The sequence below is a fragment of the Dendrobium catenatum genome, unplaced genomic scaffold, assembly GCF_001605985.2.
Source record: "Dendrobium catenatum unplaced genomic scaffold, ASM160598v2 fragScaff_scaffold_231, whole genome shotgun sequence".
In the NCBI taxonomy this organism is placed as follows: Eukaryota; Viridiplantae; Streptophyta; class Magnoliopsida; order Asparagales; family Orchidaceae; genus Dendrobium; species Dendrobium catenatum.
Window position 1 is genome coordinate 4,799,511 of NW_021318693.1, and position 68,853 is coordinate 4,868,363.

Genomic DNA, 68,853 nt, shown 5'->3' on the forward strand with positions numbered 1-68,853 from the left:
GAATTCCCATAAAAAATGTAATTATAAAAATATCTAGGTTTCCGGATACCGTCCAGGTAAACTAGATAAACAAGGGCTCTGAAAATTTACACCCGACTCTTCTGAGATAGTTCAAGTCCCAGGTCAAACTTTTAGAAGATAAATTGATTATAGATAAAATATTTCCTATAGAATGCGCACTAATTTTACCATAACATTATTATATGATTTCAAATTTTTCATAGGCATAAACCCTTATAGTTAATTACCCTTCCCAGTAATGAGAGTTCTTGATTAAAACTAGTCATTAAGTACAAAGTGCTTAGCATATAATAACAATGATTTAATTTTATGGTGGGAAAATCTACCATTGTTTGATTAAAGCAAATATTGAGGGAAATGATAATGAATCCAATCGAGATCCATGGTTCTATTATTTTAGGTTGCTATGGTTCATAATTTAGTTAGTCAGCGGGAAAGGTCCATCCAACATGCTGAAATATTTTTTATCAACAACCATAGGTTGTGTCGTCCAAGAGAGCCTTGTAGATCTAAGGTGGATGTTTTCCAACGAAGAAAATATTAAGTCGACCTTAAATAGCAGAGAACTTTGTCTTTTTAAATGCATCACAACTCTAAAGCCATTCGGGAACATTTAAAATGTGATTGTTACTGTATTATAATGATGTCATGTTGTGGTGAAATCACCCAATTAGAAGATCTCAGTTATAATCATTATTTAGTTGTATCATTTGATGGAAAAACTATCCGGTTAGAGAACACATGCCACATCTTTATTGATGCAAGAAATTTTCGGAGTAATTATAATTATTTGTCAAATCAAACATTGGTGCTTTGTGAGCAAAAGCTAATCTTAAACTTGTCAACATCATTAAACTATTGTTGAGGTTGGACATTAAAACTTGGTGTGATCAATCCAATATGCATATTTTTTAATTTTATACTTATAGAATTTTTTGTGATGGTTTGCGCTTTGAAGTCTTGTTGAAATTCATTGACACACGAGCATATGTGCGCTCAGAAAATTTTTCGCCCTGACTTCTACGCATGTTAGAGGAGAGATTTTTAATAAATTAAGTTTCGGATCAAACTTTTAGAAGGCAGATTATGTTGGAGGTAAAACACTACTCTCGAATAGAGGATCAATTATATATTGGTATTTTCCGTTTATGTTTCATCAAATAATACAAATTACCTACTGTTTTCCTGATTTTGTGCGGATTTTTGTGGAGAATTCTCGCTGCTTTCCAAAAATTGCTAGGAAATTCTTGAGATCTTCAAGTATTTCCTATCAAAACCATTCAGTGGATTCCTAAGGAATGGATTCGAACAAAATCCTAAGGGACTCATCCAAGTAGGCTTCCAAAGGATGATCCTTTAAAAAAGATTTTTGAGTAGATATCTGAGAAATGCCTTGCAGTGATGGTTGATTGGCTCAAGAACTTTGCCAACCTCTTTGCATAGCACATAATGCCTTAGCTCAACTTAAAAGGACCAAGTTGAAGAGCCAAGAACTAGACAAGATATGAATTGGTAATGAATATGTGGGACAACCTCATTTAATACTTCTCCAATACTCAAAAAGAAATGCACTATACATGCACAAGCAGGAACCACAAAAAATGGCAGCGAAATCCCCAGCACTAGTAGCACGCTCCCTAGTTAGGTGACAGAACATCTAAATATTCATGAGAAAATCCATCCACCCCAATACTTGCTAGAAAGGTAAATTGATCTCTTTAATCACTTGACATGTACAAAATATGACATGATAAGGGATTCTCAATAAATCACCCAGAATTGAGTTATTCTCTATAAACGATATCATCCAAGTAAGTATTTGAATACAATGTAATGAAACTATGGGAGATAAAAATGCAAAGTTTACTCTAGGAGTCCTCCTACTAAATAAACTGTCATTGAGCAACAACATCAAGCCTTTGTCCCACTACATGGGGTCGGCAACATGAATCCTTTTTCTCCATTGTGTCCTGTTAAAAGTCAAATTCTCATTTAAATATAATAAGGAAAGATCATTTCTAATGGCTCTAGCCAAGCCTTTTTAGGTCTACCTCTACTTTTCTTAACATAAGTCAAATTTAATACCTCTACTTTCCTAACCGGGTCATCGGAAGGCCGCCATTTTATATGATCAAACCATCTAAGGCGACTCTCTCTAATCTTATCTTCCACTGGAGCTACTCCAACCTTTTCACTAATATGCTCATTTCGTATCCAATATCTAAGAGTAAAGCCACTCATCCACCTGAGCATCATCGTCTTTGCAACACTTAACTTAATATTATGCTTCTTTTTTAATGGCCAACATTTGGCACCATAAAGCATCGCAGGTCTCACCACCATCTTATAGAATTTTCCCTAAAGTATGAGGGGAACTTTTCTATCACACAACAAGCCCGATGCATTCCTCCACTTCAACCATCCAACTTAAATTTTGCTAATAATATCCTCATCTATTTCACCATCACTCGGAACAATAGATCCAAGATATCTAAAACAAGTACTCTTGTTAATGACTTGATCACCCAAAGTCACAATCCCCTCACTAGGTCTATTATTACTAAAATTATACTCTATATATTCAGTTTTAGATCTACTCAAGCGAAAACCTTTAGGTTGACCTCCATAATTCAAGTTTACCTTCAACTCCTTCTTTAGTCTTATCAATAATAAGAATATCATCAACAAAGCATACACTAAGGTGCATCCTCTTGCAAATGGCCAGTGAGAACATCATGACTAAAGCAATAAAGATATGGGCTTAAGGCTGATCCTTGATGTAATCCAACCGAAATAGGAAAATACTTGGTCAAACCACCTTGTGTTTGAACATAAGTAATAGCTCAGGCATACATATCTTTAATGATTTGAATATAAGCGTTATTAACTCCTTTCTTTTCAAGAACTCTCCAAAGCACTTCTCTAGGAACTTTATCATATGCTTTCTCTAAATCGATAAATATCTTATGTAGACCCTCCTTATTCTCTCTATATTTCTCCATCAAACCTCTCAATAAATGAATGTCTTTCATAGTAGACCTAACCGGCATGAATCCAAATTGATTTTGAGAAATGTTAGTATCACGCCGCAACCTACGCTCCATAACTCGCTCTCATAGTTTTAAAGAATGACAGATTAACTTAATTCCTCTATAATTCGCACAATCTTGGTTGAGCAATGAGTTTGATTTTTATTTAGGTGCATAAGCAATGACATGGTTGTGCAACTCAAGAGGAGAAATAAAAATATGCATTATTCCCCAAAAAGTTGAGGGACTATGTTGAATATTTATTCTAGGATTCAACCTCGTAATAACTCCACTGATTAGCATCTTTACTAATGAGCTCTCCTCCTCAACAAAAGTCCCAAATAAAAAATGAGCATTAACAATATCAAAGAAAAATGGTGATGCATGCAGGTGGCAGAAAAACATTCAGGAATATGTTCATTTCGTAGGACTTACAACTATTTCCATTGGTGCAAATGGTTTTGAATTTGCTTCTTGTTTGACTGGGATGGGAGGATATTTAACACTTATAACTTGAAAATTCACCTGCAAGTTAGAACATACTGAAAAATATAAAATAACAAATATCGAATGAGGCTCATTTTGCCCTATACAAATCAGAGAATATAAATTACGGGATATATAATCAACTATCAAAGGTGGGTGTTGGTTACCTCCTCATTTAGGTCCAGAGGAAAATATTCTGAATTATAGTCCCACTGCCAAATGCCATCATCTCCCCTGCACAGAAAGCAAAGAGGTCATTTTATATTTAGAAGATAAGATATGGATTAGGCTGCAGTTAATTAGAGGCCACCAAAAAGAACCATGAACGTTTTTGCAATGCAAGAAGACCACTTTTCAAAAGCATATAGTTCAATTCAAAAAGATTTGTATTTAGATAATATAGCCTGGAAGGGAGCCGTGAAGATGTCTGCCTAAATGATCTGAAGCGGGCAATCAGACTTCTTTAAAACTTCGAAGAAAGATCTTTACCTTTTGCATGGTTGTTGTAGTTGAAGCACTGGAACGTATATGTCATTGAAGAAACCAAGAGATACTGCAAAATAAGTTGATTGAATGTATAAGACATGAAAAAAATAGTAAAATTAACAGATATTTTTATTCGAGCATTAAAAATTTAAAGCATGCGCGTGGACCTGAATAGGCTGGAATTGAAAATACAGGAGGAATTCTTGTGCCAAGAAGCTTGATTAATACGGTTTTAAGCAGTGAATGAAAACTTACATATAACACGTTAATTTCTAACCTTGTGGGTCATGATTCCAGCTTTCTCTGAAGCATTCAAAGCTTCAACTAAGGGTGTGTTTGGGATGGTGGCGCTGCTGCTTTGCTTTATAAAAAGTTTTTAATTAGTCGTTTGGGGAATTGCGGCGGAACGACGGCAAAAAAAATTCGCGGTCCGCTGCTTTCCGCGGAAAAATGATGTAAAATCCCGCTTGTAAATAGTCGTTACCTTCCCATCGGCGCCTTCCGCACCACTTCCGACTACAATTGCGGAACCTAAAATCCAATGTCAAGCTCCTCATGATCATCTCGCGGCAATCTCCCGACCCGGCTTCTCCAATCAATCTTTTTCGCTTTCCAGTTCCTGTCCCATCTCGCCGATGCTGCCGTCTCCGCAATCTTCCGCCTCATATCTTCTCCGCCAACTCAACACCTCCTCGCTTATCGTAGCAACCGGTGGCCGCATAACTTTCAAAGAACAGGACGGAAGCCTCCCCTGTTTCACTGGAAACAGAGCAGGCATGGAAAAACAGAGGTCGCTTCTGTGATCTCTCGGGGGAAGAGGGCCTCTGCCATGCCCTTAGTTGACTTCGGTTTTCACTTCTACTCAAGCCCTTAGTTGACTTCGATTTTCCTATTTTCTAATATCTTGTATGCGATCTTATAGAAGATAAAGAAACCTGTAAAATAGCATATAATTATTCTTCATGTAGTTTCGTTATTCTTCAAGCTGAAATATTTGTTGAGGATATGTAATTACATACTTATTTAATCTTTTAATTGAATAAAAAAAATTTAAAAAAATTTTGATATTTAAGCAATTTTCTTTCATCACAATATATATAAGGTTATAACCGTAATTTGTTCCCATACAGCTGCAGCACAGCAGCTCGACAATTATACTTCCCAAACAAAATATACTGTTTTCTATACAGCAACTTCACAACTCGACTTTTTGTACATCAGCTTCACAACCTGCTTTACCGACAGCTGCAGCCGTCCCAAACGAAGCCTAAATTTATCAATGAATCTATCACATTCTCTAACGTGGATTCAGCTTAACTCTTCCATCCACTGCAGTACAAAACCTCAATCTTTCACCATTTTACTTTTTGCCATTGCAGTTCTCAAAAACTTGTAAATTTAATTGGAATAAAGTAATAATTTCTTCATCTTCCTAGGAGTACTTTTAAGTTTTTCAGTAAGGTAGAGCAATGTAACCGTTTTACTTTTTGCCTTCCGAGCAGTCCCTTTGACGGGCATTCTCGTTTAAGCTTGTGCTTCCCATTTCAATAAATTTCTGTCACACTAATGCTTTGAATAGATAATTGTTCATTCACCGGACTCTGAAAATAGTCAGTTCCGTATAAGTTTACCAATATGGTGAACTATAACAAAAATATTACATAGATTAAAGTAATTTTCCTTGTGGTTTTGGGAATGGTTAATTCGATCTAAAGTACATTAAATTGCAGCATTTGATACAGAGTTTCTGCCACTATAGTGGTGTTGATGGACTCAGACAATGGTATTAGTAATTGAATTGAGACTGCGGCATTTTATTATGTAATGGTAAAACAACAAATAAGAAAATGCAGTACAAAGAGAAAAACATTTCCAAGGACAGTGAAGTCAGAAAGATCCTAAGCTGATTCAGCCAGATCCCATTAAGCATGAAAACAGATGCAAGAAAGATCAAAGTGGCCACAAAAATACGGACATAAATTTGCCATTTCGTACATAAAGTCATCAATGAGAATATTTGGATGATGCCATTACTATTTAAGGGTCAAGAGAAAAAGAGACTGAGGCCCACAAGAACAAGGTAGATTCCCACCATGATAATGCTTAATGCCAACTGCCTTCTCCAAATCATGTAAAGCTTTCAGTAGCAAATCAGATACAGATACAGATCCATCTGAATCTAGGACGAAGACATAAACTAATTTTTTTTCTAAATTTAGGGTATCTGTATCTGATTCATGTTGATCCTAGGCAAGTATCTATGCTCACAAGACATCACAAATTTTTTTACTGCATTTAGGGCATCTGTTTGATCAAAGTTAAACCAGTTTTATTAGTGCATATTCCTTCATTAAGTCGAACTAAAGAATTGTACTAAGAGCTGAATATTTTAGTTAATACAATATATACTAAATGTGGAATGAAACGAGATAAACTGGCAAGAAGACAATTGCGGATGTGATATGAAAAACAAATATGAAGTTCTGCTCAACAGCTACATACTACAAAATATTATAACAATGCCATTACTCAATATTATGTACAAATGTCATGAATGGCATGAAATTTTGACTTATACGTAGACAATAATGAAAAAATCAATCCCAAAGTTACCAGCATAGTACTTCAAATTACATCCATCTATATCTTCCTTCAGGAGAAATTTCAAGCAATTAATTCCAATAGTTTAACTTCATTAAAAAAATACTGGGTGTACAAATGCTTTCAATTTCTTAGAACAACAACGTCATAATGTCATATCTTGACTTCTAGTAGAATTGACTGTATGTCTGTATCACATATTTTCATTTCATAAGAAACCAAAGTTCAAATATAATTTGAGAGCAAGAAAGAAACAATAATCTGAGGCTTACAACGCAAGCCATCATCGTTTGACTCTTCAATTTTTCCAATAAGAATCTCCCCAACTAAAGGTCGAAACATGACTAACCTGATTACAACCTGTAAAAGTTTGACAATTACCAACAGTAAATTATGAAACAAGACATTAAAATCATTTCCAAAGCAGAAATTGAATACATAATTAGTATCAATAAAACACGACTCGGGAAAGAAGTACGTGGTCTAATGCAAACCATAATAGGCCAACTAGATTTTGGACTGGGTTAAATCCATAAGCCATGTGAAAAACCCTTTCAAACCAGACCAAACATTTAGGTTTTAAAGGTGCACATGATTTCAAGCCATTAACAGTTATTATCAGGTAAAAAACTTCGAAAAACACCACTACCAATTACACTAGTTTAAGCTAAGATGATCCCTCAGTCCCTTACCCATTTCTAGGGTGAAGCATTGCAAGATGCAAGCAAGGAATAAAAAAGGCATCATTTTGCCAATTTGATACAACATGAAACATGCTTAGACCATTAATAATAAATCCCCATGCTAGTATCAAACTGTTATTCAAGTATAAAAAATTTGTTAAGAAATTAGAATGATATTGATATAACTGTTGAACTTCACTCTTTGCCACACCACTTTGTTAGGCAATTCCATTGTCATTACTCCCCACTTCAAGAGGTTTTAAACAATTATCTTCATAACGTGCTAACACTTGCTTCAAACTGGCATGAAGTTTAGATTAAACGTAAAGAGGTATTTCCACCTCACTTTAGACCGTAGGTGAGAGCAAATTTTGCCATCTCACCTTGGACTTCAGACATGAAAAGGTACTGTTACCTTACTAAGAATCTTAGTTGTGATAACTTCTTGTTTCATCGCTTTAAAATTAAGATGTAAAAAAGGTATCTCTAGACCTTAGGTTTGAAGAGATTTCATTGCCTCTTTTTAAATCTCAGCTGTAAGAAGTGTTACAGCCTCACTTTAAATCTTTTATGTGAAGAGGAGTCACAGCCTCAACCTTGGAAGATAAGCCTTATTTTCCATCTCACAATGGTAAATCATTCCCTAGAGATTATATAGATTAGGCCATCAATGATGTGCACGAGTGCATGGATACTACACTATCACATTTTGTGTACGGACAATCTCTTTGCAATGTAGCATAATGACGAGCTACATTGGTAGGAGCCTTAGTAATTAACGATGTAGATAAGGAAGCGCTGTTCTAAACTATTGATCTTGAGTGGCTGTCATGGAATCATGTAGATCCCTTTGAAACTAACATACAAAGAGAAAAGCATATCAACTGTTACTTATCATGTATAAGAGCCTAATAAGACCTAGCATTGGTAGGAGCCTTAGGATCTAGCGATGTAGATAAGTACTGTTCAAAAGTTTTGATGCTGGGTAGCTGTCATGGAATCATGTAGATCCCTTTAAAACTAGCATACAGAAAAGCACATCAACTGTTATCATGGCATATTAACGAAGGCCTCATCTGAGCTTCATTGATTGAGCCTTGACTCGTTTCTGTTAAAAAATATAACTTCTGATGTTATAGATGTTCATAAGAAACCAAATTCAACTGTGAGGCACGATGGATTTAATGTATAATTTATAGATCAAACTATCATTTAGTAACATAACCCAAGGTTATAGCTTAAAATTAAAAAAAAAACAAAAACAAAAATGAGGTTGCATTGAGCTATTTTACTTGCAATATGATTGGTAGTTTAAAATAAAATAAAAACAAAAAACATATAAAATGAACTAAAACAATATAAAAATTTAAGTAAATATCCATAAACATGCGTTAACTATTTTTTTTCCAAAAATTCCGTATGAATTAATAGCATGCTAGAGATACTAACCATAAACTAAGTTAGACAAAAGCATGCAAGCACTAATCAAGGAATAAAACACAAAAGTAAACAAATAGATAGCACTACACAAATAAAAAAACACAATAGCAAACAAATAAATGGAAACTACCTCGTATGTAGAGCAACCATCTCCAGGAGAGATGAAACCACCATCTATAGAAAGAATGTCATAGACAGAAATGCAAAGGCCCAAATTTGCAATAACCTGATAGATCCATGAGCATATAAAATAGGCCAATAGTCGAGGCTTAAATACAGAAGAAAAGAAGTTGACAAACCTTGTCCAAGAATTGCATTTCAAGTTCTCCCTTCATTGCATCAATGAGAGGAAGGCCCAACAACTGGGGATTCAAATGCAATGTGTGCCTGATTTTGCTAAGATGAAACATGGTGCCTTCAAAATGAGATGATGACCAACAGCATTTAATGTTTATTAAGAAATTAAAGAAATTAGTTTGTACATCAATTAAATAGGAGATATAAAGGAGGTTGAACAATAATGCCTATTGTTCCTACAATCCAACATAAACAAAACTAAAGCACATTTTACTCTCATCCATTGACAACTTGTGATTTACTCTCATCCATTATCCTCTTCACAGGATTAGCATATGCAACACCTCACTTTTTGGCAATGCTTCATGTATAACATGTTTGCAAGAGCATCATTTCCACAAAAATGGCTATTTAAGCAAGTTAGTGAAGCCTATTTTAATCACCACCTCAATGTCATTGACCTTTGGTTCCTAAGTGCTATCTAGTCCCCATAGAACCTAAGATAATGGAATTATTTGTGCCTGCCCCTCTTATGTGGGTATGGAGGCCAATACTAGCTAAGCACCTCAAATATCGCCCATGACCATCTTTCTTGGCATAAGCAAGAGGCCATAGTATGCTTTTCTAGACACTCAAATTTACAAGAGTACACATGAAAAAGATACCAAAACTTCCGACATTTATGAGATTAAGCCAAATTACCCCACACCATGATTCCCACGCAAAACAACTTTCGAAAATGATATAGATAAACATAGCTACATGTTGCAAAAACGAGCCAAATCTGCAAAAGAAGATATCATTGTTGTTATTACTCCCTTTCCTTCTTAATAGTGAGAGCTTCTCTCTATTGTGGTCAAAGGCTTCTCCTTTTCATGGAGCAAAAACTCTAAGCACCTCCTCCTTGAAAACATCTCATTCCAGCAATCACCCAAAAAACTCCTCTGTTCTCTCAATTGATGCCCACCTCCTCTCCCTCTCCCTCTCCCTCTCCCTCTCCCTCTTCCCTCTACTCTCAATTGATGCCCACCTCTCCCTCTCCCTCTCCCTCTTCCCTCTACTTGCTTGCGGTTATGGAATGACCACAAACACCATGCAACCTTCTCCTTATATAATGCTTAGTTGTGGTGTATAATAAACTAGTAGTGGTTTGGAAGATTGTGGTAGGTAAAATACTTACAAACGTTAGGTAAAGGGTTATGGATAACAAACTTGTAGGGATCATAAAGAGGGTGGTAGGCAACATACTTGTGCAGGTTGGGAAGATAATTTTATTTGCACATCTCAACAATCTCCAACTTGGAGATATGATTTCTAATGTATCTGCTTGGTAATCAATGCCTAAACACCTCCCTATGCAGCACCTCTATATCATAATTTTGGTGGTTAATTGAGGCTTGCAAAGCCTTAACTTTTCAACGGGCATCACTTTGTGAGAGCATATTGATGGAGGTTATATCAAGATCTATTAGGTTTTTGCAACACTGTTTGTTGCAATTTTGGGGCTACACATTTATGTCTATGACATCTTTTCGTAGATGGTTGTTTCATCTTTCCAAGAGATGGCTGCAATTCATACGAGATAGTTACCATTTATTTGTTTGCTATGTGTTTTATTACAAGATTAGCACTATATATTTGTTTGATATTGTGTTTTATTCCTTTGTAATGCTTGCATGGTGTTGACTAAGTTAGGTTATGGTTAGCGTCTCTAGCATTTATTTAATGAGTTATAAAACATAAGCGTCAGGGAACCATGTATATAGTACTACTTGAGTTGAATGCACCATTGTTCAAAATTGTGTAACGTGAGGCACGTCTCGGTGCAATTCCGACAAAAAATACCTTGAGGCATATGCCTCGAGCTTTTTTGTGAGACGTGCATCTTAGTTTGATTGAGGCGCGCCTCTTTCACCCTTTTTTAATTAAAACTTAACTAAATCATAAACTAAAGCCCTGAACAAATCATGATTTCATGTACCTCCGAGCCACAACAGCTTCTTCTCGACTGCCTCGACCTCCAACCCGCTACCTCAACCACCGCCATCATAGGCATACTATTTTAGATTGGGAGGCATTGGACTCCATAGGTAATGAGGTAGGGGAAAGAGAAAATCGTTACAACGATGACTCAAATGAAGACCCCTTTAGTGATGATAATGCAGATGACTTCTTAATTATTAACATACAATTTTATCTTTCTTTACGAATTAAATGTGGATGAGTATGAAACTAAGAAAGAAAAGATTTGGAGACGAATTTGATGTTAAATGATATTTTTATGCAATTCCTATATTTTATATTATTTTGCTCTTATGATATTTGGATTTTAATTATATTTCATGTAATTTATCAGTCGTTACTTTATGTTTTATGCAATTTTTGTTTCATATGTATGTTGATTTTTTCCTTCATAGTTTAATAGAAAGTTAATATGTCATGATTTAATATATTATTTGATTATTATAAAAAAAATCACTTTTAAACTTTATTTTCACTTTAAGCAATTTTTGAATTTTGAGGCCTACGCCTCGCCACACAGATGGAAAACGACTTAATGCCCAATTGTGCAATCTTAAATCTTCGTATGTACTTTGTCCGAGCGCAGACGATAATGTTCTTTGTCAAGTGAATATCACTTTGATATTAAGGAAAAAGTAGCATCTTCTTGTGATCTATTCAATTCTTCCCAAATATTTTAGCCAAATCATTTCCTTGTTGACTTCAATGACAACTATGCATTTAGCTTTTGTGGTCAATAATACAACTATTTTTTTTAATTGAAACCCAACTAATGATAGTACCACTAGGATGCAGATGAACTCAATAGTACTTTTGCATGCATATAAGTCTCCACCAAACTACACATCAATATATCCCTTTAGTTTCAAGGCTGCCCTTTTAAACTTTAATGAGTAATTTAATTATATCTTCCAGGTAGTACAAGATTCACTTTACAACCACCTTATATTTCTTTCTTAGATTAGACATACAAGAACTAACAAATCCAGCTACATATATAATATATAGTCTTGTGAAAACTATACCATACACCAAAGAGCTAACTATGGATACATAAGGGGCTTCAGTCATATAGACTTTCTCTTTATCAATCTTTGGTGAATGTTTTTTTGAGAGCTTGAAGTACTAGCAAGTTTAGTGCTCACCATCATTGCTTTGATCACATTGAATATAATTAACACATCTTCAATGCATTAATATTGTGATAGGCTAAAATTCTTTATCTTTGAGTAGCCTAGCCAATGTATAGGTGCTATTATTATAAAAAAATTTAATATCATCTTTCATAATAAGCTACCACTTGGCAAAATCTTTGACCTGTACGGTTTCATCATAACGCTTAAGCTCTCTTGGGTCTATAAGCAATAGTTAATTAAGATAATGAGAGTAATGGTTAGTACCCTAATGAGTTTTTGTGACCTTCTGACTTGGTTCACAAGTGTGTTGAGCTCGAGACGTTCCTGAGTTACCTGTAATGTTTCTTATTTTTGCTCTAGGGTAAGTAGCCCCTCTAGTTCAACCAGCTCTAAAATGAAGGTGTCTTTTGCAATAATTCATGACATATTTTATACAGTATAAATTCATTAAAGATAATATTTCTACTCATACTAATGTTTTTACTTTCACCATCCCAAAATTTGCACCGAAACCACTTAATTGACATCCAATGAAGTTGTACTTGATGAATTTTGGGTCAAGCTTATTTATAGTGATTTGACCAACACAAATACAAGATAGGCAATTGCGAACCATCAAATGTGACAAGAATATTTCCTTGCATGTTCAAGATTCTTCAAGAAGTCCAATGTTAAGTGCAATTAATGAGGAAATGTTCAAGATTCTTCAAGAAGTCCAATGTTAAGTGCAATTAATGGTCCTTGGTTTATCAGATATATTCATATGCTTACTGCTTCAATCCATAAGGTCTTGGGAAGACCAACATACAATCTCATGATCCTTGCATGCTCATTGAGAACTATATTCATCATCTCAGCAACTATATTTTGTTGTGAAGTTTATGGCACTGTTTTCGCCATATAGATCTCAAGAAATGCAAAATAGTTTTTGAATTTTATGAAGTCATACTCTCCACCATTGTATAATCAAAGGCACTAAATTTTGCCTCCAGTTTTATTCACCATTAGACTTTTCCACTCACACAAGTTAAGAACACGTTAGACTTATTTTTAATAAAACGAACTCATACATTCCTAGTGTTTTCCTCTATAAATATGATGTAGTTTAATGATCCTGTCAGGAAACTGATAAAGATGGCCCTCATACATCTGTCTGCACTAACACAAACCGTCTGATCATAGTTCTCTTTAAACCTTAAAGAAATTAATCTGTCTTTGCTTGTCTAAAATGCAATCTTCACATAAGATAGGTTGAATAAACTTTAAATTTGAAATTTTACCTTTCGCATGGAGAAACTTTGTAGAGAAAAGTCAATCTCATATTTATGCTAACTATCCTTTTGAAAATATAAAAACTTAATCAAAATAGTGTTAGTTCAAAGCCAGGCCAAAAGTGCTAACAATCAATTTAGAAAACTAAAGGGGCAGTTTGGCAACATGATTTATGCAGGATTCGAGCAGGCGGGATTTGAGCAGCCGGTAAATCTCACGGCGGAATACATCCTCCGTTTCCCTCTTTTTGCCGTAAATCTCGGATTTACTCATTCCTGGAGTTCGACGGATTTAAGGGATTTGGCCGAAGAAGCGCGCGAAAGGGAAAAAGATAAAGTTACCTTCGCAGCGAGCAAACTCCCGTCGCTACTTCCTATAGGCGAACTGTCGCGACAGGAAGGAACGTCGTCGAAGTAGGTGAAGGAGCCCTTTAGCGATTCGTTCAAGCAGGCGAAGTCGAACAGTGATGAAGAAATGGAAATAAATCGTAGAAACTTCTTAGGCTCGAAAGAGAAGAAACAAATCGTAGTTTAATTAGGGCTGTAAGCGCTCTACATGCTATTTCCGGCTAGGCAATATAAAATCCAGTTCGTCGTTTAATTAAAACATTTTCTTAACTATTGGATGCTTAAATAAAAAAGTTCGAATAATTATATGTTTAGATCATTATTTTCATGACTAACATTTTGAAGCTCCTGAACATGTTTGATAAGAAGTTTGATTCTTGAATCTTGTAAGATAAGAAGAATAATAAAGAAAATAAAATATTCATGAACAAGCTCGTTTAATAGTTTGAAACAATCATTAGGAATGATCGCAAACATATTTGTTAGTATGCTCGATGAAGCTCGTTCATTAAGCTAATAAATATTCAGAAGTAGAGCTCGTTTATAATCTTATAAGTCTCGTTATTTAAAGCCCGATAAGCACAAAATGAATCGAACATGAATCGAACCTGAACAAAACACAAACCAAATATGAATATACATCAACTTAAACGAACCAAACTTGAACACGAACATGAAAGCTCGAATCGAGCATGAACAAGTTAATAATAAATGAACATGAATATGAGCAAGCAAATGCTCGGCTCAGTTCAATTCGTTTATAGCTCTTAATTATCAAATTAATCTAAGTAATTAAATTAATATAAATTAAAATATAAATAAATAATTACATAATTAATAATATAAATAGTAATTAAATTAGGTTACTAATATTCTAAATAATAATTAGATAACTATTCTAAATAGTAATAGTAATTATGTAATTAGTTCAAATATTAATATTTATAATAGTAATTGGATAGTTAAACTAATTAATATTCCTAAACTATATTATTAGTTGAGTTATATAATATTATATAATTAGTATTCTAAATACTAATTATATTATTAATTATTATTTGATAATTAAATTAGTTTCTAATCATAAAGAATAAGTAACTTGTATTAAAATATAAATTAAATTTAAATTTTTAATGAACTCACCATCTTAATTGGATTACGTTGTTAAACAGTTTCACATGATTTAATGAGATTTAACACTTATTTTCAGAATAATTTTAGCAGGATTTACTAAATCTGAATTTACATGATTTATTTAAATCCTAATGGTTGCAAAACAGCCCCAAAATGTGTATTTCCAACTCCCTTAATTTATGTTTGAATTAAGCTCTAAAGTATGTTAGTTAAATTATCTTTGATTAATTACAATAGCTCACATATGTTAATCATAATTACAAGAAATGGTATTTTAGGATTTAGGATTTACTTTAGCTTCAATGACCTCTATGGGAGAAACTCTGCACGGCCCCTATAAATCCAAGATTTAGTTGATATTGGGTATGTTATCTGATTATTAGCTGAGGAGTGCGAACGGGGAGAATCGTCCGCACAAGCATTGGGTACCTAGCGGTACCCGCACTCAGTACCGTTGGGTACCACTGGGTACAGGTACCCAGTGCTTGTGCAGATGATGCGCACTCCACACCTAATAATTTTTCGTTATCTTGGGTATGTTAAATCTTTAGAACTATTTTGCTAAAATAGTCTTTAAATTCTGTTAAATTTCGTAAAATTGTTTGGCAACATAATTCAAGATTTAAGGCAATTGATTCATTTATAAATTAAATTTAAGATGTTATAAATTTAATTGAGTGTTAAGTACAAGTTACTTATTAATTTCACTTTTATTTATGGTCAATAAGTTATAATGATAAATCATTTAATTACTAATTATAGTACTATTTATCAAATTACTTACTTAGGTGTTAATTTAATAAGTATTTGACATCTAATTATATTAATAATTATCTAATTAATTAAACAATTATTTTTGAAATAACTAAGCATTTAACTAAGATTCCTATTAATGATTTAATTAATTTTAAAGTATTAATTAATTATTTAATTATCAATTTTGTCATTAATTATCAAATTAATCATTTAAATATTATTCTACTAAATATTTATTTAATTATTATTTATAATGTTATATAATAACTATTTCCATTTGAAATTTTATTAATTAAACTATTTATTTTAATTTCTAATTTCTAATTATTTAATAAATCTAGGTTTGCTTTTCATCTTCTTCATTTCCATGTTATCATTTCTTTTCCTCATTGCCAAATCTTCATGACTATACTTCAGCCTCGCGTGCTTTGCATGAAGTAGTGTGTTGAAAGAGTTGCTAAAGAAGCTTCTTCACCTCCTTTAATGGCGTCAGGTCGGAAGTCATAACAGGAGCTCGCTCACTACGAAGGTAACCATTGTTATCCCTTTTGAGCGCATCTTCGACTAAATCCTGTAAATCCATCAAACTATGAGATTTAGTAAATCTAGGATTTACAAAAAGAAAGGGAGACAGAAGATTTATTCTGCTGTGAAATTTAGCAGAAATTCTATTAAATCTTGTTGCCAAACAACCCCTAAGGGTTTGCATTCAATAGATTAGAAAAAATATCAATTATATATGGAAATTTTGATTTTTATATGTCTCATAATATTCATATTAGGAAAAATATATATATTTTAAATATATTTGAAAATGTATTATACAACAACAACAAACAACAACATCAAGCCTTTATCCCACTATATGGGGTCGGCTACATGAATCTTTTTTCACCATTGTGCCATGTTAATACTCAAATTCTCATTTAAATCTAATGAAGAAAGATCATTTCTAATATTTTCTAATCAAATTTTTTTAGCTCTACCTCTACCTTTCTTAACATAAGCCAAATCTAATACATCTACTCTTATATCCGGGTCATCAGAAGGCCACCATTTTATGTGACCAAACCATCTAAGGCAACGCTCTCTAATCTTTGCTGCCACTGGAGCTACTCCAACTTTTTTCACGTATATGTTAGTTTCGTATCCTGCCTTTAACAGTAAAACCACTCATCCACCTAAGCATCCTCATTTCTGCAACACTTAACTTTATATTATGTTTCCCTTTTAATGGCCAACATTCTATGCCATAAAGCATTGTAGGTCTCACCATCATCTTTTAGAATTTTTCCTTAATTTTGAGGGGCACTTTTCTATTACACAACAGGTTCAATGCATTCCTCCACTTCAACCATCCAACATGATATCTAAAATGTGTACTATTATTAATGACTTGATTGCCCAAAGTCACAATCCCTCCACTAGATCTATTACTATTAAAGTTATATTCCATGTATTTGATTTTAGATCTGCTCAAATGAAAACCTTTATATTGTAAGGTTGACCTCCATTATTCAAGTTTACCTTTAACTCCCTCTCGGGTCTTATCAGCACGAAGAATATCATCAACAAAATGCATACACAAGGGTACTTCCTCTTGCAAATGTCTAGTAAGGACATCCATGACTAAAGCAAAAAAAATATGGGCTTAAAGATGATCATTGATGTAATCCAACTGAAATAGGAAAATACTAGGTCAAACTACATTGTGTTTGAACACAAGTAACATCTTATGCATATATATCCTTAAAGACTTGAATATAAGCATTATTAATCCATTTCATTTCTAAAACTCTCCATAACACTTCTTTTGGAACTTTATCATATGCTTTCTCAAAATCAATGAATATCATATGCATATCCTCCTTATTCTCTCTATGCTTCTCCATCAAACCTCAACAAATGTATGACTTCCATAGTTTGCTATATCTCACAATTAGAGAAGATGGGATTACAAAATTCAAAACACTTGGTAGATCTCCTATAGCTATAGTAGAGATTGTCGGAGAAGAAATGAATGTTAATGACTATAGTCAAATGATGAAGGTCAAACATTGATTGTCAAGAAAAGATGGTCAATTGATAATAGTCGGGCAAAGATGATTAGAAGACGACTGTCTGGTGATGTCAATCAAGCAACGATACTCAGGAGATAAAAATCAAGTAACAATGATAAAGAGGTCGTAACTTGGATGCAATTGTTGGCATACTATAATCATGCAATGATGGTTGGATGTTGATGGACAAGTGATGGAAAATGGCCTTGATGGTTGGGCAAAGCTGTTGTTGATGCCTGGTGGTGATCCTCAACGTCAAACATTGGTTGGAGCTCTAAGCTCTATCCACATTTTAGCTTAAGGTTCATTTTCATGTGAAGAATAAAAATTTAATTATAATTTTTTAGAGTGACATTTTTATTATTTTGGACAAAATTCCAAGACACTTTATCAAACAACCAAAATTAATTTCCAAGCTATAAATTATTCTTTTAACATTTAAATTCGTTCTTGATCTTAGAATTAAGTGTTATTTAGCGCATTAGATTCCATCCGCCTAGCCACTTATGCTTCATTTGTCATAGGTTTTTATTGTTTTCTAGAGTGGCTTTTTAGTAAAAAAAAATTTGAACTAAAATTTTTTATATTTGTAAGCTCCTTTAGAAATCAATAAAAAAACCATCTCAACCGAAGCCTTATTTTGATTGTAAACAGACAGAGATAGTAGATCATTTAATTCTTCAATTATTATCTTGAAGTTTTCAATCACATTTCAAATACTTGATTTAGGTTTCATTCGGGACGACTTTTTCGACGACTTTTTAATTACTTCGTAAAAGTCATCCCAAACTCGAAATAAGATCATCTTCAATGTCAATGGATTAGTATGATCAAAACATTCAATTTTGCTAAAATAAGAGTTAAAATAACCCTAAAAATAATTTCAAAATTTTATAATCAAAATATTACATCTCAAATGAACCTTCTGTTGAAGAATAAATACTATTTAAAGCATAGTTTTCTTCTTCTAACAATCAAAGAAGCCCCAAGTCAAGTTCTTCATCAATTAACCTTCTGGAGGACTTTTTCCTCTTTTTTTTTTCTTTCTTTTTCTATCAAATATATATAGATTGTTGAATCTTTTCTTTATTGTGTTGACGTTAAATTTAAGCTTTATATAATGGAAGAATGGCGAGCAAAATCGGAATAATCCATTCGACATGATTATTTTTAGAAGGATTTGTTTATTTGAGTCATATAGAACTTGGTATTAATTAAGTAATTTTCTTTTGCTTTCGCTATTATGCTTCCAACAGCACAGACAAAGCCAAAAGGTTTTCCAAGTAAGGTTTGATTTGAACTTTATTACTGTTTTTTAAAATAATTTTTTTCATAAAAAATTTTAGTTCAATAAATTTTTATATTAAAAAGCTATTTAGAAAGCATTAAGAAAGCTGTCTCAAATGAACGAATTTCTTACTGCTTTCTAGAGCAACTTCCTAGTACAAATATTTCTTCTAAGCAGTGATAAAAAATTATCCCAAACGAAACTTAAATCTTATAAATTTGAGCAAAGTTGAGACTTTCACTATTCACATTTAATAAAATTTGAGTTAGAATATATTGATCAAAATTTAATCATTCTTTGATATTACAAGCAAAGTTAAATCTTTTTATTTTTTTAACGAAAACTATTCCGTATAATTTCAATATTAACCAATTATAATATCAAGAGCAAGATATCTATTATATATCAAAAGTTACATGATAAAAAACCACAAAAATGAGAGATTGCATTTTAATCACTTTTAGGAGAGATAAAATTCTTGAAATCATAATCTTTGAAGACATAAATTAGATTCAAGTTACCTATCATGATCATAATACTTTTACTAACTAGAATGACATATGAAAATGACCTAGAGTAGCTTTATCTCTTTCCTCCCCCATTTCGTCTCTTCTCTTACTCTGACAATGCATGCACAATTGAGTGAGGGGAGTGCGAGTTTAATCAAAATGGATTAAGATATTTATATTAAAAAAAAGTTTTTGGCCTAACGCCGCAGCACTCAGATCCCAATGCTACAACACTCTTTTAAGGAGCTCACAACATCGGAACACTAAATTAATTTCCATATATTTTAGAGAGCGCAACGCAACCATAGTGCTTTCCAGTGCCGTTGTGCTCTCAAGCATCACTTGCACACCAAAATGTCTGAAAAAAAAAATATATATATTTTAAATTGTTGTTATTGCATTTCAGGTTAAGATGAATGCATCCAATGTGGGAATTGGTACAATTTTGACACAAAAGAGCTGATCAAGATAGTTAAAACTTAAAACTATGCTTCGATTGACAACATTGTTCCATATATGAACATGAGCTTTTTGTTGTTGTACAAATGCTAACATAATGGGAGTATTTTTTTCTACAACTAGAATGCTAAACTATGCTTCGATTGACAAAGAACTGGTGCTTGTAAGGTTACTAACTCCTGAAGCTGCTGTCGCACAAGCCAGCTCATAGATGTTCAAATAAAAATTAGTGTTGAAAATGTTAAAAGACTAAGGCTTCGTTTGGGACAAATTTTTTACTGCTTTATGAAACAGCTTTGTAGCACAAAAAATTTCAATTCCAAAAAAAAATTATAGTAAGAAATTACTTCATAAAACAGTAAGAAAGCTGTCGCAAACGAAATCTAATATGCCGAAGATTCAATCTTTGATGTAATTAATGTGGCTACACTTTTTTTAAGTAGGATTGTTCATCTTCACAGAATTCTATACGGTCTCACATTTGAATGAGAAGTAAAATTCATCAGTTGCTTTTGGCATAAGTTATGCAAAAGAGTTCAAACGAAGTTGTGTTTTAGCTTTGCCTATCACTCTTTAATAGACTGCTATGCATACATAACAAATCACGCTTTAGACAACATGTTGCATTGTCTTGTGGGGAAGATCATTGATGATAACAGGACGAGGTTTTAAATCAAGTTGAATTCGCCCATAATTCAATACTTAAATGATCAATAGGGAAGACACCATTCAATATAGTCTACACAAAGCGACCAAATCACATTGTATATTTTGTTGTTATTCCAAAAAGAGTGTAGCGAAGGTGTAACCAATGTTGTTCAAGATTTTGAATCCATGCAACAAGACAGTTAAAATCGCCTCATTGCAAGCAGTGAGTATTAAAATTAGGCAATTGATGTTTATTAGAATTGCAAGGAATTTGAAACAGCAGATCTTGTAATGATCCAACTACGCGGAGAAAGATTTCCTCTTGGAACTTATTCAAAGCTCAAACCATGCAAACTCGAGTCAAGTTCTTCCAAAGTGGGAGAGATTTGATACAATCATTAATCCTATGTTAAGTTAAAAGCATAATGTTTAAATTTTCTATAACCACTTGCTTTAATTCTATTTATGTATTTTACTCTCACTTATTAGCATTAGAAAGATCTAATTAGTTACTAAAATTGTTAGTGTCACATCTCCACCTCTAGTTTTAATGATTATAATTATTCTCTAATCTTTTACTTTTTCTCATTATATTGCATCATAGACATTACTAATCCATATAATATTATACAATAATACAAATAATATAGCTAAAATTATTAGTCAAGGAAATTCAAATAGCCAGGTTAAATATTTATAAATTTAATTAAATAAAATATTTTTAATTAATAATATTCCTACGATGATGGAGGAGCCGACAATGAAACTCGAAGAAAAAAAAAAAAAGAGGACCCAACAAACTACGCCGTCGTGGGCCCAGTCACCGTTGGCCACTGATCAATTCTGGAAGCCACCGGCGACTACAAACTGGCCGCCGGTTGCTCGACCCGACGGTACTAGCTGCCCATCACATCTCGCGAAGCTCCGTTTCCCCTTCGTCTTACATAGAGATGATCACATAGCCAAAATATATTGGCCATCTCGCGGGACTTCATAAGCTCACCAAGAGGTTAAAAGATTCTACTTGCTCGCTCGATTTTATTTTATTTTATTGGATACATAGATGTCGAAGGATTCGATTACTGCTGAAAGTTTAAAGTTCAGCGATTTCCTCAGGCAGCCATTAAATGATCAGATCAGTTTCTTCGATTCCCCTGTCTCAAATCCCCGGAGCAATGAAGGGGAATCCCAGGAAAGGTCCGAGATTTTCTCCGATGAGTTGCTGCATTCCATCAACCAGATGCTCATGGAGGAAGACGCAGACGACAAGTATGTTATGCTTCAGAGTCATCCAGATCTAGAAGCCACAGAGAAGCCCTTCTACGAGCTCATCGCCAAAAAATACCCTCCTTCGCCGGATCGACCATCGCTCTACTCGAGCCCCAGCCCAGAGAGCTCCGGCGACAATCAGGGTAATAACAAAGTCATCAGGGGCATCGATTTCTTCCAGGCCAACTCTGAGATCGCTGAGTACCAAAATTGGGATATTTACCCTTTTCATCAGTCTCAAGAAGACCAATTCACGGATCATTTTTTCAAAAATCTCCCAGCATCTGAGTACAATAGGGGAGTTGAAGAAGCGAAGAAGTTCCTCCCCAGTGAGCATAAGTTGGTCGTCGGTGTTGGAGAAGCAGATCTCTCCTTGCCACAAGAATTAATCGAAAGAGCAGGAAGGAAACAGAATCGTCATTCCGATGCGTCGGGCTACGACGAGGCGACAAGAACAAAGCAGTCGGCTTTCTCGTCTGAAGATTCAATGGTTTCATTGGAGGCGTTAGACGAAGCCCTGCTCTGTTATGGCGATAAGTTTCCCAAAGTCGTGAAAACGTTAAGGGAGAATATATACAAAGAAGCAAGCAAGTATCCCAAAAATACCAAGCCAAAAGAAGTCGGTAATAAGAAAACATCGGAGGAGGAAGCGGATATCAACACTCTTCTCCTCCAATGTGCACAGACAGTAGCCATAGGGGACAACCCTAGAGCCTATGCGATGCTGAAGCAAATCCGGCAGCATTCATCTCTTCACGGCGACGCATTTCAAAGAGTTGCACACTACTTCGCCGACGGGCTCGAAGCCCGTCTATCCGGAACTGGGAGTGAGGTCTACCGTTCTCTTGTATTCAAGCGAAGAACAATCAAGGATGTATTGAACGCCTACCAGTTTTACCTCGCCTCTTGCCCCTTCAAGAAGGTCTCTTATCACTTTGCGAACCAGACTATTTTAGACACAATTCAGAACGCAACCAGAGTCCACATAGTAGATTTCGGCATCTACTTTGGCTTTCAGTGGCCGGTCTTGTTAAAGTTACTATCTTTAAGGCCCGGCGAGCCGCCAAAGCTTCGCATCACCGGTATTGACATTCCTCAGCCTGGCTTCCGCCCGACGGAGATGATAGATGAAACAGGCCGCCGGCTGGCGGATTATGCTGAGCAATTCGGCGTCCCCTTTGAGTACCACGGAATCGCAGCCAAATTCGATGATATCAATGTGGAGGAGCTTTGCATTAAAGAAGAAGAGACGCTTGTTGTGAATTGTTTGTTTCGCTTGCACAGCCCCGCTGATGAGACAGTCGTTGAAAACTGCCCGAGGGATAAGGTGCTCAACACCATTAGAAAGATGAACCCAGCTGTATTTGTGAATGTTGTTCTGAATGGAACCTATGGTGCTCCATTCTACATGTTTAGGGTTCGAGAGGCACTGTATCATTATTCTGCGTTGTTCGATATGCTCGACTCGACGACGCCGAGGGAGAGCGAGAGGAGACTAATGGTGGAGCGGAATTTGTATGGGCCGCTGCTGATCAATGCTATCTCTTGTGAGGGAATGGAGAGGGAGAGGCCGGAGACTTATAAGCAGTGGCAAGTGAGGTGTTTGAGGGCTGGCTTTGAAATGGTGCCTAACAGCAAAGACTTTGTGAAGAAAGTGAAGGATTGCGTGAGATCAATCTACCACAAGGATTTCACCATGGATGAAGACGGTCGATGGCTGCTTACAGGATGGAAAGGTCGCCTCTTGTGTGGTCTCTCTGCTTGGAAACCTTTGTGCTTTTAACTGGCAATGGAACGTATTAGGGCATTGAACTCCATTTTTCACTGCAAAATACAGCAAAGCTTTAAAATACCGTTGTGTTGCTCCAATCAAACGTCATTTTATGTGCTTCTGGGAAGGTAACGTTCCTTCTCACTTTCGCGCATTTTTCTGGTTGAGAGAACAAAATAGCGTAAGTGAACAGTGCAAGTAAATGGCAGAAGATTTGGCGTTCGGCTGGAGCGACCGAACGACGCCATACGCTCGTTTGGCGTTTGGTTGGAGATACTCTTAGTGGTGGGGAAGCATTTTTTTTTATTCATGTGATGCAGATGAATATCCTGGATTTTAGTTAAGGGATGATTGTGCAATTTATGATTTCTTTAAATAAATTTGTAGGGTAATTCTGTCATGATGTTAATTTAATAGGATATTCAAATATGTTGTAAAATATTTGAGAAGATGGCGATATTCATTTGGATTGATTCTAACACTGATTATTATTGATTGCTAAGAAATTTATAACAATAGAAAAAAATTATATCTTTGTTTTTTATAAAGACTAAAGAAAAAAAATGAAGCATTACCCGAAGTTTTATGTGGAAAACTTAGAAAGGAAAAAATAATCGCAAGGCCTGATCCAAATGAACTGATCTAATATATATATATAGATATGTTACAAGAGTATGCTCCTTCTTTCAGTTGTAGAAGACATGATTACACAGTATATAATACAAGTTTAAATTTAATGTGAATGTGAAAGAGAATATTGGAGATGCATCAATTGGATATGGTGATAATGATCGGATGATAATGGCAGGACGATAATGTGGGGTAATGATGGTTTGATGATAGATGTTAGGTCATAGTATTTGGATAACGATAAATGGTTTAAGATGGCTGGGATATCATTGTCTAACAAAGATGTTAGGAGATTGCAATTAGGCGACAATAGTAGCTAATAATGGTTGTCGACTTCGAATGTCAATTAGAGATTCAAAGTTCTTCAAATCTTCAAGTTCTGTTTCAACTTAAATCTTAGTCCCTTTTATGTGGAAAATGAAGGTTTATTTATAAAATTTTGGGAGTAGTATTTTGATAAATTTAGTCAACTTTCATAGTACTATCATAGGATTGATATTGAATCTTTTGATTATAAATTATTTATTTAATATTTAAGTGCCTTAATGATTTACCCTTAACCCTAACATTAAGGTTTGTCATTGATACGTCATGCGAAATATCTTTAAATTTAGAACATTTATCTTATAAATTTGAAAATTTTATAATATTATTTTATATAAATTAAAATAGAGTATTAATATTGTTGCACGCTCGAATATACATAGCGATAGAGTTAAAAATTTTCATCTCAGCGTTATATGGATATCCAACACACAAACAGAAGAAAATAAAAGAACACCAAAATTTGTATGTGAAAAATCCTGTAAAAGAGAAAATCACATGTACACGCCAATTGAAGTGATTCCACTAGTGCTTGATAGATTATAAGTGACTAACTCGTCCCTGAAATTCAAGACAATAATATTACAATTATGAGCTATAGGGTTGAAATTCATTTACGAATGGAGATCGAAAATCTGACAATATTTGTTGGTTGGGTGGAAATATGGCTTCAATTGATAGTCATACAGAAGTCCGACGCATGTCGACGGTCAGGCAAAAGTCTGACGTTAGTTGGGTGGTAGGTTAGAAATCCAGCGACAGTCGGTGGCTGGGTTGAAGTCCGACGATAGTTGAGGAGGAATCTGGTGGCAAGAGAACTTAAGTTTATCTTCTTCGTTCTCTTCCTTGCTTTGTTGCTTGGGTCCCACTCCATGAGAAATGAGTGGTCTTAAGTGGCATAATCAGTAAATAGGAGGTAGATCAAGGGTAATTTGGTAGTGGTTTGAAATTTGAATGGACGGTAGATATTGATCCCCTTGATCATGAATCATTTATTGGGCATTTGAATGTCTTAATGATATCAAAATTCGATGAACTTGGGCTCGTTGGATTCATCTCGTCGAGCCGCTCAATTCGATTATAAGCATATTACGTTTAGAAATTGTTTGAAAATCTAAATTATAATTTGAACCCTCAAAAGACGCTTCGGGTTTTTGATTTGAACCCATTTGGGCTCGGATATGGGTCGAATTTGGTGTCGTTGAGTCGTCATTTTGAAACGTTCAGTTTGACTATAAGTTTGCTGAAATAGGAGTTCGGATGATCCCAATTTTAATTTTGAAAATTTCCAATTTGATTTTGCCTCTAGATTTGTGTGCGATCAAGATAAATTTTTGATAATGTATAAAAAATAATATATTTTTTAAAGAAAATTGTAGGAGAGAAAAAAATTTCCATTCATTATATATAAATCGGGTGGATTTACGCATTGACCACCCTATGCTTCATCCGCTGTCTCGCTGATGACCGGTGAACCTCTCGAAGCCACCGGCGTTCGCAGGTTTCCGAGAGTCCGCTAGCAAATCGCCAGCAATATAAGAAGAGGTGTTAGCGCGAAGGGTCATACCGTCCGGCGAGACTTCAAAGTCTCATAGCTCGCTCCTGCGGTAGAGGGAGAGGTAACCAACTACACCTTTTGCTTGATTTTTTTTTCAAAGGTTTTTTTCATTACGTATTGCTCTCCATGGCTTGACAATCCTGGATTTCTCTGTAACCACATAGATGATTTGCTTTGCTGCAGATATGTCGAAAGATTCGACTGCTGCTGAAGATTTCAATTACAGCGATTTCCCCTTCTACGAGCAGAATAACTTCGATGAATCCCCTGTTTTTAGTTCTCAGAGCCATGAGAGAATATCCCATGAACCCTCCGATCTTTTTGCTAATATGGTGCTTGAGTACATCAGCCAGGTTCTCTTAGAGGAAGATGCGGACGACAAGAGCGACATGCTTCAGAGTCATCCAAATCTCGAAGCCACAGAGAAACCCTTCTATGAGCTCATAGGTGAGAAGTACCCTTCTTCGCCAGATCAATTCCCTCTCTACTCCAGTCCAAGCCCTGAGAGCCTGGACAGCAACAGGAGCCATAGCTCAAACAGCAGCGGCATCCAATCCTTTCACGACAATTCCGAATTCCCTGAGTACCAAAATTACCAGATTCCGCTTTCGCAGTCTTCTCTTAGCTCCGTTAATGGCGGTGGGAACGATCTTTTGTTCAAAACCCTCCCCACTATCCAGTTCGAGAAGGGAATTGAAGAGGCCAAGAAGTTCCTCCCAAGTGTAGACAAGTTGACCCTCAACGTTGGACAATTAGATCTGACCTTGCTACAAAACCCCATCAAACAGGAAAGAAGGCAGAAGAACCGCCATTTCGATGATTCAGGCTTCGAAGAGACGAGGAGAATCAAGCAGTTGGCTCTCTCCTACGAAGAGCCGGTTATTCCCTCAGAGATGTTCGACGATGTACTGCTCTGTAGTTGCGAAAGGTTTCCCCAAGTCGTGAGTGCAATTCGAGAGAAGATGTACAGAGAAGCGGGAAAGGATTTCAAAAATTCCAACCCCAATGAGTCAGGCGTTGGTCGGAAGTCTCGCCGGAAAAAGCAACTGAAAGAAGAGGTTGTGGATTTCAACACTCTTCTTCTCCACTGTGCACAGAGCGTGGCCAACGGCGACAACCCTAGAGCCTACGAACTTCTGAAACAAATCCGGCAGCATTCGTCTCCTCATGGCGATGCCTCTCAGAGGCTCGCACACTACTTTGCCAATGGTCTCGAGGCCCGTCTCGCCGGAACCGGGAGTGAGGTATTCCATTCCCTTGTATCCAAGCGTAGGACCGTGAGCGACGGGTTAAAGGCCTACCAGCTTTACCTCGCCTGTTGCCCTTTCAAGAAGATCACCTATTACTTTGCAAATCAAATTATTTTAGGCACAATTCAGAACGCAACGACAGTCCACATATTGGACTTCGGCATCTACTTCGGCTTCCAGTGGCCGGCTTTCATACACGAGCTATCTCAACGGCCAGGCGGTCCGCCGAAGCTTCGAATCACAGGCATTGATATTCCTGAACCAGGCTTCCACCCGACCGATAGGATAGAGCTGACCGGCCACAGATTAGCCGAATTCGCCGAGAGGTTTGGCGTGCCCTTTGAGTACAACGCAGTAGCAGCCAAGTTCGATGAGGTAAAGATTGAGGATCTTCGCATCGAAGAAGGTGAGATGCTTGTGGTGAATTGCTTATTTCGCTTGCATAACCCAGCTGACGAAACAGAAACTGAAAACTGCCCTAGAGATAAGGTGCTGAACAACGTCAGAAAGCTGAAACCAGCTCTGTTTGTGAATGTGGTTGTGAATGGAACCTACGGTGCTCCATTCTTCATGAGCAGATTTCGCGAGGCATTGTATTACTTCTCCGCCATTTTCGATGTCCTCGATTCGACTGCCCCGAGGGAGAACGAGCAGAGGATGTTGGTTGAAAGGGATGTATTTGGGAAGCATCTTATCAATGTTATATCCTGTGAGGGATTGGAGAGGGAGAGACCAGAGACTTATAAGCAGTGGAAGGTAAGGTTCTTGAGGGCTGGGTTTGAGCAGTTAGCCATACGCAAAGAACTTATAAAGCAAGGAAAGGATTGGTTGAGAACTTTCTACCATAAGGATTTTCACATGGATGAAGATGGCAAGTGGGTACTCGAAGGATGGAAAGGGCGCATCTTATATGGCCTCTCTGCTTGGAAACCAAGGTGTGTTTAATTTGCTCAATTGAATCAATTTGTTCTCCATGCTTTTAGGAATAAAGCTTAGCTAGCTCTGATGAACTAATCCATCTTTGGGGTTTAACTCTGAAATTTTTTCGAGTGGAGGAGATGCATGTGATAGTTTTTAGCAGTGGATCTGTAATTTTTGCCACCCTTACCATGTATTATTTAGGAGAAATTATTCTGTGGAGGTCGAGTCGTATTCTGGTTGGAGCATAATTAATCCTGTTTTATTGGAAAAGAAAATAATTTGTTTAACTAATAAGTACGAAAAATATTAAAAAAAAAACAAATTTATTTAATTTAACAAGTCAAGTCAATAACGTTCATGTTCATTAAAATTAAGCTCATTTTTCATAAACATTTTGAGGGTCATGGTTTAGATGAACTCGCAACAAATGTTCCGGTCTCTGATCTCATAATTGAAAACGATGGAAGGAGGTTCATTGCACCTGGCTTTCATCCGGTCATTCGTGACCTCACGCGACAAAATTGGATAAAATATTTGACCGCTTTGTACGGAGGTTGAGAGGGCCTTGGCGGTGCGAAACTTACGACTCGCATATAGGATGTGCGATAGCATCAAGCTTGCATACCAAGCAACCACCGGTTACCGGCGGCTGCAGGTTGCTGGGACCGAGCGCGACACCGATTTTTATTTTTTTATTTTTGCTGTTGAGTAATTTAATCATAATGATTAATATAATAATAGTTTTTTTTTTTTGTGTAATTGAAATGCGAGATTCTGACATTTCTGGCATATTTGGAAAAATAGGTTTTGATGTACGGTTATAAAAAAAGAGTTTTATGTTTTGTACTTGTCATTGGCGCATATTGGCTATATTTTTTAAGTGGGTTAAAATGAGTATTTAGGTTGGCTTGAATTTGAAATTGATGGGGTCCAATTCAATTGACTCAAATCTGACTCATTTTGCAAATGGGTCAGAAATTTAGATCCGGGCTTAACCCGCTAGGTTATCGGGTTGAGCTGACCCGACACTCTAACCCGCGTGTGCGAAATCGTGTGCTGCGAGCTTCAAGTACGAGCGTGCGGGTCGATTGTGGCATGGCGGGATTGCATGGAGCGGGGTGACTGGAGAGGTTGGCCTGGCGAGACTACACGGGTGGGGCAAGTGTGAGCATGCAGGCCTTTATTAGTAGGCAAGGGTTGCCTAACTGTATTGTGCGAGGGGTGTTGTGCATGTGGGTGTACGGATGTAGTGTGGTGAGGGCGGCCTGGTAGGACTGCATGGAGCGGGGTGACTGGAGAGGTCAAATCTGACTCAGGTCAATTTCGAGCTAAATTCGGGGCAGCGGACTTGACCCAATTTTTCAAAAAGGTCAAAAATTTAAATCCGGCCATTTGTTAAACGGGTTGACTTGAATCTTTTATTTTCAGTTCAGATTATTGGATCGAGTTAATAATTAACACACCTAAATTTTTTAGGGGACTTGTATAAATAGCATTTAAAAATTATATATATATATATATGACTTACAATTTTAAATAACATAAAAAATAAAATCTGGCCGTTGAATGAGTGGATTACATAAGGCCAGAAAAAGTCATGCTACATAAGATATTGACCATTTCCTGTGGGTTTCACATAGTGATTTTATTTTATTTCATGTAGGTCATAAGTTTTCAATTATGAGCACACCTAACTATATTATTTTAAGGAAAATCTATTCATGGTACCTGAAGCTGCTATGTGTATTTTGGATCACCTTTTTTTTATATATATTCCATTATTTGAGATTAATTCTCTCTTTTCTTTTGAAAGTATACCACCTTAGGAGCATTCATCCTAAATGTCAACGTTGACCCCACTCTCTAGGATGTGAACCAAATAAAATTTCTTAAATTATATATTTGTTGAAATTAGTGCATCAACAATGTCAAAGTTGAGATTAAAATGTCAAAATTTACCCTAAACAAATTAACTTAGCTCAAACTTAATTGTAGATGTCATTGTGTTTTAAAAATGTCAAAATTGAGATATGAACATCAAATAATAATTCAAAGGGATAAAAAAGGTTTAGATTTGACCAGTTTGCATGCTCCAATGCTCTTCCATCAAGAGTAATATGCATACATGATATGATAGATATGAGAGACTGATGACTAATGTAACTGATGATTGATAACAAATAAGATTGATAATATATGAGATACAGTACATGATGATTGTTTAATTGATGATATGATTGATATGTAGCTAAACTGAGAGGATATTTATATGAACATATGATATATGACGAGGATATGATTGATATGTATATGATGAGATTGTATATGAATTACATGATATAGGATATTGTTCATATTGACTGCTACATGTTTTTATAGTTATATGTTATTATTTTGTTTGATGCACTAACTTTAGTTGTAGATACTAATTACTTGCTGGTTTATATTCATTATGTGATTTCTACATATTTTTATGCAAGGATAATGATCCTATAGATGAGGTTGATCTGTGATGCAGGATTGAGTTTCATTCTACATTTCTCTCGTCTTTTGTAATCATAATGTATTTGTATTAATGGATTGTTGTTAGTTGCATATCATGACTATTATATATGTCATTATAGACTCTAGGTCAAGATGTAAATATTTGAAGAAAAGAATTGTAATTTCATTTTTCATTGTTTCTATAGCTCTGATTGTTGACTGAAAAAAAAAAGAGATATAATTATTCTAATTTAGATTATGAGGCACGGCATGGAATTACTCTTGAATATGACATAACAGCTCATCTATTGCAAAATTATGAGGTGTCAATAAGGCGAAGTTGATTTAAGTCCTCCATGGTTATCGAAAAATTAAGATTCGACTGAGCAATACCATAAGTATTTGCTAAATTTCCTCCAAAGTTTGAAGGATTGAAGCCTGTTTCTCCTTCATTGTGCATATTTAATAATCCAAGGATGGGTCTTAAGGGCCAACCAGCCATTGAATTGATGTTGCTAGGATGATTTAAGGTTTCATTTGGGTCGGCTTTTTGATTGCTTCTTAAAGCAGCTTTTCTGTACAAAAATTTTAGAAGAAGGGAAAAAATTTATCTCAAACAAAGCCTGAGTGTCAAACTATTTCATGCTAAAAAATATGTGAAGATAAATAAAGCATGTTTTTAATATTTTAGCATTGTATAAAAATCTAGTACGCACAAATAAAGTTAAAAGACATTTTTTGAAAAACTAAAAAATGAAAAATCACGGGGGCTGAAATAGTCCATTATATAATTAAGATATATACAAGAGTTTGCTCTTTCTCACAATTAAAGAAGATAAGATTACCTAGTTGAGAATAATTTTTTTATTTCCATTGTAAATATTGCAAATGAATCTAGGAAGGTGGATATGATTATCCATCTTGCTTATCCATATTAGCCATGAGATGTCTATGGTTGGATAACACAAGTTAAATAATGGGGTTGGATATTAATTGTCAGGCGATAGTGGTCGGAGTATGCAATTCAAGCAATGGTTGTAGTGGTTATTTATGGTGGTCGTCAATGGTGATTGTTGGGCAAGGTAATATAATACTTCAAATTTCTTTAGCTCCAAAACCTCTCTAATGTATATAATTTTTTGAGAGAGATTTTAGTAAATTTGATTAGAAGAAAAAAGAATTTATCAAATGACCAATATTAATATCTTGATCGTAGATTATTTATTAAGTATTTAAGTACATTAATGACATTAGAATTGAATGATATTGATCTAGTTGAATTTTTTTTTGTCGAGACAATTGATTTAACTAGGAGCATGCAAGATTCAAAGGCAATTCATTTCTGTTAGAAGAATGTAATAAATAAATAAATAGTTTGTATCTCGAATAGGACATGCAAGATTCAAAGGCAATTCATTTCTTCAATTAATGTCCAAAAGCTTATAAATATGCTTTAAATACTTGATTTGAGTTCATTTAGATTCAAATTAGATCATGTTTTGGGTAATTGAGTTCATTTCGGCGATACATTTTATTCAATCAAAAGTTTGTTAAAATTGGAGTTTTGAATTTAATTTTAAAAAATTCTAATTCAAATATTACCTGGAGATTCATACCGATCAAGTGAATATTTTGGAGCAACACCAATTATAATTTAGAGAATCTTGTATATTAATAATGGTATAATAGCATACTTTTAAAAAAATACTAGAATTTCATTATTACAAAAAGGTTATTTTTACAATTTGTTCATTAAGCCAACTAATTTGAAACGTAGCTAACTTTCCTTTGCATATATAGAACCCAAAACATATAATCAACCTCCAACAATTCTTACGATTAATTGCACATCCATCTTCTTTGAAATGAATATTCTCACTAGCGAGATAGAGAGAGAGTCAAATATTTATTTTTGTTGCGTTCTGAAATATTCATGGCGATAGAGAAATTTAAAATTTAACTTGTTAGCTTTGTATGAAGATTCAGCACACAATCAAATAAAAGAGAGTAGCGTCCATAAAAGACACTAGAGTTTTTACGTGGAAACCCCTGAAGAGGGGGAAAAACCACGGGGACTGACCCAATTTGAATGAATCCACTAGTGTTTGCAGTCAATTATAAATGAGGCCCTTCATTTTGGGGAAGGCCTTGATTTGATGTAGCAAATATACATCAAATAGAGTGCATTACATGGTGGGACTTTGAAGAATCAGTATTGACATGTTCGTTTTGTCGGTAGGACCATAGTCAGCAGGTGACGGATATCGGAAAGATCGTAGTCGGGTGACGGTGGTCAGAAGGACCATAGTTGACGGGCGACGAAGGTCGAAAGGATCGTAGTCGACAAACAATGGAGGTCAGAAAGATCATAGTTAGGTGACAGAGGTCGGAAGGACTGTAGTCGGCAGACGACAAAGGTCAAAAGGATTGTATTCATGGGTGACAGTAGTCAGAAAGATCATTATATGGTGACGGAGGTCAGAAGGACCGTAGTCGGTGAACGAAAGTGGTCAGAAAGATTGTTGTCTGGCGACAGAGGTAAGAAGGACCGTAGTCGCGGGCGACGGAGGTCAAAAGACGGAGGTCGAATGGATTGTGGTAAGAAATATCATTGTCTAACGACGGAGGTCGAATGGACTGTAGTCGATGGGAAACAGTGGTTAGAAAAATCATTGTCTAGTGACAGAGGCCGGAAGGATTGTAGTCGTTAGGCGATAATAGTCATAAAGATTGTTGTCTGATGACGAAGGTCGGAAAGACCGTAGTCGGTGGGCGACGGAGGTCAAAAGGATCGTAATTGATGGACGACAGTGGTCAGAAAGACTGTTGCCCGACAACGAAGGTTGCAAGGACTATAGTCGGCGAACGATGGAGGTCAGAAGGATCGTTGTAGGCAGGCAACTATGATTAGAAAGACCGTTGTTGGCGAGGGAGGTCAAAAGGATCGTAGTTGGTGGGCTATAATGATCAAAAAGACTGTAGTTGGGGGACGAAGTCGGGTGAAGGTGGTCGGAAGGATCGTAGTCGATAGGTGACGATGGAACCGTAGTCTGGAGACGAAGGCTGTAAGGACCGTAGTCGGGTGACGAAGGTCAAAAAGGACCGTTATATGACGACTGAAATTGGAAGGTCCACAGTTGACAGGTGACAGAGGTCAGAAGGATGTCATAAGGACCCAATCTTAAAGCAGCTTTTTAGTACAAAAATTAATTATTTTCTACTAAAAAGCTGCTTTAAGAAGCAGGAAGAAAACCGTCCCAAACGAAGCCTTAGCCACGCATCTGACCGGCTGCGCATGCCCAGCTGCTCGCCAGCCCATGCGCCAACACGCCTGCTTGCGCTTATCTGCTTTCCCCCGTGGCTGCCCGTGCTTGTCGGCGCCTGCCAGCACTTGCTGGAGCGTTCCAGTTTGCACTGTTTGAATATGATTATTTGAAAAATAATTAAATTTTTTTAAAATAAAAATATAGAAAAAAAAATTTAATTGCTTCTAGAAGCCTCTACGAGCTCTCTCAAATAATTTTTGTCCAAAATGAAGCTTAGTCCAATTCTGCCAAAATCTGAGCTCACACTATAATTTTCTTATACTAATGGCACCTTCCTTCGGTGTTCCTCTGTTTCTCTCCATCCTCCGAAGAGTTTGAATGGAAATTCTGAAGAACTTCACGTTCTCGTCTGATATTTGCTTTTTTTGGATCTTAGCATATAAATTTTCTTCAAAAGTCACGAATTTTGTTACACGGTATTGATAATTGACGAGGATTTCGCTTCAGGATTTGAACATCATGCAGACAAATCTCCACCTTCAAGCTTTCTCCAAAGAAATCCCCACCTCCGACGCCTCCTCTAACCCCCGACAGAGCTCAGGCCAAGACTTGCATGAAGACTCAGAGATCTTCTCAGAAATCGTTCTTACCTACATGAACCAGATACTAATGGAAGAAGACAGCGACGAGAAGCTCGATATGCTTCAGGAGCACCCTGCCCTTCTCGCCACCGAAAAGCCCTTTTACGATATCATCGCCGATACCCAATTGTCTTCTTCTTCTGCTTCAAATCGACCAACTTTTCCTTCGAACCACCACAATTCTTATAATGACAGCCTCAGTCCTCAGGGCGAACCTCCGGTCAAGTCTACGAATAGCCGTAAGACATTGCAGGGCGATGATAACTTGGAGGCAGAAGAAGGTAGATCCTTAAAGCAATCCGCTCTCTGTTTCGATACTGAGGTCCCGCTGGAGATGTTAGATGCCCTTCTTTTCAAAGAATGCAAGGGCAACCGTCAGGTTGAGACCTGTTATGAGACCTCCCATGGCAGAACCAAATCTGGGACGAAGAAGAAGCTGGAGAAAAAGGAATCCGTTGTTCTCGACTCCTTACTAATACAGTGCGCGCAGGCCATATCTGAAAACGATCTCCCACATGCCCCCACAAGCTTCTAAATCAAATCAGGCAGCACTCAACCCCTTTCGGCGACTCAAACCAGAGGCTTGCCCATTGCTTCGCCAACGGCCTCGAAGCGAGGATCACCGGCGGCGGCGGAGGCGGAAGTGTGAGCTATTACTTCCCGTCACCGCCTCCGGCAACCGTGTCAGATATGTTAAAAGCACATCAGATCTATCTCGCCGCTGCTCCTTTTAAGAAAATCTCCGATTTCTTCGCTCATCAGAATATACTTAACATCTCCGGAAAATCCAGGAGGCTTCATATCATAGACTTCGGTATCTACCACGGATTCATGTGGCCCTGTTTCTTGCAGCGCCTCTCAACCCTCACTGGCGGCGCTCCGATGCTCCGCATCACCGGAATCGACTTCCCGCAGCCCGGATTCCGGCCGGCGAGAGGCTAGAAGAAACAGGCCGGCGGCTGAGCGAATACGCCCGGCGGTTCGACATCCCCTTTCAGTATCACCCAATTGCTTGCAAGTGGGAGACGCTTCAGCCGGAGGATTTCGGAATAGAAGAAGACGAGGTCCTCGTCGTGAACTGCATGAACCGGCTGCAAAACCTCGCCGATGAGTCCGTATCGCCAAAGAACCCGAGGGACCAGGTTCTGAACACAATTAGAAAGCTGAAGCCGGATGTTTTCGTGCTTGGGATCGTCAACGGAACATACAATACGCCGTTCTTCTTGAGGAGGTTTAAGGAGGCGATGTTCCACTTCTCGGCGCTGCTTGATATGTTGGAGACGAACGTGGGGAGGGAAGATGAACATAGGAGGCTGCTTGAGAGGCATTTTTTTGAGAGGGAAGCGTTTAATGTGATATCGTGCGAGGGATTGGAGAGGGTGGAGCGGCCGGAGACTTATAAGCAGTGGAAGACGAGGAGTGAAAGGGCGGGGTTGGTGCAGGTGTCGTTGGATGCCGACATAGTGAGGAAGTCGAGGTTGAAGCTGAAGCGCTGTTATCATAAGGATTTCATGGTGGTTGAAGATGGAGAGTGGCTTTTGCAGGGGTGGAAGGGCAGAATACTCTATGGCTTGTCTGCTTGGAGGACAGGAGATAGGGCTATAAAGGTTTTGAGTTGAGTCAAGTAGGTGTTTGTTTATGTTTGAGTCGTTTATTCTTAGTTTGTTCAAGGTTCGGATTGAGCTTGATTCGAGCTTCTATGTTTGTGCTCAAGCTTGACATATAAAATAATAGATGTTTATGTCTGGTTTGTATTTGGTTGATGTTCAGTTCGTTTCTGGCTTATCAAGTTTTAAACAAAAGAGTCTTATTGAGCTATTAATGAGCTTTATTTTCTACACGTCTTATCGAGCCTACTAACAAATAATTATCTAGACTTTGTTCACAAATATATCTCGTCTGTGTTTTAAAGCTATCAAAAGTGGCCTAATACGTCGACAAAAATTGTCTTGATCAATCACAAATCTCGAGGCATATTTGAGTTGTCAACTGCCAAAATTAAAAACCAAGACCATCCAGACTCTAATTTTAGCAAATTTATAATCAAGAATGAATTTTTTGAAGAGACGAGCTTAAAGACATTAAAAATAGTCAAATCTGGGCTTGAATAAGCTCAAATCAAGGGCTAGCATGGGCGGATCCCCATAGAAGTGAGGGGGGCAAATGCCCACCCTCAAATTTTTTTTTTTTTTTAAATTTTAGAGGGTATTTTTTGGAATATTTTGGATACTTTAGGTATTTTGCCCCCTCTCAAAAAATTTTTTTGTCATAATTTTATCAATCCTAATCATTTTTGCCCATACCCTACCAAAAATTTTTTTTTTGCCCACCCTAAAAATAGAAGCTGGATCCGCCCCTGAGGGCTAGAAGTGTTATTAGAAATTTCATGACATTAATTGAATAATCAAATGATCTCCAAATTTGGTATGTTTATAATTGAATTGAGCGGCTCAACGAGACAAATCAAACGAGCCCAAGTTTGCTTAATTCTAACATCATTAAACCATTTTCGACGAAGAAGGCAGAGATGAAAACTATGATGCTCCTAGTACAGCTGTGGGGTTGCATATGAAATCGAAGGTGTCTTGATCCAACCGGCAAACTCGTTTCCACAAGAACTTCCTTACATCAGGCCAAGGAACGACTCGTCCAGCTTCTAAGATCCACAATTTAGCTTTCTACATGAATTGCGTTATGGCCTGATAGATCATATTTTTTTTCTTTTTTAAAATGAATTTAAATAGGATTTTGTTTTGAATACAAAATGACCCAATATGCTATAAGTCGCACTATAATGGAGTGCCATAAATCTCGCTATTCTCCAATCATCATTCCCCAATCATAATCCTCCGACCACCATCATCCAGCTATGAACCTCCAAACATCATTGCCTGACTATGATCATTCGATAATTATTGCATAATTATGAATCTATGATCACTATGATTCTTCAACCACCATTGCTCGACTACTGTCGTCTGACTATGATAATCTAATAATCATTTCCTTATAATGGTTCCCATATAATCATCACCTAAGGTTCTTTTATCATAGTTGCTTGACTATGATCCTCTGAACATCATTCTATATTTGTGTTCCTCTAATGATCTTTAATCAATTATAATCCTCTGATTACCATTGCATACTTATGATCTTTCGACCACCATCATTTAACTATGACCCTCAGCTTTTATTTTATCTATTACAGGCTTTTTCCAATTCAAGCCTTCAATCCACCTTTTACTTGGACCATGCAATGCTTCAGCTGTAGAGAGAGAAAGACTAATGGGGTAAAATATTGAAAGAGAGAGGGAGGAATGACTTTCCCTTGTGGACCAAACAATGAAAATTGATTTTGATTATTGAGACCTCCTCTAAAAGATTTGGCTAATGCTAAAACTAAAAGCCTAAAGGGGCTTAAAGGTGATTGTTTTAGTGGCTTAACAACAAGTTCGCCAACTAGAAAATCTGCTCTATTTTTTTTGTAATTCTTCCTTTTAAACATATATATTAATCCAAAGAAGTCACCAACATTTTTTTTTTGGACACAAGAGCATCAATAGTTCTTTTATTTTAACGTATTATACCCTTCCAAGTAAGATGACAAACATAATTATTTTAATTTAAGCTCCCCCCGCGAAATAAAATTTCTGGCTCTGCCACTGCAATCAAATCATTATTTTCCCACTATAGTTCACCGAACACCATGATCCCACACCTAACTACATTCCTCTAATCACCGTTGCCAAACTATGTTCTTCTGACCACTTTCACTCAATTACAATCCTTTGACCATAATCACCTAAACATGATCATATTAAAACTATCATATGACTCTAATCCTTCAACCATTTTCGCCCAACTATATTCTCTTTAGCGCTATTGCTCGCTACCACAACCCTACTATAATCTTGAAAAATTCAGCCATATTTTATAAACTAAATTTTAAATTCATCTACATCATTCATAACATCCATATCATGCTTGTTACACCATCCACTTAATTAATAAAATAAATAAATATACATGAAAAACTAATTTAAATTCAAATAAATTAAAACTTAACTGTACTTAATTATAAAATAAATCTATACAAATGATCTTTGAAGAATTGCTTGTGCTCCTGAGCAACATCTAGAATTTTTTTTTCTTTTAAACTAAATATTTATTGCATACACTATAATTAGTATTGCAAATATGATGTAAAACAATAACAATTCAATTATATTTTGAAAATGGTTAAGATTATTTGACAGCGACTTAGGCTTCGTTTGTGACGATTTTTTTATTGCTTTTTAAAATAACTTTTTAGTTTAAAAATTAAAATTTTTCTACTAAAAATATATTTTAAAAAAGCAGTAAGAAAACCGTTCCAAACGAAGACTTAATCACCATTCTAATAAGAAATATAATTGAAAGATTACTCAAATAACAACTAGCATAGTTTTTCTCTTAAGGAATTCTACCCTACTGAGTTTATTTTCTCTGAAGAGCGAACCAACACTGCAAATGGCTCTTAAGGTAGATGTGACAATGATTTCCACAAGTTCTAATTTCGCCCTGATGATAGTAATAATACAACAGAATTGCAAATTCTACAGTACAATTTATTTAGAGGTTCTTAGAGAAGGTTTAAACACAAAAAGGCTCAAAAACGTTCGGAGGTAAGTGAGAAGAGAGCCTTGAAGTCTGTTGTTGGTGTACCAGTACCCTCGGGCTTTGATGCGAGGTCAAATGCCTTGAATTTTGCCTCCTCAAACTGTAAAGCCTGCAGACAGATACAAAGGGATAACCTCATTCTGATTAAATTAAATTCAGATTATCCGGACCAAAACTTTTTCTACCAATAAATGTATAGAACATTCCTTGCGAGATGGAGAAATTATTACGTGCGGTCACCGGACCGTTCAGAGATGAATCAGGATGCGTCATATCACCCCGGTACATAGCAGTACATAGCACTGATACACAACAAATAGTGACGTGGCGTGTCCTGATTCGCCTCTGGACCATGTCCGATGACCGCACATAACAATTTCACGTGAAACAGTTGACAGCAAAACAGTAGGCTGAAGTCTGAACCAAATAATGATGATGCAAAGTATATGATAAATTCTTTTGTATGATTTATTAATTAGTAAGCAAATTTAAAGAAAAACTTCTGAGCAGACTTGCGTTAGTACATAAAATGTTAGCTTCATAAATAGCCCAGGTAAACATGGATGGGAACTCACCCAGTATGACCTATCAGTCAATCAGGCTCAACAAATTAACATAAGCCAAATCTAATATATCTACTCTCCTAACTGCCGGGTCGGTTATTGGAAGGACGCATTTACTATGAAATAATTAGATTATGAGTACTGGAATGCTCTTAGGATAAGTCTCTACTTCTTACATCACCTATCTTCCCTTTTCCTCAATTTATTCAAAGCATCCGCAAATCTTCTGTCAGGACTCTCTATCAGGGCATCTCCAACCGAAAATCTCATTTTTCAGTCCAAAATGCAGTGAAACTAAAAAATAGCGTGATTCATCTCCAATCGAACTCCATTTTGGGACCTTTGCATAAGGTAACCGCCTTTCTCCTCTTTGGCACATTTCTTCAGCAAATCCGGTAGACAGAAAAATAACACAGGTGAACAATGTCACACCAATATTGATGTCGCACTGTTCACCCGCAACCAAATATCGGAAGTTTTGCCATTCGGCTAGAGTTCGCGAGCGACGTCATTCATGTGTTTGGAGTTTGGTTGGAGATGCCCTCCACTGACATAAAAAGCTCCTCCATAATCTTCATGTTTCTAATCACACTCACAATCTTCTCTCCATTCATAAGCTCATTGATGACAATAATAATTCAAACTCATGTAATGCCTCCGGTTACAACAAAAAATACTTAAAGAACAATCAAATAAATCTTTAAGGATTATGTCGTAAGAGAATTTAGCCTATTCCTGATCAACCTTCCAAGCCTGTGCCCTTCCATCTTGTGCCATACTTTCTGGACATGCCTTATCCATGGTGTGTCATCATCAACTAGGGCTCCCAAGCAACTCCACACTTGAGAAGAGTTATGTAGGACAACAATTTCCTTCTTTATATATTTTTAATGCATCATCTATCTCTAATTCATGTCAACTTGCAAAGAGCCGTTGACTCAAGTTTTTGAATCACAGAATATTAAATACAAACCTCTAGGACCTTGTTGTGCATTATGATTTATGAGGACCCTCCCAGGTTATTTACACTGGAGGATATTGCCATTATATTTCCCTTATCGACGACTTCTCTAAACTTTGTTGGGCATTTCCCATGAAGAAGAGATGGGAAACAACTCAATAGTTAAAAATTAAATACAAACCGCTCTAAAAAATTTGTGTTCTAATGGAGGCAAATAAAATAATAGTACTGATTTCCACAATCTTCTCTCAATGGGGTATTACATATCAATATAATTATCCTTAAACTTTGAAAAAAATAGTGTTGCCAAACACAAGTATAGACACTGTCATTGAAAATGTTCGAAATTCACTTTTTAAATCTCCTTTAAAATCATTTATTGGTTGATACGCTTATAACTAAAGTATATCTAATCAATAAATTACCCTCCACAAATAACAACCTATATTTTCCATATTAGCTTCTCCAACAGAAACCCGCATAATACTTGCATTATAGTATTTTTGGTAGGAAATAACATCCCAAGTAACAATCTCATTCTTCAAACAAACTTGCTCCCAAATTCATTTATTGTATATTTTTTTGGTTACGCATCTTTTCACAAAGGCTACAATCCTTCATTTGATAAAAATGCCTCCTAAAATACATAATCCTATAAAAATACAAGTGACCTCAAACTCCATCCCGATGATGGCCATGTTGATAGAAAATCTCCTCCTTGAAAGGACTGGAGTCGATACAACTTGAATTATAAAATGCCTCCCAAAATACTATAAAAATACAAGTGACCTCAAACTCCATCCCGATGATGGCCATGTTGACAGAAAATCTCAACAGGAGGGATTAAATCCCAAATCAAACAAAAGCTCAAATTCTTGAAATAAAATCTATCAACTGAAAACTTAAAACTAAAAAATCATCCACCTCCCGCAACTGTTTATCAGGGGTGATAAATTTGAAATTAACCTCAGCTCACAAAGACTAAATGTTGTGTCGGGTGTATCACTACGATTCATCCTCAAATAGCCTCTTGCCAACAGGGACGTGGCACGTGCCCTCTGATCGGATGATTTTGCCGCAAAATGGCACCATTATATTACGATCCTAAAATTATTGCTATTATATGATAGGTTCATAACCTATTCGACCCCTTTAACGACTAGCCTTAATCGAAAGTTCTCTCTTGTTATCAGGAGGGGTAATTAACTATAGAGGCTTGCGCCTATAGGAAACCAAAACTCAGATCAAAAAAGTTCTCACAAAATGAGGGCGAAATCTCTGGGTAGTGTCTTATCTAAAACCCAATCTGCCTTATGAAAATTCCCCCAGAACCTAATCTAGTTAAAACTCTTTGTCGTCATCGTCACACAAACACTTAAAAGAAAAATAGACAGATGACGCAGAGAGACCGGGATCACACAATCAATAAAGTGGAATTTTCTTAAGCGCACATTAATATTTAATTTAATTATCATGGGCAATATGATCATTTGCTAGCTTAGGATAGGTCTGATTATTTGGGTTTATCTAGTAGAATTTCTTATAAAGATAGGTAATATGATAGTTAGATCATGATTATTAAAATGAAACAAATCAACAATGCTTAGCCTGTTTCTCCATCATATTAGGCTGTGTTTTGGTTATTCCCTCTTCTCCCTTCCCTCTTCTTCTTCCTCAACATCATTATGGTTTTTATAAATCTTCCACTACAGCTCTACACCAATAGAAACCATTAGATCGCTCACATAGAAGAAATCAATCTAGAACATAGGCTAGAGATTAGAAAAGTAATGATGCCCTTTTTGGAAGTATTAGCTTCAAGTCTTGGAGGACTTATGGAAGATGCCAAAATTTTGAATTGCAGGTCATGCAAACATACAAACTTATAATTGAAACCAGCTGGTAATAACAAAACCAGCCAGGTCTCATTTAGCATCTGGTTTGTTATCTGACAAGTTCTCTGGCGTAGAGTTTTCAGAAAACTTACAAACTGACAAGTTATCTGGCGTAGAGTTTTCAGAAAATAAGCATTGTGATTTAAGCTGGTCAAACACATAAAATTCTTAAACTTCATGATTGTTCAATCAATGGTTCAAAAACAAATTATCAGATGAGCAAATAGAAAAGTTTTACTGTTCAATCAAGAAGTAATTATACCTGTATGGAGACTTCTGCAACATCAGCCCTAGCAATTGTTTTGGTTTCAGTTTTAAGGAGTTCATCATTTTTACCTACAAGGAGCTCCCGCAGGCCCCCATCCTTGTCCTGCAGCCCTCCAGCCCTGCTCCAAATAGCAAGAACAGTTTGATCATTCAAAGACATTTAGTCAAAAAAACTCATTTAACAGGAAACATGCAGCTAGATCGGAGGGCTTTTTTTCTAGAATGAAAGATCAAGCATATTAAAGAAGATCCCTTTAAAGTACAAGTACGCAATAATAATACAGCCTGGTGCATGGAAGAGAAGCTAAAAATTGTCTTTCACCATTTTTAGAATACAACTTTCAAGTATCCACAAAAGAATTCCATCAGCTTACAAGTCAACATTGCAGATTTTTTCATTCATCAAGTAAAATATGACATGATGGCATACCAATTTCCTTCTAAAAGTATTAAGCTGCTACATGCCAGGAAGATCGTATGAAAGAACTATATATGTATGTATATAACATATATTTCCAATACAGTCTCTAAAGTCTCTAAGTGATCTCTATTTTCTCATAAGTTTTTAATGCCAATAACTTTCTTGTTAAAAGATAACTTGCATGAGAACTAAAAGGCCACAACTACTACAGTGTCCAGTCTTTCCAAGGTGACTCAATTCACTGAGAAAATTTATACAGCTTCCAAGTTCATTTAAAGAGCACGTCCTACGTTTCCAACCATGCAATTGATTATTCACTGCATCTTAAGAGAAAAAGACTAGTTAAGCACTTTGAGAACTCAGACCTCATTATTAGCATCAGAAAATTGACAATGGTGAGATTTACTTGTCAGGTTTTGCTCAACATAATTAGATTTGAGGACATGGTTCTGCAGAGCAGGCAGCAAATTAAAGTCACTAAGCAATCTAAATCACAAAACACAGAGTAAGCTCATCCTTCAGAAACCATCAGTGTCATAATATGATGGCCAGCTTTTAGACGAAAGAGTAGTGGTAGTTAAAATGTGAATTTTGACACAACTTATTGGTATGAAATGGGCTCCGATCTATTAGAAGAAAGTTGGTATAATCACCAAACATATCTACTAACCAATATAAAAAGTACCCATCAGGATGTCATTTAAGATAATGTCTTAAAACAAACCTTATAATTGTGTATGGAACACCAGAATCCGCCAGATATTGCTCTGCCTTCCGCTTCCACACCTGAAAACACAAATTTAAATTACAGCACAAAGTTATTCATTAAAGGCCATTATCTAAAAGCCATTCATAAAATTGCACTTAACAGTGCTTTGAAAATACAATTAGTACCAATTGTTATTGTCCCATTGCCTCTAATATCTTGTGTAAAAACCAGTAACATGAGGAAGAAGACGTAGATAGAAACAGGAAAGAACTTTCTACAGCTGAGATAATCTTGAGTAATGCCAATGATAAGTTTTGTCTATTCCGTTGGAAATAAAAAAATATCCACTACTCATCAACAGACAAAAGAGCTGCAACTAACCAAAAATAAATAGTAATTCGGACTGAATGATCAAAAGGAAAAAATATAAGAAAATAATGAGGAAAATTTTTAAAAAGAGCTTAATCTAAAGTTAATTAGGTGAAAGAAGCTTGATTTGGAGAAAATTAAAAAAGCGCAAAAACACAATAATTTTGTGCATTCGTTTGAAAACGCAAAAAAAAAAAAAAAAAAAAAAAAAAATAAAAAAAAAAAAAAAACTAATACGAAAAAAAGCATAATACGCAATATGATTGAGTATTCTAGCCAACAGTTTTTTTTTCCCTCCTTTACACGTTGCACTATAGGTTAACAGGAGTAGTCACGCAAAGCAATTTGGGTCACGAGAGGATTCATGCAAACCCACATGGGAGGGAAAGAAAAAAAAAATGATGCCTCACTCTGCATCAATGTTCATTCTGGAGCTATAAAAAGCAGTAGTGTTTAGAACAGAAGGCACAGATGGCTTATTTTCAAAACTTTACAGTTTATACGAATAATATTTTTTTTTTACATGAAATTTGAGTTTAAATATAATTAGATTATTTATTTATTGTCCTAATTTTTTTACTAAGATACAAAATAATTGATTAAGAAAATTTATATTAAGTCCCTCAAATTTGGCTAAGAGTTAACTTGCTAAGGCATATTATTTATATATAGATATCATGTTATAAGCCTTTTCTGATTTAAAGTTCTATATATTTGTCTTATTTTTATATTATCTAATTAAAATATTAGATAAAAAAACATTTAAATTGATATATAAAGTTAAAAATCACAATTAGCTCACTAAGGCTTCATTTGGGACGGCCTTCTTATAGCTCCATTTCACATTACACAAGAATATCGGTGCAACGGCCTTTGCACATTTTTTTATTAGAGGAGCTTTAAATGGAAATGTTGATAGAGTAATAGAGGATTTTAAAAACATTCATAAATTTGATAGGAAGTACTTGCAGAAATTTACGAAAAGCCATGGCTGAAATTAGATTTCAGCAATTTTAGAAAACCAACGACAAGAAAATTAGGAATATAACACACAAGAATATTTTTCTATTAAAAGTTTTATGAAAAAAAAGACAAGATACAAGTGGATCTTCAATTGGAGAGGAGGCTCTCCCACATCTCTATCCGCTGGCTAGAGCACAAACACTCTAAGAATAATCTAATTTCAGCATACAATACCTACCCCTAACCCTAGGAAAAACCCCCTACTTAAAGCATACAATAAACGACAAATACCTAAACAACCCTCCCCAATTCCCTCCCAAATCATCCCTCAAATCAGCCCCCAAAGCTACTTTCTTCAATCAGGAAAAATTTTCAAATTAATACCCTCCAAATCAGCCCCAAAATATGTCCTATTTATTTCCTAATTAATCCCCTCTAAATGAGTCCCCAAATCAGCCATCAAATATGTCTTCTTTAATTAGGAAATATTTCTTAATTAATCTCCTCCAAATTATCCCCTAAGAGCCGATCCAGAAAAGGGCTGGTAAGACCACCGGAAAGTCCGGTCCAAAAGGGACCCGATCTAACAAAAGAGTCGATCGATAATGAACCACAACATAAAAAACCTCAGAAAGCACCTAGTAGGAACGCCCCTGTCATAGATGTCATTTTGCGTTGTAGAAGTTAGTGGGTTATGCAATTTAATGTAAGAATCTAACTCTTTTGAGTTCACATGTCACATGTCTGTATTAGAATAAAATTAGTTCGGGTTTACTTATATTCGTTTATTTAATGTAAGAATCTAACTGTTATATTTGTTCATGTGGATGTAAATAATCATCAATCCAACATTTCTATAGTTATTATTTTCACTCTGGTACTCTATTATTACAACACGTGTGCACTAGACACATGAGGCCAATCCCATGAAAATATGAAATTAATTTGGACCATCCTAGAGCACTTAAAAAAGCGAATGCAAGGCTGATTTTCTATCGATTTATAGTTCGTACATAAATTTCGTCTTCTTCTAAATAACAGAAGTTGGAAGCTAGTCCACAATTAAAATGATAGGAAGAACTTGAGACTCACATATGTTTCGAAAGTATCATAATAATTAATACGGTAATTTCTTTAACAGCCGTAGCATTTTTATTGATAGACATCAGTTAAATACCTGAGAAAATTGCATGTAATTTTATAAATGCTAAGAAATACTATCTACTTACCAATATATTTCCATTCCCCAAGCTATTCAAAGGATGATTTAGGTCTGTACCACCCATAGAACCAACCAGAACAATCTGCTTCACCCCAGCAGCCTTAGCTGCATAAAAAAATAATTAAAAGTGAATTATCCACGATACTTGGATAAAAACTAGAATCAAAATGGCAACTTACCAGCGTCAATCTGATTTTTCTGACCAACCCAATCAACCTGAATTATAAAAAGTTTAATTGAAATTAAAAAAAAAAAAAGATTTCAACGAAAAAATCACAATTTGTGAGCTTACCTGTTCAGGATATGCTCCATCCTCAAAATAAAACTCTGGCCTCCCACCCTGGCTTGGGTCATACCCTGGCTTCATTTTTGGGACAGAACTAGTAAGAATGATAAGAGCATCTATTCCTTGAACTGCAGGGACGATGCTTTGGGCATCCCTTATATCAGCAACAAAAACATCATCAGCTCCTCCAATTTTCTCTTTGCTCTCCTCTGTCCTCACCAAACCCCTGGCAATATAGTTTTCTGTTCTCTCCTTCAATTTCTTATAAACAATTTGACCTGAAATAAATAAGATAACACGTTTTCATTTGATAATTTAAAGCTGACCCAACTGGTTGAGATAAGGCTGTTGTTGATGAAGATTATGAGGTAGAATTGGAGTGTAACACTCACAATTCATGAAAAAACCATTCACTCAAGTTGTTGCAACTCAGCTTATATATAGCTTATGAATCGGAAAAAAGGATGAAAGATATGACGGAGAATGATCTCCACAAGTGATGGACTATGGTTTCAAAGTTGGCTCACAAGATTGGCATCCAAATATTTGCTGCCAACTAAGAAAAACCCAGTCGCAAACCGAAATCACACTGGATATGCTCCCTGGATGAAAACTATGAGCGTACTTGAAAATCAACAATTAAAAAAGACAATCACAGATTTCTCAAAAATTATATGAATTTGATTTGGTAAATGACCCATATTCTAAATAGATGAAATAATGTTGCTAAAGAACTAATACGAGCTTCATTAAAGTCAATGGTTCACAAAAGTTCAATTTTAGGGTAAATTATAGATAGGTTCTTATCATATAAGGGCCATTCACGTAGGTCCGCATTATTAAAAACTTCCATTTGGATTCCAACATAATAGTCTTTCACGAAAGTCATTCCATTAGTGAAACAGAAATTGATAGACAAATATCAATGCACTATGACCGATTCTCCTTGCAATTGCACTACTTAACCCACTAGATACACTTAAAGTCGAGCAGGCAAGCTCACACAATAAAGGAGCACATCAACGTTCTCAAATTTGTGTGAACTCATGTGAATAGTGAAAACATAGATGAATGCTTTCACATATATGGCTAAAACAATAAAGTAGAATCATGGTTATAATCAAAAATATGTTTTGACATTTAAATTAAGTCAACAAATGCATCATCGATAAGCACACTATTGATAAGATATGCAAGCAGACCTTTCACTTTTTCTACACCTAAAAACCATACTGCAACTTTCCACTACAAGTTGCTCTCTGGCCATAGATCGCCAACAACGCAATGAATCTCTAACATGCGATACCTACTGCTTCAGCAATTGTGCAGAACTTGTTCCATTCTTCTGTTTATATACACTACTCTACAACCTGTAATATAGTATAATCTTCATCATTCAACACAATACATATTTCAAAGTTCTCTATACTCTTCATTACCATTCTTTTAACTGTTGCTGTTGAAATAAATCAGAACTTCTTCATAGTATCAGATCCATTAGCTTAGCAACAAGCTCTTTCTTTCTCTACATTCTTTCCACTTCATGGATGATTCAGCTAATTCTTCCACCAATATTTCCTCTTCTCAAAACCCGGACCTAACCAGAATGGTTGACACAACCATTCCTTTCTCCCTTAAATTTATTATGTCCAATCTCAAAAACATAGTGCACATTGAACTCAATAGCGACAATTATCCCATTTAACATCTCCAAATCCTCAAAATGTTTTCCACCAAGGGCTTTTTCGAAGGCTTTCTAGATGGCTCGACAAGTTGTCCAACCAAACTCATTATCTCTACTACCATTATCAAAACCTAGCCCATAATCTGCATTAAAATTCTACCCTACATACTCAACCTCACATCTTGCTTCGAAATATGGCTACCTCTTGAGAAATGGTTCCAACCCACCAACTAGTATCGAGTAACTTAGTTCAAAAATGAGCTCCATAATATATCCAACTCAATAACTGCACAATATCAAATCTCTGGCTGACAACAATGTTGTTGCAAGTTTACATATCGACCTGAAAGATATCATACTTCATATTCTCAACGGCTTACTCCCACATATCAAGCTTTCCAAACTGCTATGCAAACAAAACTTACTCCCATTAGCCTTGATGATTTCTATTCCCTACTATTAAGTGAAGAAATCAATATCAATATTGACAATTCGAAATACTTTCCTGCTATCAATAATTTCATCGCTCTTTCATCCACTCAAGGTAGCAGCTTTCTCCCAAGCAGAGGTCATCTCAAGTCCCCTTCGTTTTCCACTCAACACAACATTTCCTCTCCTCACCGAGATGGTCAAACCTCATCAACCGGTCATCCCATCCACCAAATCTATGGCAAAATCGGACAACAGTACTTAATTCTTGCCCCAACTATGATTTACAATACAATGCCACCTCCACACTTGTTGTCACTGAATTCTTCACTCAGAAGCAACCTCCTAACCAAAAAGTGTTGTCTCAACTTTGGAGCATCTACTAACTTGATAGCTGTCCTTAACAATATTTAGCAGTCCACTCCTAATTACACTGGACCCAGCACTATAACCTTTAGAAATGGAGCCTCCCTTCTTATCACAAATAGTGGCCAAGTACTACTGTCCACACCACTTTCTACTCATAAGCTTATACTTCATAACCTTCTCCATGTCCCCTACATTTCCTATAATCTTCTCTCCATAAACAAACTAACCTTCAATAACTATTGTTCCATTTCCTTCACAAATGCAGTCGTAATGTCTCTATCTAGTGTCATTTTTCAATCATCATACCAATCTTCATATCACTAATAGCTGGTCACTCTTCATACCAATCTTCAATCAAACATTACCCCCACTTGTTACATCCTATCCACCAAATATCTTGAATGGCATGGTGCCATGCAAGGTACCTAGTCTCCAGTCCCGCCACCTCGACATCAACAAATTCTTGCCTGTTGCTAGACTTATAAAACTAAAACAGGCCCAACAACACCATTGATTGTTATAAAGCTCGTTTAGTTGCTCATGGTTTCAAACAAGAATATCGTATTGACTAATTTGAAATATTCAGCATTGTCGCCAAGATGGCAGCCATTAGAATCCTTCTAGACATTGCCCTATACCATTAGTGGCATGTCCTTTCACTGAACGATCAAATACATTTCTCCATGACAAACTTGACGAGGTTGTTTACATGTCCCAATCTCTCGGCTTTATAGACTCTCAACATCCAACACATGTTTGCAAACTCCACAAAACTATTTATTGCTTAAAACAAGCCCCAAGACAACATTCTTTTATCTTCTCCAACTTTCTTCTCTAGCACAGTTCAAGTTCAGCAAATCAAATTCTTCCTTGCTGCTTTACTCCAAAATTTACCTTTTCATTTACATTGATGATATTCTCATCATTGGCAGCCACGTCCCTAAAACCACTACAATCATTAAAGAATTGCAATATCAATTTTCACTCAAAGAACTTGGCCCAATCTCTTTCTTTATCGGTATTTGAGTCACTCCCACCTCTTCTAAATATTTTCTTAATCAAAACCAATATGCCTAGAACCTACCGCATAAATTCGCCCTTGCAAATTTCAAAATAGCCCATTTACCCATCTTTCTTAAGCCACAAAATCAGATGATGATCAATTCTTCACCAATCCTATCCTCTTTCGCAAAAGTGTCAACTCCTAGCAATACTTGACCACAAGTCCGGACATTTCCTTCACCACAAATCAACTCTTTCAGTTCATACATAAATCACTTAACAAACATTTTCAGTAAATCAAATGACTATTTCACTACATCTAAGCAACTACTGATCTTGGCTTGTGGATCACCAAAGGTGATCTCACTCTCTAAACATATTTGGACTTCGATTAGGCCTTCGACCCAACAACAAGCCTTTGCACCACCATGTGGGCTCGACTACATGAATCTTTTTTCTCCATTGTGTTCTATTAATAGTAAAATTTTCATTTAAATCTAATTAAAAAAATATATCATTTATAATATTTTCAAATCAAGTATTTTTAGGTCTACTTTCTTGATACAGGTCATGTGAAACCCCTTAAGTAAAAAAAAATTAACTGTTAAACACCGAGGCGCCTTTTGATGTAATAGTCAAAATTTCATTAAGAAACTCTGCAATTAAGCATGCTCATCCTAGAGAAATCCTGGGATGGGTGACCTCCTACGAAGCTACACCAACATGATAAAGTCGTGAGGTCTTTAGGCCAAAACGTACAATATCTCAATAGTTAAGAGTTTGAATTGTTAGAAATGGTATCCGAGCAATACACCAGTAGGAAGATGGAAACTAAGTGTAATACAAAACAAAGTGTTATGTCATGGGAGCCATTTCTTGAACCCTATATGAGACAAAGTGCAATGTGAAAGGAGTCACCACTTGAACTTGTAATGGTTACCTCTAGAATCCTATATGCATGGTGGATGATTATGAGATAGAGTTGCTAACGAGCATATCAGTTACTTAAATGGGGGAGATTGTGAAACCCATTGAGTAAAAAGAAGCTAAACTCCTAAACATCAATACGCCTTTTAATATAATGATTGAAATTTCATTATGAAAATTCGCAGTTAAGCTTGCTCATCCCAGATAAATCCTAGATGGATGACCTCCTGGAAAGTTACACCAACAGGATAAAACCGTGAGACCCTTAGGCCAAAGCAGACAATACCTCAATAGTTAAGAATTTGGGCAGTTATAGACTAGATCTAATACATCTACTCTCCTAACTGGGTCATTGGAAATCTGACGTTTTATGTGACCAAACCATCTAAGGAGACTCTCTCTAATCTTATCTACCATGAAACTATTCCAACCCTTTCACATATAAATTAGGCCTTCGACCCTACTGATCAACAGCCCACAAAAAGCTACTGTATATTCTTAAGAAACAATCATATTACTTTAAGAGGTAAACGAAAGCCATCTATCGCCAAATCCTTCACTGAGGCCAGATATTGGGCTCTTGCTTTAGCACTACTAAAAGACTTCCATATTACCACTCGCATTGGCACTTCCTTTCACTTTGATAACATATCAACCATGGCTCTAGCAAACAACCCCATATTTCATTCTCGCAAAAAATATATCAAGATTGATTAACACTTTATTCAAGGCTGCATATGCTCCAATGAATTTACCATGCATCACATTGACTCATGCAATCAGCCGTTTGAAATCTTAACCAAGACTCTCTCTCTCCTACCCCTTTCCAACATTTCCAACATCTACATGACAAATTGACAACCGAGCCTTGGATCACAATTTGCAGGGTGGTGCTAAGCACTCTACATATAAGATATGCAAGCATCCCTTTCACTTTTTGTACACCTAAAAACTACTTCTCTGAAGTACGCAACTTTCCCCTACAATTTGCTCTCTGGTTGTCGATCACCAACAGCACAATGGATTTCTACTGTGCCATACCAGCTGCTATTCTACCGTGTCATCAATTGTACAGGACTTGTTTACTTCTTCACTTTATATATGCTATTCTACTACATGTAATATAGTAAACCTCATTATTCAATATAGATTTCATAGTTCTCTATACTCTTCTTTAACATTATTTTAACTGCTGCTGCTGCTGAAATGAATCAGAACATTTTCAGTCATATCAGCCAAAATTAATAAAAATAAAAACATTGTTAGTATAAAAAAACTTACATGAAGATCAACATATCAAAACCAATTCGTATCGGGATTGTGCTAAGGAACTACATAAAAGTTTTCCAAAATCATAGATAGGAAAGTGCAATCCCTTTCACCGTTTCAAAAATTCATTTGTCAATAAAAACCATAACTTTCGCCATTTCAACCAATGTAAAAACTTATCATATATCCAAGGAATGATAACAAAAGCGCAAGCATAAAGAGCAGGTAAATTCAAAATTTCGGCATACAATCTTCTTCAAAAGTAGTTAGGATTACACAGTTGGTTAATTCCATAAAAATTTGTTCGAGTTAAGATTTTCTGCCACACGTTGAAGTTTTATTGCCTTCCACTCCATTGTATTTTAATCCTTTTCTAACACGCGCCTATTTAGATTGTCCTATTCTCTACGGTTTTCAAGCACATATTACAATTAAAGGAAAAGAGAAATCCTAGACAAGAAACGAAGAACGGGCAAGAGATCTTCAAATTAAGGATTGAAACGGCATACCGGTTCTACCGCCGGCGCCGGTTACCAGTACAGTGCTCCGGACAAGGTCCGCCATGGCCGTCGCAGAGAACGCCCCGCAATTCTTATGCACTTTCCGAGGAAGACGCCGATTCCGCAGGGAACAGGATGTAGCGGATCTCTCTAGATGGTCACGAAGATCTGTAGGATAGGATTTTATAGAAGAGGAAAGCGAGACACGTGTCAGTACAGCAATCGTCATAATCCCATGGGCCGGCACGGCGCTGGTGGCTGGTGGGTGCAGTGGCTACTTGGCTTTGGAGCTCGACAGGAGAGTAACTCGTCGACCGCTGGTCACCGGCAATGGTTGCTTTTGCTTTCCGGCGGCAATGCAAGCGATTGGGAGAGCAGAGAACGAGTGGTCTCACATGTCCTCTTCGATGGCCAGATGGCCTTATCCGGTAGCAGGTTCTCGCAGCAATTCTTCTCTAGTCGCACGTAGCTTGTTGATACTGAAGACGACCTACGCGGCCCAGTACAGATGTACATTGCACTAAAGGCCCAGTGTCTAGCATAGGCCGGGCCCATTTAAATAAAAAAATAGAAAGCTAATATTTTGCTTTTGAAAAATTACTTAAATGTTCTACTTATTGAAAATAAATAAATAAATCAGTATATATATTTAATTTTAAGTCTGACATGTCTGCAAATAATTTACTTGATCGAGATAGATTTTGATGCATTATATTTTTTGGAAACTTTTAAAATAAATTCATGAGCCTCACTAAAATCAATCACTTTATGCATATTTAAAAATTTTCATATTTTAACTGAATAAACAAGTGGTCACCAATTTTTGTAGGCTTATTATAGTCAAACTAAGCAACTCAACCTGACAAATTCAATGACCAATCAAACTAAGCAACTCAACATAACAAATCCAATGACCAACTTTTGAATAAATGTTTTATAATCGAAGGAATGCAATAGGTTGGACAATGGGTTGTAATAATTTTTTGGTCAAATTTGTCAAAATATCACTCCCCTTTCTTCACATGAGGGGAGACCTAGACTTGAGACTGGAGAGTGCTTAAATTTTTGTAGAAATCTAAAGCTTTATCCAACATCCAAAGCTGATGATCACTACCAACAAGTTTCGTTGCTCAACTTCCATTGATGACTACTATTGCATGAAAGTCTCTATCCGAACATCACCGCACATTTATTGTAGCTCATTCTACATCAAACAACTATTGTTGTCTGACTAACATAAGATGGTTGTTACCATCATCCACAAACTAAGCTCCTGCAATATCAAATACAAGTATAGGAAATTAGGCAAGAACTTCCAATTTTGTAATATCGTCTTCCTCAATTATAGGAAAAGTAAAGTTCTATAACTTTAAGTATATACTTGATTATATATACTTGGGCGTGTCTTTTAATTTTAAGTTAATAATTATATATAAGACTATATTTCCTAACGAGGAATGTTGCGTCAGATGTCACTATGGGGTTAATTGATCACAAGCATTTAAGATATTTGAGTATTGTAAATATAGGTGTCAATTCGGGTCAACATATCAGGTTTGGGTAGAATCCAACTTGACCAGATAGTAAACGGGTCGACATTAACCCGACTCAATTTTGTAAATAGGTCAGGATTATCAACCCGACCTGTGATGGTTACCAGGCTGACCCGACTCAACTCACAAGGGCTAGAATAAATCATGCACTCGCGGCACAACATGCCCGCCAACTGGCCCTCTGAGTCTGGAATCTCAATCATGCTATAGGAGGCATCTGCGGCTCTACGCTATAGGACGGCGGCAGCACCGACGTGATGCGATAGGAGACAAGACGAAGTCACGGGTCACCCGTCGCCGGGTCATGCCATGGGAGACATGACGCGACGACGCTAAGTCGCTGACAAGACACAGAGACAAGTCATGTGGATGTTACAAAAGGGTCAACCTAAACTAGACCCAATTTTACAAATGTATTGGAATTACAAACCCGAACGCGACCTGTATGACAAATGGATAGACCCGACCCCAAAATTTTCAGGATCGGTTTTTGAGTCGTATCATTCTCTAGTCGCACGTAGATTGTTGATACTGAAGACGACCTGCGCGGCCCAGTACAGATGTACATTGCACTAAAGGCCCAGTGTCTAGCATAGGCCGGGCCCATTTAAATAAAAAAATAGAAAGCTAATATTTCGCTTTTGAAAAATTACTTAAATGTTCAACTTATTGAAAATAAATAAATAAATCAGTATATATATTTAATTTTAAGTCTGACATGTCTGCAAATAATTTACTTGATCGAGATAGATTTTGATGCATTATATTTTTTGGAAACTTTTAAAATAAATTCATGAGCATCACTAAAATCAATCACTTTATGCATATTTAAAAATTTTCGTATTTTAACTGAATAAACAATTATTATAGCCAAACTAAGCAACTCAACCTGACAAATTCAATGACCAATCAAACTAAGCAACTCAACATAACAAATCCAATGACCAACTTTTGAATAAATGTTCTATAATCGAAGGAATGTAATAGGTTGGCCAAGGGGTTGTAATAATTTTTTGGTCAAATTTGTCAAAATATCACTCCCCTTTCTTCGAACTTTTATTTGGTCCGTTGAACGTACGCAACTCTACGTTCGGCCGCTAGTAGAATCGAGCCACGCGTTTTCATTATTTACCGCGCGCCCCGACAACCCGACCCGGAACGGACCCAAAATTGCTCGGTATTGCTAGGTATTGGTCGATTCTGCTCGGCAATAACCAATACCGAGCAAATACCTAGCAATACCGAGCAAATACCTAGTTGTACCGAGTTGTACCGAGTTTTTTCTAGCAATACCGAGCAAATACTGAGTTGTACCGAGTTGTAAAAAAACTCGGTACAACTCGGTATTTGCATGGTATTGGTCTTCACAGAGCGGTATTTCTCATTTTTGCAAAGCAATACCTAGCAAATACCGAGCAATACTGAGAAAATCGCGAAGATAGCATTCCCGGGTTTCGCTCCGGGTCAAGTCGTCGGGTCGCGCGATAAAGAGTAAGAGCACGTGGCAACATAAGATGGTTGTTACCATCATCCACAAACTAAGCTCCTACAATATCAAATACAAGTATAGGAAATTAGGCAAGAACGCCCAATTTTGTAATATCATCTTCTTCAATTATAGGAAGAGTAAAGTTCTATAACTTTAAGTATAAACACTTGATTATATATACTTGGCCGTGTCTTTTAATTTTAAGTTAATAATTATATAAGGCTATATTTCCTAATGAGGAATGTTGCGTTAGATGCCACTATGGGGTTAATTGATCACAAGCAATTAAGATATTTGAGTATTGTAAATATATGTGTCAATTCGGGTCAACAGGACAGGTTTGGGTAGAATCCAACTTATTCCGGTCGTAAACAGTTTGACATTAACCCGATTCGATTTTGCAAACAGGTTAGGATTGTCAACCCGACCTGTGATGGTTACCAGGCTGACCCAACTTGACTTGCATGGGCTAGAATAAATCATGCACTCGCGGCACAACATGCCCGCCAACTTGCCATCTAAGTCTGGACTCTCAATCATGCTATAGGAGGCATCTGCGGCTCTACGCTATAGGACGGCGGCAGCACCGACGTGATGCGATAGGAGACAAGACGCGGTCACGGGTCACCCTTCACCGGGTCATGCCATGGGAGACATGACGCGACGACGCTAAGTCGCTGACAAGACACAAAGACAAGTCATGTGGATGTTACAAAAGGGTCAACCTAAACTCGACCCGGTTTACAAATGTGTTGGAATTGCAAACCCGAACGCGACTTGTATGACAAATGGATAAACCCGACCCCAAAATTTTTAGGATCGGTTTTTGAGTCGTATCAGATTTTGACACCCCTAATTATAAATATAATGTAAATTGAATAGTGTATATTTTAGTTAGGTTGTTTGATTGATATTAAAATAACCTCATGAAAGTCTTGTTATTTTTAATAGTCGGTTTGTTGAAGAACTCTCACTTGATTTCAATTTAGGGCACAGCAGTGATAGCAGCTATGCATGACATGGATAATAGGAAAGGCTTGGATGGAGTCAACGGAGGTCGCTGATACCTACTCGGGATTGTTGGCTTGGAAAGAGCAAGGTTTTGCAAGTGAGGTTTTACTAGCTATTCCACAAATCCAATTCGACAAGTAAGGAATTAGAATTCATCCAATTTGGCTGATTTTTAAATTCCTCAAGCATAAATAATATGCGTTTTTCCCCAACATAATCTCAGCATTCCTTTTTACAAGAAGTTATATTAAGATGCCATCATATTGTAACACAAATGATCCATGTGAGACATGAATTCAAATTCCACCCTAGTCATTATATCCAAACATTTCATGGTACTTAAACACCTTTGAGGGACCGTTTGGGACTGTTACAATTTTTATAAAGATGACTGTAAAGTTGCTGAAGAGAAAACATCATTTTTAAAAACTTGTAGTAAAAACTAAAAAACATATTCCTAGTACAAAATTTATTGAGAACGATAAAAAATCAGTGGCCAAACAAAAAATGTGATTACAACCCAAAAAGTAAAACTGTACAAGAAAGTTATCCGAAATGAAGCCCGACATAACTGGTCGCAAACATGCATTGCTTATTGAATGCATGTGATATTCACTTAATTAAAAAACTCCAACTCCGACCATTGTCGCTCACCGACTACGATCCATTCTACCTTTGTCGCATGCAGACTATGGTTCCTCCGACCACCATCGTCTGTTGAATAAAGTTTCTCTAATCACCATCGCCCGCTAACCACGGTATTTTCGACAACCGTCGCTTGCCGACCACATTCCCACCGACCATCATCGCCCTCCGACCACGGTCCCACTGACCACTATCGCCCGCCCACCATGATCCCTCCAACCATTATTATTCGTCGACTACAATCCCTCCAACTATTATTATTCTGCCCACTACAGTCCCACTGACCACCGTCGCCCACCGACTACGGTTCCTCTAACCACCGTCACCCTCCGACTACAGTCCATCCAACCATCGTTGCCCTTCGACAATGGTTCCTTCGACCATCGTCTCCTGCCGACTACGGTCCCTTCGACCTTCGTCACTTTCCGACTACAATCCTTTCAACCTCCGTTGCCCGTCGATTACGATTCCTCTAACCACCGTTGCCTGACTAATGTTCTTTCGTCCTCTGTTGCCCGCCGGCTACTGTCCCTCTGATTACTGTCGTCCAACTAAGGTTCTATCGATTGAATGAAAAGACAAACACTATCTTAAGAACAATTCTCATAGCATTAGATTCTTTAAACTCCCATCATATAATGTGCTATGTACAATGTATATTTGATACATCGAGATAAGGCCTTCCCCCAAGGAAGTGCCTCATTTGTAATTAACAATAAACAATATAATCATTTTAACTGGACCAAACCCCGTGGTTTTTCCCCTTTTCATGGGTTCACGTAAAAATTCTTGTGTTTCTTATGACTCTTTCGTCACTCTCTCTCTTATCTGTCCATGTGTTGAATCTTAGTTTAAAGCTAACTCATTAAGCTCTTTATCTCTCTACCGCTACGAATATTCTTGAACGCAACAACCATAAAAAATAAGTTTTGACAAAATTCATAAATGTTTTTTTTAGCAACTGTGCTCATTTTAAAACAAATAATTCAGCTCTATTTATCGCATTTTAAAACTCTATTGTATAACGATGATCAGTATGAAAAGTTGCAAGATTTTTCCTGTCTGGTATCTACCAATTTATCCACTCTTCCCGAATCCCAGACCAAAAACAAACCAAAACAAAGTTTAAAGAAAAAAAAAAAAAAAAAAACCAGTACATGATTCTATGTATTTTCAGCAAAACAAAACGCCAATCTTCTTCGAAATTAGTAGCCACGTTGCAGCGATATGTTCCACCTTGGATCACACGCTACAATATTTGCTGCTAGCTGGAACTTTCCTCTTGCTTTTCCTTGCTCCTTTCCTTCACCCATCAACCAAAGATCAAATGTAATAAAGTATATATCGACAGTACAGAAAGCTTAAACTAAGTCATCCTGGCAAATTATGTGCTTCGTGTTCATAATCTGCTTCGAGTTTTGCCAAAGTAAAATACAAAGATAGTCACGTGTTGAGACTTTGATGTTCCCAATTGGCCTGTCGAGGGCAGAAATATATGGTTTCTCGCTCTTAGAATATTTAAGTAACGGTTCATTCCCTTTGTGCTCTTAGAATATTTAAGAAACGTTCAATACTGTCCTAGCAAAAGGATTAATGACCAACAGGAGCTAGGCTGATAAAAAAGATAGAATTATTTTGTGCGGAATCCAAATATCATTCGGAGACCAATCAGAATGTGCAACATCACCTCTTCATTGTGTACTGCGGCTCAGTACCGCTGATGTGGCTGCACCTGATTCACCTCCAGACATAAAGCTACGTCCGACCTCCGCACATAATAAATTCCCGATAAAAAGTGCTTTGATTCTAATCCAAACAGATTATATGTTTTAGTGATATTAATGAAAGAAAACCTTAGTTGCCAACCAAAATATAGGATCATTTGTCAATCACTTGTTGATTATATATGGATTTTCAGTTAGGCTTTGTTTGGGATGGTTTTCTTACTACTTCTTAAAGCAGCTGTTTTTTAAATAAAAAATTTTGTACTAAAAAGCTACTTTAAGATGCAGTAATAAAGTCATCCCAAACAAAGTCTAAAATACATGCAATTATTTTGATATGTGCCCAAGGGCTCATTTGATTGCTTCTATCATCAAATTCTTCGTATAAAATATGATACAGTCATTTGGCCTATCACTTTCTCGTAAGTGTTAGATATTTTATAGTGTTAAAGAAGGCTAATGATACACATAGAATAATAGAACTTTCCCAAAATTATTTTTCATTCTAAATAAAAATAAACCATAATTTTTTTTTTCTTTTGCATGCATATATATATATATCTATCAAGGCATATAAATTATTTATAAGAATGCATTCATCATTGCCTATGAATAATAGAAATAATTTGATGACAGCTTACATGTATAGAGGTGGGCTGCTAATATGAAGAGGTTTAATGACGAGACACCTGATAGCAAATTTTCTACGAAGAGGAACAAATTTGGGTCTGAAGATTCCATGAGGGTGGACCGTCGGTTTCTGTTCATACATCTCTCTTACTTCCACCAATTTTGTTTTGGAATAGTATGTTCACAAGATATCACCTTAGCATCTTCCCAATCTACCATGAACCAATGCTTCAATTATATGATAATATTTTGTATTAAGTCTTAAAATGTTATCTGATTATTCATATGTGACCAATTTATTCCAACAATATTATATTTTTTCAATCTATTGACATCAAATGGTCTGCTACAGAAAACATTGGGACCAATTTTGCATCACTTACAATTTCTATCAGTGTTTATTTGAGGGATTATTTTGAATCAAATCTATACAAACGAGTGACTAAATTGGACAAATATGATACTCATTGACTGAATTGGCCACACACAGAATCTCCAGACTATTTCGAAGTTTATTTAATGAATTTCTTCATTCATTTCATCATTATTAGCCTTCTCAAAGTTAGGGGCGGATCCAACTTCTTTTCTTAGGATGGACAATTTTTTTTTTTGGTGGGAGATGGACAAAGACGGTTATGATTGATAAAATTATGGCAAAAAAAATTTTTGAGAGGGGGTAAAATACCCAAAATATTCCAAACGCTCCCCTTTTAATATAAAATATATTTTTTTGAGGGTGGGCATTTCAATACATGGGGGATTCGCCCATGCTCAAACCTAAAATTGAAACAAAAAACCCTAATCTAGTGTGCCTGATTTTAAGACAAATATAGGCTTTGTTTGGGACGGCTTTCTTCCCGCTTCTTAATGCAACTTTTTAATATAAAATTTAAAATATTTGTATTAAAAAACCGATTTAAAAAAAATAAATAGTAGTCCCAAACAAAATCATAATCAAGTTATAACCTCTGCTTTTCATTTGTAGCTTTACTGTTATTTTAATGTGCCTCCACAAATAGACGAGTAAGACAACTTCGCTTTCTTGACAAGAGTTGGCTTCGCCATTAAAAAAAATAAGATGAATTGGATCAAAAAGCCGGTGGGAGATTTCTATATCAGTGGGAATATCTTGTGCTTTGCTCACATCATTAGGCTCGGGATAAGAGACTAAGAGCAGTCTGTATCTTCTTTAATTATATCTTTGACTATGCTGGTCTATCAATGCACAAAGCTCCAGTAAGTGATATATATGCTGGAATCTTTTTGGGATTAATGGATATATAAAAGGAGCAAAGTAGAGATATTAGCATCTCTTTAAATGTCTGTTGCACATGGCAGACAAGCCATGCCTTCTCTGAATATCTGAAGCTAGCTCTTCATTAGCATAATTATAGATGAAAGATTATCTGATCAAAACTGTTTTTCTTTACTGGATTCAAAATTTGTTCTTACTAATAGATTCTTGAAGAGTTTGAGCTAGATAAGTGAAAAAAAAAAACTACTAAGTATGAAAAAGTTAGTAGAAAGCTCTAATATCTTTATAAGTCAATCCCACAATATGTAGGCAAAATAATTATGCTAATTTTTTTCTACAGAGTTTATTCAATAAAAACCAGCGTTACAATTCTTTCACCACAGAAGAAACGGTACGTTTGTCCCCACCACTAACGTGCACCCACGGTATGGCATCCACCTAGCCATCGGCTTTGACGTCCGAGCAACTGTCCTTGTACCCGATTGCGACTCCAGAGACTCGGCAACGAGCCACCCGAATCCAAACTTTAGACTCACGTGTCGCGATGACCTGCTTGACACGTCACTATCGGCATAACCCATCACCCTGACTGTTGACAACACTTGACACGAGCTCCACAGATAACATGCAGGTGCTGATAGAGAAAGGTAAGCGAGATCCGAGCTGATGGCCACGGCTCTTCTGCTACGTGGTAACCACGTCGGATGGTTGTGATGCGGGGTCAAAAAGATGAGTGTGTTGGCAATGTTTCCAACCACAAGCTGCATGGCCACGCTTGGACGTCGACGTAGGCAGTTGGTGTTGATAGGAACAAGGAATAGTTAGCATTTTAGAACCTGATAGGGGCCTTACTAGGAGGTAACAATGGAGGTGAGGTGACGGAGCGATCGCTGAGGAGGGAACCACACCGTGTCTCAAGGACTTCCTTATGGCTTTAGGAAAAGAGAGAATAAGTGTTCTTTGCTAGTTTGTTATTAGTCAATATGAGGTTGCTATATGTGGCCTTGTGAGTGGCTATTGGTTTGTTTAGGGTTTAGGGTAAGGTATAAATGTAGTACGATTGAGATGTAAGGATATAAAAAGCATGAATTACAAATACACTTTTAACTTCTAATCATATTGTGTTGTTGTAATTGTTATGTGTTAGAATATTTGTGGTGGTAAAAAAGATATAAAGTTTATTGTCTTGCTTTGTATAAAGTTTCATTGTTAGCACAGAGAAGAGAGTTGCAAGAGATCGAGTAGTATTTTAATATGGAAAGCTTGAAAAATAAAAAAAATCATAGGACATATATCAGCTGAAATGATTTTACTAGTGCTGGTTATTTATTACAAAGAATATTGCATGCCCAATTTTTGGGTGGAGGGAAGTGGGGAGAAGCTCAAAGAACTCACACAAGACAAGTCTCGGGCGCCCGGCTTAGAGAGCTCTTAGAGAGAAAAAGAATGTAAGATCCCTCCAAGGTTTCCCTAGGTTCCCTATGTATATCCCCAAGCATCTAATAGATGGTGGGGATCATATCTAGGGTTGATTAGGAGGGAAAAATAAAGATTTGGTCGTGGTTTGCATCAATTAGGGCAATAAATGGGCTTAAATAGGTTAAGTTGTCCTAATTAGAGTTGGGTTGACTAAGTCAAAGCTTGACTTGGTCAACTTGGTCAATTAGGTCAATGGTGATGAGGGATTAAGCCAAATATAGCTTTGAATTGTATTAAAATCAATTTATGTTCAAATAGGCTAAGTGGGTCAACTTGGGTTGACATGGTCAGCCAGATTGACCAAGAGCCTGGGTCAGGGCTCAGCAAATTTGATTTGACCCACTGAACACAAAACAGGTGGTCATGGGGTCTGGCTTGGTCAATTTGACCAGGTTAACCCCTTGACCCAAGGGTTTAGCCAAAAATAAGGTTAACATTAGATATAAATGAGTACGATTGAAATGTAATGATATAAAAAGTATGAATTGCTAATACACTTTTAGCTTCTAATCATATTGTTTATCTTCTTAATTTTTTAAAGTTGTTGTAATTATTATGTGCTAGAATATTCGTGGTGGTAAAAGATATAAAGTTTATCGTATTAACTTTGTATAAAGTTTCATTGCTAACATAGAGAAGGGAGTTTCAAGAGACACTAGCATTTTAATATGGAAAGCTTGGAAAGAAAAAAAATCATAGGGTTTATAACACCTGAAATGATTTTACTAATACTTGTTATTTATTACAAAGAATATTTCATGCCCAATTTTTTGTTATTATGAAATGCATTAATTAATACAATATAATCGGCATAAGTTTTTCAAAATAAATTTTATGGTGGGAGTTGGACAAGCCTTTAATATATGATCATACTCTTTAGAGAAGGGAAGATCAAAGGCCAATAAATCTAGTATAAATCCTAGTACTGACACTGAAATTCAGAGTTGATGTCGTTAATTTAACGACATGCATGCATCGATCATATAAGTGATTGCATACATTTTCATTAGTAATGAATTCAGTGGGCATCGATATAATCATGCAATAACGATTAATTGTAGGTCAATAGACTATAATTGGATGATAGTGATAAGAGAATTATAGTTAAGTGATATTGATTAGGTGATTATAGTTAAGGTGATAATGGTTTGAGGATTATAGTTGAGCTACGAAAGTTAGAGGACTGTAATCAAGTGATAATTATTAGAAGATTGTAGTAAGGAGTCAGTGGTTCTATGATCATAGTTGGATGATATTAGTTAAAGGGTTATAATCAAGCAAAGGGGGTAGAAGGATAGCAGTCAGGCAAAAATCATCAATGGATTGTAGTGGAATAATAAAGGTAAGAGGATTATTGCTGGGTTATTATGGTAAAAAAGATCAATTGTAGATGTGTGATAGAGGTCAAAGAACCATAGTTATGTGATGATGGATGAAGGGTAGTCAGGTGAAGATAATTGGAGGATTATAATCAGGTGATGATGGTTAAAGAATCGTAGTCAGGTAATGATGGTTAGAGGAAAGTATTTGGGCTATATGGTAAGAGGACCATAATCGGGAAATAATAGTTAAATGGTTGTAATCAAATGATGGTTGTTTGAGGAATTTAATCAGATAATGATAGTTAGAGGTTCGTAGTAAGGTGACAATAATTGAGGAACCATATTTGAGATATAGAAACCAGAGAAACATAGTTAGGAAATGATGCATGGTTAATGGATTGTAGTCACGTTATAATTGTCGAAAGACTATAGTCCTGTAATAGTTATAGAAGGAATGTGGTCGAGTAATGATGAATAGAATGACCTTGGTTAGAAGATATATGTCAAATGAATTAGTTGAGTAATGGTGGTTAAGTTATCACAATCAGGTGATGATTATCGGAGGACTATCATCAAGCAAAATTAGTTAAAAGATCATAGTCAAGCAATAGTAGTTAGAGAATTGTAGTCTAATGACACTAGTTAGAGGACTAGAGATAGATAATAAAGGTTAGAGGACTGTAATTGAGCGATGTTGTTTAGAGGATCATAGTCAAATGATGGTAGTCGGGTAAAGGTGATAAGAGGATCATAATTAGGTGATAGAGGCTAGAGAGCTATACTTGGATGATGATGTTTGGAAGACTATGTGATGGTGGTTAGAAAGCTATGGTTAGGTAATTGAATATCGTGGTCCAATGATAATGTTTGCAATACTGTGATTAGACAATGGTTGTTAAATGATCATAGTCGAGTGAAATTGGTTAAAGGATCATAATCAAGCAATGTTGGATGGAGGATTAAAGTTGGGTATTATTAATTGGAGGATGTAATATGACGATGGTGATTGAAGGATGATAGTCAAATGATGGTGGTCAGATGATAGTAATTGGACGACAAGGATTAGTGGACCATAATCAACCAATAGTAGTTGGAGGGTGATATTGGTCATAAGATTATAATAGGGTGAGGGTGGTTAGACGATGTTGGTCAAAGGATTGTTGAAAGGCAATAGAGATCAGAAGATTAAAGATGGGAGATGATGTTTAAATAATAATAATGGGGCGATGAAGGTTAGAGGATTATAATCATGCGTTGGAAGTCAAAGGACTATAGTCAGGGTATAATTGTTGGAGGATTATATTCATATAATGGCGGTCCGAGAAACATAGTTGAGTAATTGTGTGTGAAGAGCATTAGCTGGATGATGGTGATTAGATGACCATAGTTGGCCAACAATTATTAGACGACCATAGTTAAGATACCATGGTCAAAGAATCATAGATTGGCGATAGTGGTCGAAGGATTATCGTCACGTAATGATGATTAGAGGACTGTAAAGGAGTGGCAGTGATATTCTAATGATAGTTAGATGGCGGTTCAATGATAGCATTTGGGATGTGTTACGATGTTGGTGATTGAGTAGTATTTTCATGGTGGTGGTCGAGCAATCGTATGATGATGACAATTGGGTGGTGGTCCAATGATGGTGGTTATGTGGTGGTCTAATAATAATAGTTTTATGATGATGGTCATATGGTGGCCTAAGAGTGGTGAGTGGAGTTGTAGAATTCTTAGAGCCTAAGAACTCTCTTAAATCTTAAACTAATGTCCAAATTTATGTCTTCTGGTCTCGTGTGGAGTGTAGGGGCCTATTTTTAAAATTTTAAGAGTGGCATGCTCATAAAAGTAACAAAAAATTCATAACCATCCATCATATGACTATATATTCTCTTAATTATAGAACATTCTTTCAAAATGTAAGTGTAGTAATGTTATCAAAATTTAGTGTTCTTGAACTTTTAGGTTTGTATCATCAAGACACTTGATCTGACTGTAGATATGCAACTTTTAGAGGTTATTTGGTGAAATAAGAGTTTCGACGATCCTGAATTTAATTCTTAAAGTTTTTAATTCAAACATGCATCGATATTCATGCTCGATCATGCTAATTTTTGAAGATGTATTAGTTAAGAGAGATAATCATAGGAGAAACATTATTGGACAATGGTGGTTGTGAGGATCATAATCATGTGATAAAGGTCAAAGTTTTATAGCCGAGTGATAATGGTCTATAGATTATAATTGAGCGACAATGATTAGATGAATGTATTGAGGTGATATTAGTCATCAGGGGTCAAAGGACCATAGTCATGAAAACTGAGCATTATAGTTGTGAAACATTGGTCCGAGGATTATAGTCGGATAATGGTGATCAGAAGATTACAGTCAAGTGACGATGATTTAAGGATTATAGTTATGTGACAGTCATTGAATGGTCATAGTTGAATAGTCATCGAGGCCTCTAGTTAGTCAACGGAGCTCAACAGATTATAGTTGGGCAATGGAGTTCGTAGGAACAAAGTCAGATGATTATGGTTGGAGTACCATGGTCTGGTGACAACACTAGGAAGATAATGCACAGGTGATCGGCCTGGATGATCTAAAATCGTCCTGGACGATCCTGAGAGGAAAAATCCAAATCAGAGAGGAACAGTAAGGGAACGAGGTCTCACAATTATTATCGAGCAATGGGGGTCAGAGGTCATAGTTGGCTATGTTGGCAAAAAAAATATAGTTTAGCGATATTGATCAGAGGATTATAATTAGGTGACAGTGGTTGGAAAACTTTTTTTATATGATGGGAGCATTAATGTGGTTGGCATAAGATTAACTTAATCCAAATTTAGATTAATCCAAAAATAAAACTTCAATTTTTGCATATAACCAAAATCCCAATTAAATTTGCTTAACATGAAGTTGGCTATATATTATGTAAAATCATCGAATAGCTACATTTGATGGACTTAAGAGATATAAATGTAAATACTTAAGAGGTAATTCCTGGTATACCATAAGGAGATAAAAAAAGGGAAGTTCGTTGCAATGAAAAAAAAAACAAACAAACAGAATAATTAAAAAAAAAAAATTATTACATATGTATACCATTTTATCAAAAGATGAGATTGAAAACATTATGAAGAAGCCTCCATTAACAAACACCACCTATTTGCAACACATCAAGAGCATGGTTTGTGCATGTAGTAGCATGATAAATCAAAAGACATCCCTAGTTCATACACATCAATAAGTTCACACAAGTTTGTAAGTAGGAATCTCAATTTTTATTCAATAATATCCAATTTTTTATGTTCATCTCGATGTTATATTCATAAAAAATAATTATTATAACAAAGCAGAGAAAACAAAGTTATAATTAGGGGTGTCAATTCGGGTCAACGGATCGGGTTCGGGTCAAACCCGGAACTGACCCAGCGCTGTTCGGGTCAACCCGAACCGGACCCATTTTTAAAAACGAGTTAGATTTTCAGACCCGATTCGGGTCAGGGTCAACCCAACCCAACACGAATGACCCAAAGTTGACATAAAATTGCTAGTTTTCGGGTCAAAAATTTGGTCAATCTTCGATTTTCGGGTCAAAATGGGTCAATCTCGGATTTCTGAGTCAAATAGGAGTTTTCATCTCAATTTCGGGTCATTTTTGGGTTCCTAGGTCAACCCAAATCCGACAAGATTTTTAAAATAGGTTGATTTGTTGAACCCGAACCCGACCCATTTCGGGTCCGGGTTGACCCTAACCCGGATTTTTTCGGGGTGTGTTCGGGTCGTGTCAAAAATTGACACCCCTAGTTATAACTAAAGAACTATCCAATTGTAACGCACCAAGATCTAATTTATAAAGAATTTCAAGCAATCCATCAACAATTTACCAGAGCTATCTATAACTTCAATCAAACAGTCTAGCAAAAAATCTATAATATTTAAAACATCAATGTACAAGTCGATTCATTCCTCAAAAGATCATATACAATACTCAGGAGCTACACTAGAAACACATGAACTGAAATCTATCATGTCCTGAGTACAAAAGAATCACTATAACCAAAAAGGACAAAGACCTGAAGATTCCTGATCAACCTCAATCTCCTGCTCCCTTGCCCTGACCTGAAAATATTAACCATATATAATGAGCTTCAAAAAGCCCAGCAGGTCACCTAATACCTACAACTGAAATCAAAGCACGGTACTGGAAACAATATGCATGTCAGTCAATCAAATCCATAACAGTCTATGTTACATGATCAATGAATCTATGCAGATACGGAAATCAAATCAGTAGTCAATGCAGCGGTAGAAGAATCAATAAACAGTAGGAAATCAGTCGATCAGTCAAATCAATCGTATCAAATCGAATCAATCAAAACAATACTATCTGGTCAATTAAATCGATCGGTACGAAATCATAAAATCAACACAATAAAGCCCAGTCTATACTAGCAAT

The 68,853-nt window shown here is 36.2% G+C and overlaps 5 protein-coding genes across 7 annotated transcripts in view; 3 read left to right on the forward strand and 2 right to left on the reverse strand.

The window, feature by feature from the left end:
- Window positions 1-14,045, reverse strand: part of LOC110097629 (DNA-directed RNA polymerase III subunit rpc8) — a 17,410-nt gene extending 3,365 nt beyond the window's left edge. The window contains exons 1-7 of one of the 2 annotated variants that reach the window (XM_020824156.2): window positions 13,815-14,045; window positions 9,046-9,142; window positions 8,877-8,972; window positions 6,896-6,983; window positions 4,026-4,089; window positions 3,704-3,770; window positions 3,486-3,575 (exon numbers count right to left, since the gene is read on the reverse strand). In XM_020824156.2, coding sequence (XP_020679815.1) covers window positions 3,486-3,575; window positions 3,704-3,770; window positions 4,026-4,089; window positions 6,896-6,983; window positions 8,877-8,972; window positions 9,046-9,081 — 441 coding nt within the window. In that variant the 5' untranslated portion in view covers window positions 9,082-9,142; window positions 13,815-14,045. Of the gene's footprint in view, window positions 1-3,485; window positions 3,576-3,703; window positions 3,771-4,025; window positions 4,090-6,895; window positions 6,984-8,876; window positions 8,973-9,045; window positions 9,162-13,814 lie in introns of both variants that reach the window. The other variant, XM_020824133.2, reaches the window with a different exon arrangement.
- A 7,389-nt stretch (window positions 14,046-21,434) lies between these two features.
- On the forward strand, window positions 21,435-24,190 carry LOC110097600 (scarecrow-like protein 9). Of its 2 annotated transcripts, XM_028693128.1 has the most exons (2): window positions 21,435-21,683; window positions 21,791-24,190. In XM_028693128.1, the coding sequence occupies exon 2, from the start codon at window positions 21,915-21,917 to the stop codon at window positions 23,724-23,726; it is 1,812 nt and encodes a 603-aa protein (XP_028548961.1). In that variant the 5' UTR covers window positions 21,435-21,683; window positions 21,791-21,914; the 3' UTR covers window positions 23,727-24,190. The 2 variants fall into 2 exon arrangements, with proteins under 2 accessions (XP_028548961.1, XP_020679748.1); XM_020824089.2 differs by having other exon boundaries at window positions 21,435-24,190.
- Window positions 24,191-26,098: 1,908 nt separating this feature from the next.
- Window positions 26,099-28,667, forward strand: LOC110097592 (scarecrow-like protein 14). The gene is made up of 2 exons (XM_020824076.2): window positions 26,099-26,287; window positions 26,410-28,667. The coding sequence occupies exon 2, from the start codon at window positions 26,412-26,414 to the stop codon at window positions 28,419-28,421; it is 2,010 nt and encodes a 669-aa protein (XP_020679735.1). The 5' UTR covers window positions 26,099-26,287; window positions 26,410-26,411; the 3' UTR covers window positions 28,422-28,667.
- A 5,625-nt stretch (window positions 28,668-34,292) lies between these two features.
- Window positions 34,293-36,542, forward strand: LOC110097585 (scarecrow-like protein 14). Its single transcript, XM_020824064.2, is given in 3 exon segments — window positions 34,293-35,308; window positions 35,311-35,716; window positions 35,719-36,542. Coding segments are annotated over 3 exon segments (1,737 nt in total). The 5' UTR covers window positions 34,293-34,666; the 3' UTR covers window positions 36,408-36,542.
- Window positions 36,543-39,280: 2,738 nt separating this feature from the next.
- Window positions 39,281-53,718, reverse strand: LOC110097578 (uncharacterized protein At5g02240). The gene is made up of 7 exons (XM_020824051.2): window positions 53,293-53,718; window positions 47,110-47,381; window positions 46,997-47,033; window positions 46,825-46,922; window positions 44,279-44,340; window positions 43,129-43,252; window positions 39,281-39,556 (listed from the first exon to the last, which is right to left on the reverse strand). Exons 1-7 carry the CDS (start codon window positions 53,510-53,512, stop codon window positions 39,437-39,439), a joined length of 933 nt encoding a protein of 310 aa, XP_020679710.1. The 5' UTR covers window positions 53,513-53,718; the 3' UTR covers window positions 39,281-39,436.
- Between the last annotated feature and the right edge of the window lie 15,135 nt (window positions 53,719-68,853).

What these genes read in the sequence shown, in the direction of transcription:
- LOC110097578 (XM_020824051.2), bottom strand. Translation starts at nt 53,512, where the DNA reads ATGACGATTGCTGTACTGACACGTGTCTCGCTTTCCTCTTCTATAAAA. An exon ending in CGGCGCCGGCGGTAGAACCG is followed by an intron (nt 47,382 to 53,292) that starts GTATGCCGTTTC and finishes TATTTATTTCAG; the next exon opens with GTCAAATTGTTTATAAGAAA. An exon ending in GAAAAATCAGATTGACGCTG is followed by an intron (nt 46,923 to 46,996) that starts GTAAGTTGCCAT and finishes TTTTTTATGCAG; the next exon opens with CTAAGGCTGCTGGGGTGAAG.
- LOC110097592 (XM_020824076.2), top strand. Translation starts at nt 26,412, where the DNA reads ATGTCGAAAGATTCGACTGCTGCTGAAGATTTCAATTACAGCGATTTC.
- LOC110097600 (XM_020824089.2), top strand. Translation starts at nt 21,738, where the DNA reads ATGTCGAAGGATTCGATTACTGCTGAAAGTTTAAAGTTCAGCGATTTC.